Source organism: Euprymna scolopes, chromosome 28 (assembly GCF_053919585.1).
Source record: "Euprymna scolopes isolate OS-2025 chromosome 28, ASM5391958v1, whole genome shotgun sequence".
In the NCBI taxonomy this organism is placed as follows: Eukaryota; Metazoa; Mollusca; class Cephalopoda; order Sepiida; family Sepiolidae; genus Euprymna; species Euprymna scolopes.
In genome coordinates, this window is record NC_136509.1 from 54,883,638 (window position 1) to 54,955,726 (window position 72,089).

Below are 72,089 nucleotides of genomic sequence, written 5' to 3' on the forward strand. Positions count from 1 at the left end.
ACAGTTCAAGAAAAACAGGATTTGGCAGACCTGTATAAGAATACCTACCCCCTAAAAACGCATGTTTTTCACCTTTTAACTTTTTCGACGATTTTTATAGATTACAGGGGTTTGTATTACTGTACACATAGATTCGAAAAAGAAATATATAACAAATAAATGTTATCAAAGGCAAGATAAGTTACTTTTCTGCCAAACTGGATATATTTTTTGTGTTTTTATTCAATGTAACATATTTATTCAGCTCGAAAAACATACAGTGTTTACCGATGTATTCGAAAATTCAAGATTGCGTCTCACACCCTCTTTAACACCGTAAGTTTGGAAAAAGGTGTAATAAATAAAAAAAAAAACTATACAAAATACTATTAAAAACCCGCCGAATATATGTCAACCTATGTCACGGTAACATATTGAGCGAGTTTTTAACAGTATTTTATCCGGTTTTTTTATTTATAACATCTTTTCCCACACTTACCGTGTTAAAGAGAGAATCAGATGCCATCTTGAATTTTCCAATACATCGGTAAACACTGTATGGTTTTCGAGCTGAATAAACATGTTACATTGAATAAAAACACGAAAATATATCCAGTTTGGTAGAAAAGTAACTTATCTTGCCTTTGATAACATTTATTTGTTATATATTTGTTTTTTGACAACTTTTTCGAATCTATGTGTACAGTAATACAAACCCCGAATCTGAAAACCGTTTCCGTCGCAAAAAAAATATTCTTCATAAAAGTGGGTGATCACTTTTCCATCTAAATTTAACTTAAAATGAGCATCCACTTTCTGGCCACCTGAGAGAGGAAGCATTTTTTGTGTGTTTATTGGTTAAAAAGTTTTTTGATATCTTTTGCATGGTATTAATCCCTGAACTCTGGCAATATTTCTCATTTCACAGAGTATCCTTCGTTTACGCTACGCGCGAGCATAAACGAAGGCACTCGCGTACCAAACTGTCTTGTCACAGTGTAGTATTAGCGAAAAATTAAAATTAGACGAAAAACAAGTAGTTTTCCGAATATTAAACGATGTAATTCTATGTTATCACGGGTGGCCATTTTATACGCGCAAGCGTCCGCACATGGCCTACGCTCGTGCGTAAAGTTTTACCTAATAATCGTCGGAAAAAAAATTTAAAAAAAAAAAAGTGTAAAACACGCATTTTTAGGGGGTGGGCACTCTCGTACAGGTCCGCGAAATATTTCTATTGTCGAATACAATTTTAACTGATACTTATGTAGAATACGGACCGTGGCGTGCTAAAATAACGTTAATATTCATTTTTAACATGGGAATGGGTCATTTTTAACTATTCTGTACTTTCATCTAACACTATAATAAACAAAAGATACCGTAAAAATTGAACTTGAAATTTAGAAAATAGCATCGTCCATATTCTGGCCTAAGTTTAATTTTTTTATTACACTTATTTAAAAAAATAAAAATAAAATAAAAATACAGAAATATATTTGATTTATGTACTCGTCACGGAACGAAAATGTCATATTTCAAAAATTACATAAAATTGATCAAGTAGTTTATCATTTTTTTTTTTTAAACAAAGAAAATCAAAATTTATGAGTTTTAGCGATTTTACCACTAAACTAATGATGCACCTAAACTTTAAATTGATTTCTTGTAAGTTTTTAAGGGCATAAACAAACAAAAAGAGTACGAGAACATTTTAATGAAAAACGTCAACACAAGTATCCTACATAAATATAATCAAATAATAATTGAAAATATCATACCTCAAGAAGCAGAAAATTAATCTGCGTTTAAATAATTTAAAAAAAAAAAAAACAGACAGGTTATCCAATATTTGTTATGCTTTTTTTCATGCTATTTTCAAACAAACCGGGAAGCTAAAGTTCGGTGAAAGATTAACCAATGAAATGCCTTCATTTGGTACAGTGGCGCCGTCTACAATTAAAAAAAAACACTTAAAAGTGTAGATAACTCTGAAGAAAAAAAAAATGATATTTTTTCTTGTTATAAACTAGTAGGTGTACCCAGCGTTGCTCGGGGTCACATAAATTTAAATAGAAGTGAAACTATGTGTAATATCTTTATATTAAAATTTCTCTCCCCCCCCCTCTCTCTCTCTCTCTCTCTCTCTCTCTCTCTCTCTCTCTCTCTCTCTCTCTCTCTCTCTCCAGCCGTCTGTTTATGTTTCTTTCTTTTCCTCTCCTTTTTTTACTGTCTTCCTCCATAAACCTTTTAGTATCTTTCACCTAACTCATTCCTCTCTCTTGTTTTACTGTGCTGAAAATATATCATTCAGATACTGGAGCAACCTTTTTCAAATGTAATACTTCATTCTCATATTTATTGCTTCTGGGCAACTCCAAATAGAACAAAACAATGACGTTCTTCAATAAAAGTAATTCCGTTCCCTTCACTCACTTTCACGATAACATGAAGATAAATTAAAAAAAGATCTAAAAAGTATATATAAAATAAAGTAATTTTCAGATTGTAAACTGTTTCAACCACTTCCTCCTCATAAAATATATCTGAAATAAAATAATTTTCAGTCATTTCCAAGACTGACTCTGTATACCCCCCCCTCTTAAAAATATATATGAAATAAAGTAATTTTCAGTCATTACCAGGACTGACTCCATATAGCCACCGCTTCTTAAAGGTATATATGAAATTGTTATATTACAAAACTGAGCATATGGAAGTAAGAAAGGAACAAACGAAAAGGTTGAGTTTAAACCTTTTATTTAAAGATAAAATGATCATGAAACGAGCTGCTTAGCATGTCAGGATGTTCTGGTGGTGGCGGTGGGAATGCTGGTCGGATGTTAATATGACTCGGCGACGATTTGGTGTTAGGTCAGGCTAAGGTGGGGGCGACAATGTCAGGAATGTAGCTTAGTATTCTGGTTTCTGGGATATAGGTGCAGCGATGCGGCGGAGGATTGATCTGATTAGCAGGTGTCACTGTGTGTGGTGACAGTGGCTCCTGCTATTGGCGGGACAAACCTCAGTGTCTGGTGAGCTGTGGTGATCTAGTGGTGGCGGCAGAAGAGGGGTAGTCTTCAAGGCTTGCTATCACGTATCATGAGTGAGATGGTGGTGGTGCGACGGCGCAGTAATTTTAATAGCTGTTGTTGCTAGCGAGAGGTTAACGGCTGCTGGCTTGTGAGCTGTGATGATCTGGCGGCAGCGGTAGCAGCAGCAGAGGGGTAGTCTTCACTGCTTGCTGTCCAGTATCATGAGTGAGATGGTGGCGGTGCGGCAGCGGCATGGTAATTATATTAGCTGTTGTCACTGGTGAGGGATTAACAGCTGCTGGCATGTGTTATATCAATTTAACACTAAGAAAGTTGTGAATGTGTTCTAGTAGGTGTTGTACTTTGGCAGTGTTTTATGAGATAATTATTCGTGTTTATATGGTGCCAAAGTTGCGTCTGCTGTGATGTTTGTGTTTTGTATTTTGATTTTTCTTTTGATGTGTGGCTTCCTCTGGTGGTTTTCTTTGTTGAAGTGAGGTGCGAGTTATTCTGTTGATGTGTGTACATAAAAAAATGAGCTTTGATGTTGTTGTGTGTGGTTATTTACATTGTTTCGACAAACGAACTTATTATAATAAGTCCGTTTGTCTGATAATTATCAGTGTCACTGCTCCTGCTGGTTTCTGGTTTATTCATGTAAATATGGAAAGATATGCGATATAACAGAATAAAGTGAAGTTGCCCATTTTCCAATCGAATGATTGTTTTAATTGGGGATACCTTCCCCCTGCCTATGGTGTACTGGGAAGAAGCTTCACATGCGACCCCGCATTGACTTAGATCACAATGCATTGTAATCTACATTGCACTGTAATACACCTTCTGTTGATTTTATGCAAAAGTCAAGTATCATAGTTCAATTGTGCTCTAAACAGAAACATTCATTTCAAATGCGCCATTGTCTTGTTAAAGGGCCTACTGTTGATTGTATTAAATTATTTTTTAGTGATGGGACGATTCTATTATATTTCCTGATTCAATACAATTACCGATTCCGATTTCGATTCTGTATAAATCTCTGAATATTTAACTATAAAGTTGTTAATTTTTCCAATTATTATAAAAACACATGTTAAACGTAAAATACACTTGTGGGCGGATGATCTATAGATTTTAGAGTTACTGGTAGTTTAAAATCAATTAATATTTAATATTTTATCATTACTACCAGCAGTGGAAGATTTTGCTTTAACAAAATCAAATTAAATAGACAATTAAAAGAATCGTGTTTGGCATTGAACAATGGGTACAAATTTTTCTGATTGCAATACCCTAAAAAGTTCTGATTAATCGTCCCAACACTATTATTTTTACATAATTACTTGAATTAAAGTTAAACATACAAAACGTCATTGTTCAATTGTGTGCTAAAAAGAAACATTCATTTTGAACATGCCCCTTTCTTATAAAAGAATCGACAGTTGATTTTATAGGATGGGCCCTTCTGCTTGTGTGGTGATAAAACTTCTCAACTGCACTTGTGATGTTACATCTTTACATCATCAACGCTCTGATCCCCATCTGGCATCAATTGAAATGGATGGCTCTCGTCTTGGAGAGGCTCCATGTTTTGACAAGCTTCTGGGTTTGACCTTTACTCCTGATCTGAAATGGAACACGTACATCAAATCTGTTGCCAGGGATGCTGGGAAAATGGTGGGATCCTTCTATCGCTCCAGAAGATATCTCACTACTGATGCAATTCTCTATCTATATAAAAGCCAAGTACGTCCAAGGATGGAGTACTGCTGCCACATCTGGGCAGGAGCTGCTAAAAACAGCCTATCCTGCCTTGACAGAGTACAAAATAGACTTCGGGGTTTGGTGGGGGATGCCCTTTTCTCTTCCCTGCAACCTCTCTCCCACAGAAGAGACGTTGCAAGCCTGTCTTTGTTTTATCGTTATTTCCATGGCAGGTGCTCGTCTAAGCTCCAATCCCTCGTTCTCCCTCGCCAATCTTTCATGAGAAACACCCATCTGGCTGAAACTACTGTCAATAATTTTCCCCACTCTTTATTTGCCTAAATCCAAACGTAGATTCCATGAGCAAAGCTTCTTTCTTAGAACTGCACACCAGTGGAACTCTCTGCCGCTTGCCTGTTTCCCACCTGACTACAAATTGGACGTCTTCAAGTCCAACATAAACAAACTCCTGACAAACCACCCCCTTAAGTAAGACACTCTATCAAAACCCCCAATACTATCTCATTGATTACTGTACACACAATAACCCTTATCCCTGAGTGGCCTTCGAGCCTTGATAAGTGGTAACCCCCATGTAAAAAAAAAAATTTCAAAAAAATCGGCCCACTCTGATTCACTTTTTTTTATTATTTAAATACAGATTGAAATCCATAGGGAACGCACACACACACACACACACAGTTTCATTTATATAATAAATAGATAGATGGATAGATAAATACATTTGTTAAAACATTTCTGTATAACTAAAAATAAATCTCTTTACTTCTATGTTGTTGTTGTTGTTTTTTGTTATTATTATCATTACTACTACTACCACTACTACTATTAATCATACGAGTCATTTAAGAATTTTACTTTCTTAACACTTCAGCCATTAAGTAGTGAGTGGGGAGGTCGGTTTTCTTGTCCATATGGGCTCCCCTCTCCATATGACATCTGTTATCATCTTGATCACCCTCACCTATTTGGCAAGCAGTAGTAGCAGAGAGAAGGAAGAGGGAGAAGAGGAGAAGGCTGAGCACTAACTGAGTATTTCAGAATAAAACACCAATGGTCACCAAAAAAGGGTTCAATGGTAAACCATTGAATCCTTTTTTAGTGACCATTTCGAATCAGTTCCAGAATTTCCTTCCTGTTGAGAGGTTGTGTATTTTAAATTCTGTCTGTATAAAATACAGTTTCAATTGGCCAGAAGAAAGAAAACACAAGAGTCTTCTGCTCTGTCCCTGGCAGTTAAGAAGTGGAAACTTTCCCTTTAACAAAACGAATTGAAAAAGGATTGACTTGAAAAAAACTTCAACAAATTTTTATTGACAAGAAGTAAAAAATTTAATCATGAAGGGGTTTGAAAAAGAATTCCTTTATCAAGGCAAAGGGCAAGTTATAAAAAACAGTTTCTTATATCATGACCATGATACTCAGTGTGTGTGTGTTTTTTGTTCTATTTCTATTTCAACTTGCCTGTATGGGTTGATATTTGTATGTTATGTGGCTAGGTTCCTACACTCAAAAATTTTCTTCAATATTTCGGATATTTTCTTCATTACCATATGTTGCATGGTGTCAATCCTCTCTTTGATTCCAGTTCTAAAGTTAAAATCTTTGAACATTGCTAGCGGTGTTGAATGCAGCATTTGTCTCCCACAGACCACCTTGGCTCCTTGTATTTTCATGACTGTAAGTAAATTCGGCGCATTGGGGAAGTGCACTTCCTTCAACCATTTTGAATGATAGCAATTTTTTTTAAGTCATTTACTTTGTACCTTTTAGCTGAATAGACCCTGGTTTTTGCCTAGCATATCCCAATAATAACATTGAATAAGGTAGATCTCTTGAATACAGCATGCATTTACTACAAGGCACTGAAGATCCTGCCAAATTTGAAGTTTACAGAAACCCAGCCCTCATGCACCATGTATTTATACTAGCTAAGATTCAATGTAGATTCTTAATATAAGGTTTCTGAAATGCCATCCGGATCCTCATCAAAATTGTCTTTTCCTTAATTTCCATCGATTGGCTCCTATGAGGCTTTTGACTCGTCATCAGAGGAGGAGATGAAGAATGCATATCTGTTTACAGGAGAGATGTGGAGGAGTGGCTTTGGATGTAGTGTGTACTGAATCAGTGGAAAAGAGGGAGCTTCCTTTTACTTGCTAGCTGGAGGAGGGGTACTTTAGGCAGTCTTTTGAGACAATGAAAACAGTGAAGGTATTGGAGAATAAACGTTTTTCTTAATTTTGTAGGATTTAAGGGAATCAGTTTATATTTCCTTTCTATGATGGGAGCTGTGACAGGTGGAGGTTATTGTTTTGAGGGAGGACATCATTTGGTTGGTGAAGAGGTGTGTAATTTCAATGGTGCAGACTTGGGACTAAACTTGGATATGGACACCATATTAGTCAGTGTTTTGGGAAGAGAGCAGAGACTGGAAGGCTTCTGGGCTTATAATGTTGTATACAAGGAGACGATCTCGATGTACTTATCCTGCCCTAGATCTTTTTAGATCTTTTGGGGATTTTTATTTTTGATTCCTCTCCATCCAGCCTCATTTGGTTTAAGGTAAGCTTTCTAGAGATTTTCTTCCCAATAACAAGGGTTCATCTCTCCTTCTTTAGATTGCTGAGCTTTGGGAAATCTTTTGTTATTGATGTTGCTTTCTTCAGGGAGATTTTATGGGTTTCCCCACTTTGATGCTGATTAGTTCCCTGACCCTAGGTTACAGCTACCACTACTTTAGTTTTACAGTTTACAGTTGGCTCACACTTTTTTTTTGCGGACATTCAATTGTCAGGTTCCCACACCACCACACATCCAGCAAGAAGGTCTCCTTCCCACAACAACCATTGAGAGTCTAATTTCTTCTCCCACTTCTATAAAATAAGGAAAACCCATAAAAATTTTTCTATCAATAATCTAGACTCACATATACTAGTGACAGGTGATGAACATTATTTCCCTAAGAATGTGGCACCATCTATGTGGAAAGGGTCAGAGGCCCATGTTTCACTTCAAGTACTTCATTTATAAGATGTAACCTGCGTAATTATTTCCTATTTTGACAAGATAAGATATAAATAACGTATTGCATGCAGTGTTACAACAAATTTTAATAACTCATTATTCTCTATGACTCACAGCCACAAGTAATTTGGTTATCAATTCGATGGAAGCTCTTATAACTTTTTTTTAACTTCTTGTCCACTACAAACGTTAGCAGGGTCCTTTTTGTATTTCCTCCAATTTTGATAAATGATAATTTCAGTGGAATTGCTCAATGGCCAACAAGTAGAGAGACCACTAGTATCCAAGCAGCACCTTGGCAATGTGCAGACAAGAACAGCATTACAGTAGTACAAAGAGAGACCAAAGAACTGTTATGACAAGCCGCATAACAAACAATACCCACTTGTACATGCGAAGTAAAAAGTCTGTGTTCAGAATGTAGAGGTAGGTATTAAAACAGTTAATGTTTCTTTTTAAAATAAAAATTTCTTATGTTTACAAACGTTATTTATTGTTTTGGATTTGTTGTTTGAACATTTGTATTTTATTTATAATTTTGTTGTCATGTATCTTACAAGACCAGTGTCAGTTTCCTTAAATTGTATTATACGTGTTATTTTTTTTATTTTTTTTTTTTTTTTGCCTAAAAAAGAAAGAAAAGAAAGAAAAGAATTTAATGTTTTGTGGCTAGTTAGATAAAAGGTTGATTTAATGTGGAGAACCCAAATTCCCTAAAAGCTGAAAAATTAGTGTGACCCCCTTTGCTATCATTTTAAATCATTTCCAGTTATTAGTGTTAACAAAATGAAGTGTTGATTATATAACACATCAAATTAAACAATGAACACTTATTTTTGTTTTTTTTTATATAGTTTTAACTGGGTGAATATTGAAGAAAAGCGATAAGTTTATCATCTGAATAGTAACGGAAAATTAACGATTACATCACAAAATTATTAAACCCTTTTTACCTGTCGTTAAGTGGCTTAAATAGTGAAAATAAAAAGAGAAAGTTTAAATACGTGTGTTGTAAAAAAAGTTACATGAGAACAAAAATAGCAATAATAAAAACGATTTCGTTTCTGTTATGTAATGCATTCCATACTTTATATATTCCATAAATTTCGCGGGAATTAATTCGCGTGTTTTATTTGTTCCATTTGCGCTCTTGGCGTTTCACTTCTAACACCGTAAGTATTAACTCCTCACCCTTTTTTTTAACTCTTTATTTTACACGTTATTATATTTAAAAACAGATTTCTACCGAAATATTTAAACTTAACTTTTAGTTTTTAATAGAAATTTAATTTAATTAATCGCAGATTTAAAACCTTTTCAATTTAAAACCTACTTCGAAAGAGTAAAAACCTAACTGTGAACAGAAAAATCATGTTCAATGTGCTATTGTATGGACCATTTCGTTTAGTTTTTCGCCCAAATTTTGAAATAAAATTGATTGTTCGTCTTGAAATTGTGAATATTTTCCTGAAATTTAATTTTACTTTACTATTTAAAAAAATGTTGGGAGTCATTTTAATCCAATATTTAATCGCTGGGGGCCAGTTTCTTATACAATAAAAAATGTGTTTAAAATGTTTATTACACATGCACGCAAAAAACTTTGAACATGAATAAGTTTTAACGGAGATTAACGTTATATCGAAATCTAACATAAGTTTAAAAAAGTTGAATTATCGAAAAGAAAATATTGACGAAAATGATTAAAAATGAAAGGTAAAACTATACAAACACCGTGACAGCGAATTAACCCCAACCCTAACCCTAACCCTAACCCTAAACCCTAACCCTAATCCTAACCCTAACGCTGTCACGGTGTTTGTATAATAATACCAAATGAAATTATCAAGATTTTCTAGTGATTCCTTTAAATTAAACTGAAAAGCAAGCTGATAAAAGTTTCTTGTTCGTAATATGTATGGCAGTTGTTCAGAAACAAACTCTCGACCCATTCTTTAGCAAAAAAAAAAAAAAATTACTACGGAAGCAATTTAATTACATTTTAAATATCAAAACGATTTATGCAAGCAACACGAGATTCTCTTGGCTGCGAATGAATTTATCGCGTGTAATATTACGTTGGCTAAATACGCATAACGTGGTCTTATTTTGAGAATGGTACCATATTCTGAACAATTGAATTGCCGCCCGCATTTTAAAAAGTTATCAAAGTTTATTCGATAATTTAAACGTTATAAATAAACTTCGGACTTTTTTTTTTTTTTTTAAGTATACGCCTCTCGGAAAAAAAAAAGCCGATGTGGCCTCTATTCCTCTTAAATTATATTTGTCATCGATTTGCTGTTTACTTTAAGAATAATCACTCTACTAATAAATTTTTCGTCTCTATTTCTCATATGTAACTTTGATTAACATAGATTTTTTTTTTTATTATTATTTAAATCAAAACAAAACTAACTTCTCTCTTTTTTCCTTGCCAAAAAAAAAATTTTTTTTTTAGCCTGGCAATATTTATGCATTCGAATAACGCCGGAGGAAACAGCTAGTTTTTAAGCACTCGATAGTCAAATGTTCATGTGTTTTTTTTTTATTATTGATATTAAAATCGTAATAAATTCGACAGTAAGAAACAGGTGGGATTTGTTGTATAAAGTTAAAAGTGAAAACCATATAGAATACATTGGTTAATAAAGGTCTTATGTCATGAAAACTATTCGTCGACAATTTTAAATGTGATATTCGTTCAAAACGGAGCCGAATGCTTCTAAAAATCTTTTAAAAGTTTGTCTTCAGTTGGTACTCTAGCGGCGTACATTGTCCAAAGTTAAAAACAAATTAAAGTTGGACAATTTATAATGTTCCAGATTCCTTTAAAATAAAGATTAAGTAGGATTATTCGGACTACTATTTTCATCTTATTCACAAACGTTTCGGCCGATATAACTTCCGATCTGCAAATGCATCTTTTTGAACTTGCAAATCTTTATGTCGAACTCTACCGTACGGAATTTCGAATTGAACCCTCCTGTAATCCACGGGTATGTTGTTTTTGTTCCATCAGTGTGTGTGTGGGGGGGGTCAAGAATAAATTTTGGTAAATTTATACAAACACCGTGACAGCGAGCGAATTAACCCTAACCCTAAACCCTAACCCTAACGCTGTCACGGTGTTTGTATAATAATACCTAAATTTTTACCAGCTCTGTAAAATCTAGCAACAAATTACAGAGTCGAAAGACAACTATACAAAATGAAACCCGGATTCTGGACATATTAAGAACCCTGGTATTAGAAACAAAACGAGAAACTGATTTATTTACACTTTTGAAATTTTTTGAGATGAAGATTGATAATTTGGATTATTCGGATTCGACGGATTACTGTTCTCATTTATAAGTGAAATTTTCACGTCTTTCTCGATGTACACTCCAACCTTCTTCCGGTGTAGATTCTTGAGTTCGACAAGATACACTTGAAAGTCGAAGGTTACATCGGCCGAAACCGTGAGAATAGCACTCAAGATGAGAACTGTCGTCTGAATAATCCAAATAATTTATTTTACTTACAACTTGATAAAAATCATTATTATACTTAATAAAACAAAATATCGATTACAATCTTTTAGAAAAGAAAAAAGTTTATTAAAAAAGAAACAATTTTAAGTAAATTTATTCTGGATCCAATTACGTAATCTGTTTAGTTCACTTTGATAGCTTATTGTCGGTGTGAGGTAGTTTGTAATCTTTTCGAGTTTTAAAATTTAGGATCGCTTGTGGAAGAAACTTTGGTCACCAACGCTTGGGGCTTGTTTACATTTGTGATATTTTAAACCAACGCATTTCAGGTGAAAACATTATGTACTTATGTGTCATGAAAATTTATGAAAAATGATCCAATAGAAAAATAATTACAAGTATAAAAAAAAAAAAATAAATAAAATAATTGATAATTCGATAAATTCTATTTTTACTATTTTTTTTCTACTTCAAACACTGAAACTTTTCCTTTTAAATTGAAATGATAATAAAAAGTTTATATATATATATATATATATATATATATATATATATATATATATATAATCTTTTAGCAACAAAGAATTCAAATTTCAACAAATGCAAACTTAGATTTTAATTGAAACTATAATTTTTTAATTTATAATTTTATTTTGATAATTTGTCAACAAAAAAATGTCGATCAATAATATCGATGAATTAATTTTATAGACTGAATTTTAGCCTTAGAATGAACTTATTTCATTATCGAATATAAAAATCGAACTTGACTCCACGTGGACTGTTGCCCAATTTAAATCGGAAAACATTTTTTTCCTGTTTCTATTGTTTATCTCTTTTCTCACCGAGGACAAACTTAGGCACAACAACATCGGTTTCTAATGTCACGAATTCAAGATAGGGACAACAAAATTAACTGTATCAAAATATTGGACATTTTAAATACTTGTAAATTCTGTTCAAATTAATTTTTTTTTAACTATTAAAAATTAAAATTGCTGACCCATCTGGATTTCATTTTTTTAGTCTATTTTTGATTTTAATAATCAGTTAATCTATGTGTTCTATACAGCTTGTTTGGAAAATTAATGGCATAGACTACAGGTCTACATCATATTGGAGGGAGTTGGTAAATTTGTAAATAAATCACTTCACTCATCACCATCAAACAAATGTGAGATTCTATTTTTATTTATTTTTATTTTTTTTCGTTAATCGATAACGTCATTACACTTTAAAAAAAAACCGAATGGACAAGAATAACAATTGTTTAAAAGTTGAATCAGTTTCGCATATTAATTTAATGTAAAATAATCACCTATTTCTTAACCATTTTCTAACCAGATTTGGGGTGGGGGGGGCATGCTGAAAAAAGTACTAATAAAATTTACAGAAAGAAAAAAAAAAAACTTAACCCTGACTTTAAGCCAGTCAAATCTAAGTTACATTTATGAGGCAAAATTGCTTCTTAATTGTAAATTCTACAATAATTTCATCTTTTCAGTGTGTTTACATGTATCACCCCCCCACACACACACACACAAAAAAAGAGAATCTCATTTGAAGAGTTCGAGTCATTTAGATTTTTATCAATTTGTGAGATTTTCAACGATATTTGTCCCATGTCCTTTTTTTTCCTGTGCACCACCTATATCCCATATGTAAGTAATGAAAAAGTTGTCAAACATTGGTCCGGAATTACTTGATTTTAGAGTTATAAACCAATTAAATAAATACTAATAAACATTCTTACCCCCTTCCCCACAGGTTGTGTTTCTTTTTCGTCATTTATTTTAAGTTTGAATGACTGATGCAAAGTGACAGGTGGGTTGTGATGCTATAGAATTAGCTGTGTCAGGAAAAGCTTTTGGACCAAAGATGGCTTTGTAAAAAACATTCGAGACCATTCATTGCCTTTTGTGTGAATATGAAACTTTCAAACCTTGCGGCAACTAAGGATAACCTCAGAGGAAGAGATAGAGAATATTCCTCAAATCCATCCATCGTAGATAAGGCAAAGACTATTTCTCATTCAACAGTTTGGAAAGTGTTATGAGAACAATACTTGTACTTATGGGGAAGTGGTCATTAGTTTTTGGGATGTGTTCACGACAGGTTTTTGGGTTTTACTTTATGGTGATTTGTAAAGAGATATTTTGGGGATTAGCCGGATTCAGTGAAAAGGTTTTTAGAGTTTATAATCAAATATGAGGAAAACGAGAGACATTGTCATACGGTACACAAAACAAAATGAGTTAAGACATATTCACAAGAGATAATTTATATACATTTAAAATGGAAGGTTTTACAGTAAGAGAATATTCTGAATTTTTAGAGTTTATGTAAAAAGAAAGGGATTCATTATCTGAGACATTAGAGGAAGTCTGGATTGATTAAGAGCTGTGAGCTTCAGGGGTCAGGAAAATTGTAAATTAGAATCCATTGAAAGTTATTTATAAGAGTCAATGTTCATTTGGTCGTGTATAGGTAAAATATTTCAGTCAGAAGGATTAGAAATATTTCAATGGATAAGGTTTAACAGACAGACTATATAAAATCGATGAGTTGTGTGTTTCTGTGGTGGTTCATGTGAATGGAGAGAGGTGTTGCTAAGAGAAGAGCTCTACTGGTTTATTAAAGAAAAATTTGGGTAGTTCCCAAAAAGACTCATTTAAAATAAATTCAGAAAGTTTTCTGATTGGTCCAAAGTATATATATATTTTTTTATAGTACATGTGCAGACAATATGCGTATAAATGCGTTTATGCATTTTGATTTTGTACGTCGCTGTTTAAATATCAACGCTACATACTCTTATCACTTATGTGTACAGGCGTTGTTACATGCAAAAGTTAGGTTCTGAGAGTGGTTCGTTCTAAAAACCAAGCAGTGCTTTAAAAATTCCAACTTTCCTGTTTTTTAGGAATCAGTTTGCACAATATTAAATAAGCTTCCACAATCATCATGTATGCACAAATAATAATCCACATTCAGTTGTTTCATCATACATATAGCGATTCGCTCTTAACATCTGGAGAGATTTTTGGTGATATTTTAGACGGATCTCACATTATTCCAAACACATTGATGAGTGAAGCATGTTGCCTTTTGGAAACCGTAATGCTTGATGTTGTGGACGATATTTCGCTTGACATTCCTCAGCATCCGTATTCTATGCATATTGATGCTTCCCTTCCATTTTGGTCACATAGATCGCAAGTATCAACATTTCCCTGGTCAACAAAAAGGCTGGGGATGGGGTTTTCATAACTTAAACTTTTTTTTTTTCCTTTACTTAAACTGGAATAACTTTTTTTTTTATCTAACATTGTTTGCTACGGACTGAGTGGTCTGTTCTTCTGGTTCACTAAGAACAATACTGAGGAAGGTGTCTTTTCAACTTCATGTTTAATACATGTTATTCTGTATGCTTACTTAATCAAATTTATGAAAAATAGGTTTATTTTATGAAAGTTTCTTGAAAATAAAAATTTCAACCATTATGTTGTCAAGAATTTCTGGATCTCATTTGAGATCTTAAATTTTGCTTTGCCTTGTGTTGCACACATGACCGTCATGATCTTAAATATCTCTAATTGCTTCAAAATTTTTACGGAGAAAAATTTTGAAGCATAAACTTTGGGGATGCTAAACTATCTTGTGAAAAGCTGATGTTTATAATCTTGTTTTTGTCAGCTTTTTTTGGCAAAACCTGCAAATTGAGTTTGATTATTTATGGAGTTTTTAGTCATGAAGATTATTGCTGTCGTTTAGTAGTAGTACTAGTAGTAATGTTGAAGTAACAAGTGTTAAAATTATATAAAGTAGTAGTACTGATACTACTTTGTATAATTTAAAAACTTTTGTTAGTTCAGCCTTTTCTTTTTTTTTTTCTTTGTTAATGGCTGCGAATGAAGTATGTCTACTCTCCTGAGAGACGAGTAACCTTTACTGAAACAATTATCTGACAAAGTAAAATTTTCAGCTTATTCTATTGGCAAAACCATTTTTCCTGGTGGAAGGTAAATTAAAAACTTTATTTAACTTTAATACTAGTTTACTCAACCTACGCCCATTTCTTATTTATTTATGTATTTTTTTATATAGGATTTTGAAATTTTATTTCCAAAAGAATATTTCTGATTTTTTTCAAAATCAAATACTTTAATTTAATATTTGTAAAACTATTAGTACTAATTAAACTGCTTGATGTATGTTTTCAGGACCCCACATTTTTATTTCAAAAGTTCTGATTATTAGTTTAAAAATTTATACTCCAATATAAGATGTAGTTGAACATGGATCTTGACATGGATAAGATATCATTTAGTTGTACCAAGATCTATGCTAGGAATTAAATATTGAAATAAACAAAAATCTGTTATAAACAAAGAAAATAAAAAATAGGCTAAAGAACAAAACATATATACAGGGTGGAACGATAAAGTTGTCACCTAAAGAAAAAAACATTACAGCTTTATTTTAAAACTTTTATTGAAAAAAATCAATTCAGGTAACTTGATTATGTAGTAGAGCTGACATCTATTCAAAATAGTTCAGCAGGTTCAGGTTTGGGGAGAATGGGAGCCAGTGCAAGAAGGGTATAAAGTTGTAGCACTCCTTCTGAAGCTAAGCCTGGCTCTCTTAGGACTTGAGGGCCGGCGCTGAGTCCTGCTGCCACAGCCACCTGATTGCACAATAGGATCACCACATTCTTCAACACATCCAGGTACACTTTGGTGTTGACTTTCAAGCCGACTTCGAAGATGTGAGGTGGCATGATGTGACTTCACTTGAAACCATACCAAAGACCAAAATGGTGGCCGGAAACTTGGTTTTCATCACTCTGGACACATCCCTGTTGTTCGTGGCAATCCAGTGAGGCATTTTGAGAGTGCTGGCAATGGTCCTATTTTCATAACTTGGATCGATAGAGAGCATGAGTTGTATAGCGGCACATCTCCGATCTCACTCGTTGAACATTGTCATTTTCAGGCTCTCATTGCTCTTGGGATTTGTATACAACTGGCCAACTAGTAGAGTAGATAGTTTGCAATAAAAAAAAAGAAAACCGGTTTTCATCAAAGGGAAATGGAATCATGTCGTCTTTTCTAAGGCAATAATTTTATCGTTCCACCCTGTATTTACAAGTTGACAATAGTTTTAAAGATGTTTTGTGTGAGAATTGTTTGTACCTGTTTAAAAGTGAACAAAGCATTTTATATATAAAAAAAAAATTTCTACAACATTCTGAAATAAGTTCAAGTTGATCAGCTTTGTTGGTATATATCTATTCTGTGTGAATAAATCATGTCAAGTGCTTGCTACTTCCTTATGGCAACAATATGAGAAAAACCTTTCATTAAAAAGGAGAAACAAGAATATATAAACTGTTGAAAGTCCAAAAACTCATCTTATGATTATCTCCCTTTGATTGTAAAAATCCCACAATCTCCTTTTCTTTGTGCCTCAATAAAAATTCGCTCTGTCCACACGTGTTATTTCTTCCTTTGAATTTCAGTTTGTTTATCTTTATTCCACCAAAAATGTACCACTCAACAGGTTATGGGTTCAGAAGAGATAATGGAACTCATGGAGCAGGTTATTATTCGATGGAGACAAAACCAAATAGGAAATTTGAGAAATTTAATTTTTAGGCTATCTACGCACACTTGGTCTAAAAGACACTATTTTAGGTGAAAACCCTGTTAGAGACGGACATGATAATGAGAGAAATGAAGAAGCCTATGCAGAGCTTGTACAATTCCTAGATGATAAAATCCTATCTCTGATAATGAGTGAAGCTGCTGATAATGGAAGAAAGCCCTCAGAAATGTTGGACAGTGAATGATGCCTTAATCATCACGGTGATGTTAAAAGGATTACCCAGCCAGTTCGACCCTTTTTCTATTTATGTAACCCACAGCAACAAAGAACTAATGTTCTCGGAATTTAAAACCAAGCTTCACAGCTTTGAAGAAACACTAAGGCACAGACCAGTCTAACAGTTACGACGTCATGAAATTGACTTTTTCGAGAACTACTATAAGAAACAACAGCCATGACGAGCGAGACACCTCGTGTTTCACATGAGGTGGGAAGGGACATATATCCAAAGACTGTCCAGACGACAAACGTGGTATAACTACCATAAAAGCACTACTCACTTGCCGCTATAAACGTTGGGATACTACGAAAAAGGTAGTGGATATTGAAAAAAAAATAGACTCGCATTCAAAATAAAGGTCTACTACATATGAAAAGCGATATCACCCATGGGCAGTCGATGCAGGGACTACTTCCCACATCATTAGAGACAGAGAAATTTTAACATGTCGACTCCACATTCCAGTTAGAAAGCCACTATATGGAGTTAGTGGACAGAACGAAAACTAGCGTTAAAGAGGAGACACCAAAATACGCCTACTAGACCAAAATGGAGAATGTCACAGTTAGTCTAAAAATGGTGTTACTGATACTCTCCTATTCATAGGACATATTTTCCGTTAAAAACGGTAACCAAAAACAGCAATGATTGTTTTTAAACAAAGTAAAAATGTACTCAAACGTACGAAATTTAATATGTATGTACACAAAAAACTATGCTACTTAATGACTACGAAAGATGAAATTACTGAAGACAATTGCCATCAATGCTACGATGTCCACACGTGGCATAAAATACTCAGTCATTGTAACTATGACGACGTAGCAAAACTGCCCACTGTAGTTCATGGGACAAAAAATAAAAAATGGACATCAGCAACAGAAACTGTGATATCTGCCTTCAAGGAAAATTCCCCCAAAGTAGAAATAAACACTCCAACGAACGGGCAACTAGTATATTACATTTAGTGCACTCGGACTTAGCTGGTCCCATAAGACCCAACAGGTTTAAACAAAACATCACCAGAAAGTCCAAAAAGTTCACCAAAAGTACCAGCCATACTTTTAGATTCAAACAAGGCTGCAATTGAGTCGGCAACCCCAAAAAGTAAAAGTTGTTTGCCATCTCCTAAGAGTTCAACAACTTCTAAATCTCTAACACAACCTAAGTCCACATCAATCATGATAAATGGCAATGAGGCTTCAAAAGATTTGAATTCTCTTAATTCCAAAAATTCTGATCCCGTGAAGGTCCCACCAACTTTACAACTTAGATTGTTGTCACCAAGTGCCTCACTGCAAAAATCTTAGATTCGCCGAAGATCAATTTCAAAACTTTGACTCCGATTGTATCAAAGAAGAAAAGAATGTCTCCATAAAACTGATGAAAATGTACTAAAAGAAAATCTACAGGAAAATCAAATAAAACTCCAAATTCTGTCCGTGACTTGTCTGTTAAAGAGTCCGCAATCTGAAAGCCTAAAAAGTGCTGAACTCATTGGCAAAGCCTTGGTGTTTATGCTTAATGCTAAGTTTTACAGTCTAGCAATTTAATGGAGAAACTGAAGACGTTGATGAGACCTGTTACAAACAACTCGTCTCCATGGCGGAGAAGTTTACCCAGTGGATGCACACTTTTAAGTGAATTGAGTACATTGGATAGTAGGAAGAAAATAGTCTCCAGTCAAAACTTCACAAAAGAAGGCCAGAGTGGATCAACTACTCCCAGTTCAGCAAAGTTAAATCGAAATCAGCTCATTGAAAATAACTGCACCCTTTCAAATCGAAAAGACGACCCACAGTAGCGTTATTCACATGTGAAGCTGAATATTTGGCATTAGCAAAGACTACTCAAGAAGGTATGTACCTCACACAACTACCCATATCCCCCCCCCCTTTAAGATATTTGAGGGCAATCAAAGTTCCATTGCACTTTCCAGGAATCCTGTGCACTGACAAAAATGCAAACACATAGATATAAAATATCATTTTATCAAGGACACCCTAAACAATGATAACATGGAAATCATCTTATTGCCCTACAAGACCTGCTTGCAGACATTATGACCAAACCCCCAACTCGAGCAAAACTAGAAAAATTCAAAGGACTTTTATTCAGACTTTAGATCCATGAACAAACGATGCTCTTACACATATTTTATGTATATATATAAATATACGCAATAACATTCTAAGATACAAGTCGGGGTGTTGAAAGTTCAATAACTCATGATTCTCCCTTTAATTAAAAAATCCCACAATCCCCTTTTCTTTGTGCTTGAATAAAAAAATTCTGCTCCCTATCCGTTCACACGTGTTTGTACTTCCTCCTTTGAATTTCAGCTCATTTCTTATCTTTATTCCACCAAAAATGCACTACTCAACATAAACAAAAAAAGAACAAAAGTTACTTGCATCAAATTCATTAGTATAGCTAGCAGGTTTCGACTTATGTTTTTGAAGCTGGCATCAGCTAAAGATGTCCCTAGCTTCTAATCCCACAAAGAACTCGGCAGCTTGTGGTATTATAAACAACCTCACTTCTTTAAACAAAACCATCATATGAAAGTGAGTAGAAAATTGGTTGATAAAACGTTCTTAATGGCACATGTAGCAGTGTACATATCTACTTATGAAGGTAAAGCTTGGCACAAAGCCAGCTTTCTATGTTGTGAAAATTGAGTATAAGCAATTTGCTTTCCCTTGATTGTGATTTGTGCCTACTTTCTATCCTATCTCTTTCTCTCTCTTGGTTCATGTGTTGTTGTTGTTTATATATATCCTACAGAACAACTAAAAAAAACAAATTAACCATATTATAACAGCAAACAACGCCAAAATCGGAACAATAAAAATTGATAAAATAATAGGAGACTATAAAACCGGCCACATACGGAAAAATCAAATCTCACAAAACAGGATACCCTCTAAGACCCATAATCTCTCAAATCCCCACCCCAGTATATAATATCACTAAAACAATCAATAACATTATCCAACCTTACATACCTAGTAAATACTGGATAAAATCTACCACCGTCTTCATCGACCTTTTAAAATTACCCAATCCCCTCCCCCCTCCCCATAAATGCATAACCGCATCCCTGGACGCCGAAAATCTCTTTACTAATGTCCCTATAAATGACACAATTAAAATAATCATTAATCAAGTATACAACTGCAATACATTACCCCCCCCTCCAGCTATTAAGCCCCAAACTCTTGAAAAGTTACTATTAAAATGCACCACACAAGTTCCCTTCACAGACCCTAATGGGAAAATATACATTCAAATAGATGGTGTCTCAATGGGATTACCTCTAGGCCCAACATTCGCAAAATACTATATGACTCACCTCGAAAATAAAATCTTCTCTGATCCAAAAAATAAACAGACTATCTATGCTCGATATGTCTACGACATATTAATTGCAGCCGAATCAGTACAAGATATTAAACTCAAACTAAACTTAAACATACTCTGTCCTGAAATTCACCCATGAGCAAACAAATAACAAAATACCATTTCTCGATGTATTAGTAGATTCAAGCAACTCTATTAAATACACAACTTCAACATACAAAAAACCTACCAACAATAATGCAATACTCTTGAATTACCGTAGTGAATGCCCAGAAAAATATAAAACTGCCTTATAAAAAATTTGATTCACCACTCATACAATATAGTATAAACCTGACAAATATTTTACAAAGAACTAACAAACATAAAACAAACCCTAATAAACAATTTTCCCAGTAAAAGCGTTGATAAGCACATAAAACTCTATTTAAATTCACTCCGCAATAAAAACATAAACCCCAACCCTAACAAAAACAACACGCTCAAAGTATGATATAAAAACCTAACTACAAAACAAATGATAAAAATAACAAACCTAATTAAAATATACACCAGACCCACCGACCAAAACAAAAAGATCAAACTAATAATATATTATGCTCAATTTAAAATGTCCAGTTTAATAATTAAAAACAATAACAATACTAACACCGCACTAAACCAAACTAATGTAGTGTATGAATTTATTTGTCCCCGAACCCACTCTAAAATTTTGGATCAAGTAAAGATTAGATACCCCATAGCAAAAGACAAATACTGGCGAACATTTCAAGTGACCCCGGTTATTCGACCTTGACATTGCTGTTGGTTGTTTGTAAACATGTCAAATAGCAGACATGGTCGAATGTTTGTGAGCAAGATTTTTTAAAAATATATTTACAAAACTTAAGATTTAAAAGAAAAAATACATATTTACAAAACGTTTTCTTTAATATTACAAAACTTTTAAGGATTAAAAAGACTTTTTTCTATTTACACAAACCTTTTTAATGTAAGTAATAAAATAAACGTATTTAAACAAAATACATTTAAATAAATGGGTGTCTTTCTGAGTGCGTTTTATTACTTACATTAAAAAGTTTTGTTTTTTTTAATCCTTAAAAGTTTTGTGAATATTTAATATTAAAAAAAGTTTTGTAAATATGTTTTTTCTTTTCAATCTTAAAAAGTTTTGTAAATATATTTTTTTTTAAATCTTGCTCGCGAACATTCGACCATGTCTGCTATTTAACGTGTTTACAAACACCAACAGCAATGTCAAAGTCGAACAACTGGTGTCACTTGAAATGTTCGCCAGTATTCGTCTTCTGCTACAGGGTATCTAATCTTGACTTGATCCAAAAATTCATACAACACATATATAGGCCACACAACAACACTCTCCCGATGACTAACCTATCATTTAGGTGACAATAGTGCCATAAAACAACACCTAACATCGCATGATAAAAATCTACACTTGTCTGACATTAGAAATACCTTAACTAACAATACTAAAATTTAATACCATAACTGCACACAATGACTAAAATGAAAATAAGCCGTAAAAAAACTACAGCCTCTTTTTTCCAGATCTCGTTTAACACTGGGACAAATATATTAACAATATTTAATAGCTAAAAAGAAACTAAATAAATAAAATATAAAATAAGAAACTGAAAAGTAAAAAAATAATTCCCCCCCCCTTCCCAACCCTCCTGCACCCACTTTCATAACCAATTAAAAAAAAAAAAAAAAAAAAAAAAAAAATTATAAATACACCAAGCCTCAAAGAAAACGATAACAACAACAATCACTCCTGATGATAATTGGATGCACCGATAGAAAGCGCTTGAAAAGAATATGGCCGAACAAAAACTTTTGGGTGCCATTTTATATAACATGCCAGCTGAAATTAAAAAGACTGCTTGGCAAATGGAAAAGATATCCAGAAAGCTTGGAAAAAAGAATAACTTGGTCATGTTCAATCAGATGTGCTTAACTTTCTGCCAAAATATACAAATATATATATATATATATATATATATATATACACACACACAGCGATCGGATCAAGAAGTAAATTCTGATTTCAAGCAGGAACAATGATTTTGGCATGTTGACATAGTAACAAGCAATATGCAACTTCTAGTCGAGAGAAAAATCCTGAATAAGCTCCCAATTTATGTTACAGATCTATGTAGGAAAAAAACTTTCACTCTATATATATGTATATGTTTATAACTTATGGAAGCATGACGCAGTGACAAAAAGAATGATTTCTTGGTCTAATTTTCTGAAAGTAGTTTGGCATATAAACACATGCATGCTCACATATTAGAAGATTGAAATAGCCTTGAATTAAATCAATGGTAACCTTGTTAATTATTTTAGTATGAGTGATAAGTGTGATTACCTGACATAAAGTCAGTAAACAATTTACATGTTGAGATATCAAGTGTCTCCTCGTCAGATAAAGGTCAACAACATATTCAGAAGTCGTGTTAGTTTAATAGTCTGACAAACAGCAAACAGGTAAGATTCTTTACTCTTTCGCTTTTTAGGAAATAGCATTACAGTCAATCTATTGCACTTGAGTTTGAAATAACATTTTGGTCAGTTTTTATTTATTTTTTTTTCCTTTTCAAAAACAAACTTGCAAGATTTTAAGCCCTTTATAATGAGTTTAACTTTATGTCTACCAGTGCTGCTGATTATGTATTCAGTCAATCTAGACCCGTCAGTTCAATCAACTTCTAATTCCTCTTGGTAGTAAGGCAAACTGGGTTCATCAATCCAAAGTATCTAAAATATTTCTTTCGGAGTGCAGTCTTGAAATAAAACTGATTTAGTCACAATGAAATTTGAATATGGATGTGAAAATGTTTGGCATAGTAAACTTTCTAATATTCTCCCTAGTAAAAAAAAAAAAATTGTTTTGGTCTTCTAAAGATGTTCAAATTAAATCTATATATTTATAAAAGTGAAATTGTGTCTGTGTGTACCAAACTACTTTGTTAATTTTTGGTCTACAGACTCAAGATTTCACATGAGATTTGCGTATAAATGTTCAGGCTAGCTTCTGCTGTTAGAAAAAGCGTAATTCATACAAGTCGTCTCGACAACCTCCATTACCAACTACTGTTGTTAGCTAATGACACAAGCTGTTATGTATTACGCATGCAGTACATAAAAGACCGACAGTTTGTGGTGCGATCAGAGGAAACATTTTGCTGTCAGTGTGTTGCAATGTCACGATTAGCCTTGTGAGGGGAATGTTGGTTTTCTAGAGTCTGCATTTGTTTGTTTCCATTGAAACTTGGTGTGTCTGTGAATGACTTTAAACTGAATTTGTCACTTTTGATGTTTTTAGAATTATTCTTTTATCATATAGACTTGTATCTTTGATGAAATTGAGGTACCTTCCTCTTCTTAGCATAGCTATTTCCTTGGGCAATGTGTTATGCAAGATTATTCTTTGCTTGAATGAACTATGTATCGTAATGGAAGGATGGACACAAGAAGCATGGTTTCCGATACCTTAGCGTGTCGTTAACAATCAATCGAATAGTGTAGGGTAAACAGTGGCGCCATAGTTGTTTATATATTGACATTATCCTGTTAGTGGCTGCTCCTGCTAAGAAAAGCTATGTCTGCCTGTCTCTGCTGTTACAACTTTCAACATGGTGTTGTTTACATGTAATTACAGGCTTGATGAATATCTTATATTTTGCAATATAACAATACTAATATATTTGTTGTGCAAAAAATATTTTTGGTTGCGATGTAATTACGTGTGTTCCTATTTACTTGCCTCTCTATAAGGGCAAAGTTAGAGCTGGTTTTTAATATGGGGAAAATCCAGCTTCCGTAAAAGAAACACTCTGGATTTAAAGAAAAATAAAAACAAAAAGGTTAGCAATATTGTAGTATCAGAACTTTGAATTATTTATTTGCAAAAAAATACAATTTAAATTTTAAACATTCGGCACAAGGCCATGAAAAGTACGGGGAGTGGGGAAGTTGTTGGTCGTTAAGATTTGGTTGAAACATCTTTATAAAAAGTAAACAAGCATTCCCCCCCCCCCAATTGGATTAAAGTAATATATATAAAAAAAAAAAAATTTTGGCAAATATCTTTTTAGGTCTATATACTTTTTATAATTGAAAGTTATAACTAAATCGGATTTATTTTGTGGATCTATATTAAAAAAACCTTGTTAAACTTTGTGACACATTTCCATTCTATGGAGGTCAGGTGCGAACGAACATCCCATAATTTTATTATACCATATTTTTTCAAACGGAAACATAATTATCAAAGTATACTTACGCAAATAGATATGAAAAGTCTTTATTAAAGTTTGTGCCTATTTCCATTCTATGGAGGCCAGGTGCGAACGCAGACCTCACAATTTTATTATACCATCCCTATTTAAGTTAAAACATACTTATCAAAGTATTCTTATGTACATCTATATCAAAAATACTTCTAAACGTTTTTAATTTTTTATTTCCATACTTTGTGGACCAGGTGCATACGCAGACCCCACAATTTTAATGAATCATCATTATGCCAGATCAAACATACCCATTCCTGTGTCTCGATACATCTATCATTATATGTAATCAGTTTTCTATAACAGTCAACCAACACTGACGTTCAGCTTTATTTATTTATATATATATATATATATATATAAGGTTTATCTTCAGATTCCATAATCTTTACGACTGAACTTTTTAACTAAATCCTGTTTATTTTTTATTTCAAATAATATTACAAAAAAATATATCAGATACTATGGCTGACGAGTCCAGATTACCTGAATGATGATAGAAATCAGGTTGCTCAAATAACTGGGCAAGATTGCCTGAATACAGAATCAGCAGCAGCAGTTCTTGTGTGTTTATGCTGGCACTTTGTAAACGTTTTTATTGAATAATTAAACCTTGTTTTTAATCCCCTTCTAACTTCTAGATCAACCTTTTAATATATACTATGTCCACTTTAGCAATTGTCTCCAGGCCCCAGCACATTTGGTTTGCTATGCTTTCTTAGAAAAGCAAAAGGTTTTATCTAAAAAAAAATTAAATATTAATTTAAAATAAAATTATTTTGAGGAAGTTGGAAGAGTTGTTAGGTTATTATTTTCTTAATACCTATTCTGCTGAAATGTGCAATTGTTCACATAAATTTATGACCAGTTACACATAAAGTTACACAAAATCTTTCCTGAAATTGGTACACATTATCATTTTATCTCCTGTTGTTGACAGTCAAGGGATGGGAGGTGTGTATGTGATAAGTCAGCACTTGGAGAAATCTTGATATTGATAAAATTATGAGAAAAATTTTTTTTACATTTGATTATCATGCACAGTGTTTTTATTTAAAAAAATATAGCATAGTTGTACAATAAAATTCCAAACAAATTATGAAATTAACTCTACAATTCATTTAAGTTTATATGTAATGCAAAAAAAAAAAAATGTCAGTACCCCTTCTCACCAATGCCACAACATACCTATTCCTCTCAGCTTAAACCATAGTTCACAACACTACGTTTTTATGTTTATATCCTGCCAGCTATTAAAAACTCAACTCTCAAATTGTATAAAATTTACTTTCTCGGTAGTTTGTAATCTAAATTGGCAGTCCTCCTTTTAACTAACAGTAATTCATATCAACTCTTAACTTCAACGTGCTCTCTTTGTTGCCAAATATTCGACTTCTGCTTCTTAACACAGCCATGCCTCTTATATTCAAATATATGCTTTTATATTGAAAACGATTGATATGCAAAATAAGAAAACAATTTAAGAATAGAATAGTCAACACCAGTTCCATGTCAAGAATAAGCATCGGCATAAAAGTTACTGTTTAGAAAACCATTCTAAAGATTATGATGGGTATTTGTTAACTATTCTTTACCTTCCTTCTATGAAGAAATGTTAATGATTTTTCCTGCAGTTATAAAGATTTGGTCAGTTAGATTGATTTGCATTAGTGTAAAAAAAATAAATAAATGATGATGATAGTAAAAAATAATAGTAGTAATAATAATAAATTAACACGTAGGAAAACAGTTTTTACATAAATTTAACGTAAAATTATTGTTTCTGGCCCATTCTAAACTTTTCATCTTGTCTAATCACTCGAAAATAAAAAAAACAAAACTTTATCTTGTCAAAAATCAAAACAAAATGGTTGAACATACCATTTTCGCTGGATTGTTAACATTTATTTGATATGTTTCTACCAGCATTTGTTTAATTTACTGATTTCAAGCAGTTTTCAAGTCTCCTTATGAAAATTTTTTGGACAGCCATTTATTTTTATTCTAACTCGACAGAGTGAACACAAAGTTTTTGAACTAAAACATGCTTTAAAATAAGTTTGAACACAAATAAACTTATCCAGGTAGGTAGAAGTGTCTTGCCTTTGGTAACATTTATTTGCTGCATATGTTTTTCATCTCCTTTTTGTTCTGTTATTTACTGTAATAAATACCCAAATCTCACTCTTTGGGAGAAAGGGGGCTAAGTTTAAAGGTAAATATAATTTCCTTTTTAATTGGAAAACTTCTAGAGATTTTTATCTATTTTTCACTTGTGTCCAAAGCCAAGAAGTACCATTCTTTTGAAATTTAAATGTGAATCTTGGTTCTAGGAAAGTTGACACAAACGGTTTTATCGTTTAGATAGGATGAAAATGGCACCCAAATTTTTTTTGATTTTATTTTATTTTATTTTTTTTAACTTTTGAAATCATGAATCTGTAATAATAAATATGAAATCTAGACAAATTAAAATATATTTAAGCATATTTCCGGCCTCCTCCCTCCCATCACCACCACTGCCTAGAATTATATAAATTTCAATAAATGTCATTGTATATAAAACACTTTCAATCAAGATTTAGTGATAACCAATTTCATTTTTGGAACAGATAAATTGAAGCCATTATTGGTCACTGACATCCAGTGGATTCTACTTGCTACCACTGCTAAGTAATGCACGACAGTGGGAGCCATTTTGACCACTGTTGCCATTTTCCTGACCCGACAGTGGTTACTACTAGCAACGGTCACTGTCTTTAATATTTTTTCTGTTGATTAACCATAGTCAGTACTTTACATGATTAGCATATGATAATGTACTAGATAATCATAGGTTGATGATCTCTTCTGGTATTGGGTCATATTTCCACTGGGAAATGCCAGTACACAGGTCCTGCTACTATATGTATACTAGCAGGGCTAACCGGTGTTGCTCGGTGCCGTAAAAAATAAGTTAGTGTGTGTCATCTTTAGTTTAAAATATCTATCTGTATCCATTTCTTTATTTTTCTGTATTTTTCTGTCCTTCTCTACTCTCTCTCTCTTTCACCTCCAATCTATTTTTCTCTCTTTTAATGTGTTGAAATAATAATGTAATTCATTTTTAGCCTTTTTAAATGTAAATATTTTTTCTAAATTTTAAATATTATGCATCTGGGGAAATGCTAATCAAGAAAATATAAACTTTGTGAGTATTTGCTTAGAAGCTTTTTTACTTTTAGCTTGATTTACACAGACAACTACCTTTTATTGATAAACTTCTAAAAAATTTATTTTTATTTCCCTATTTCAATAAATATTTGATTAGTATAAAAAAAATTACAGAAACGTAATTTCTTTATGAAAATTAGGTATTTGCAAGAAAAAAAAAACAATATTTTGTTTCAGTATTTTATAAATACAGAAGTTTATTGCATTTGATTCTACGATCATTTGTTATTTTTTAATTTCTAAAATAAAATTGCCTAACTTTTTTATATTTACAGATTTATAGCTCAATGGTATTGTAAAAACTGTAATTAAAAAAATTAATAGCACTCTTGAATTCCTTGTGACATTTTAATGGAGAAAAGTTGTTTGACCTTGTTATATAAATCTATTGCTAATTATATTCACAAGCACAATTCACAAAAACTAATTATGAAAAATACTACATTTTTCAAACAAATAAATTAAGCATGGCAATACTTATACCAGGCTTGGCAAGCATTAAGGATAGTCTTTAGCATTAAATGAGTAGTTAAACTTACCATATAAAATAATACAAAAATGGTGTTAAAAAAATCCCTCCAAAAATGTTTTTCCTTTTAAAGAATTTACTATTTACACACCAAAATTAACAAAAATGGCTGTTGATTGATAGCAATTTATGTATTAAATTTTGTTTGAAAAACTTGAAAATCTTTATGAATCCTGTGATTGCTACTTTATACTAAGCAATGTCACCGATGTGATGACCATGAAGCAACGGAAGTTGCCCAATTTGTCTTATCCCTGTCATAAAAGGGTCCATCATTTCCTAGCATATGATAATGTACTAGATAAATTAAGCAAATGTTGAAATCATAGTGAAAATTAAACTCTGAGAAATGGAACAATTATTTATTACCCCCAAAGAAATTTGTGTGTATAGATGCTGTTGGTGTCATTAGTGATAAAGTGGAGAAAGGATTAGCAACCATTGTAATGCTTAAAAATATCCGTTATAAAATTAGTTTATTGTGCAAAGATGGCTTTCAGAGACAAAATCGTCACAAAGTTAAAATGCTAAAAACCAAACCAATACTTGCTCTCATGTTACAAACGGCAACCACATCTATTTCCTATTTACTTGCCTTTCCGCAAGGGCATAGTTCAGCACAAGATCAGTTTTGATATGGGACAATCCAGCTCCCCAAAGAAGGGCACTCTGGATGTAAACAAAAGTGAAGCTTGTCTGTCATGAAGGATTTCTCTTCCACTGACTGAGGACAGAAAAAATGAAGTGTAGCAGCAGAACAGATGCTACACTGTGATCCGGTTTCGAAAGCCAAAAAGTTAACTAGCAAGTATTTCATCAGCCATGGAAAGGGGGGGGGATTTCATCAAATCTATTTTTAGATTGAAACTCAAGGTAAAAAACCCTTCCTTTCCCCCTTTCTTTTGGATTTGGATTCAGTCTCATTTTCTCTTTGACCCGTAAGCAGGTATGATGCATCTCCAAGCCTGGGAGCACAGAAAGAAGAAATGCTTTCTACATGCATCTGTAATTCCTTTTAAAATAGTGTTTGTCAAAAATGTTTTGTCATTGAAAAAAAAAAAAAATAACTTCCTCAGTAATAATATTGTCATCTGAATGTTCTTTTAATAAATAAAACAAATGTTTCTTATAGCAATTTAAAAACCATATTCTCCCTCTTTTTACTATAAAAAAAATTGTCAGCTAAATATTCAAATCAATAAAACAAATGTCATTATTTTGAAATGTATTTAGAATGAGTGTTTTTTATGCCAAACTGCTTTGGTTGACGGTATAAGAGCTAATCTTAGTGTGAAGCAAAGATGACAATCTTTCTTCACTAATGCCAGGTGACGCTGTTCTGTTTGTGATGGACAGATCTAAGTTTTGACCAAAAAAAATGCAAACATTAATACTTTAAATAATTTAAAACTGCATAGAAATTTTCATTATTAAAGAACTTGACTGATACTGAACTCTTTATTTCATGTTTTTATCTTTTACTTTTTTGTTTTCAGGAAGTTTATTTTCTTTTTACAAGATGAACGGCAGCAACGATTGGTGCATGCAGGACGATGTCAGTGTAAACGATCCTGAAATCCACCATTTAATGAAGGAAGAAAAGTTGAGGCAAAAACATGGATTGGAATTAATTGCTTCAGAGAACTTTACAAGCAAAGCCGTTTTGCAGGTTCTTGGATCCTGTTTAACGAATAAATATTCAGAAGGTTATCCAGGAGTAAGGTTAGTTACAAAGGACAGATGATTGTTTTTCTCCCCCTCCCACCCACCTAGTTTTTGATTAAAAACCAAGTAATAAAATATTTTGTAATTTGAAAATGTGACCCATAATTATTGTTGTATAAACTATCTGGATTGCATTAAAACAATTTGAATATAAAACAACTTTGAGAAGATCAGAATAATAGACAGATAGTTAAAAAAAAAAAAAAAAAAAATTCTTTTGATTATCATTGTGGGGAAGAAAAAAAGAACATAAGTCATACTTCCGCCTGATAACAATAGGCAAAAATTTTATCTGAGCTTTACTTTTCCAATGTATTTTCAAAGTTATGGAGACATTGATAACTCAAACTATTTAGCTGATCAGGCTGTAATTTTACATTTTGGCTGCTATTATTAACCCTTTATAACCTGGTTGAGCTAATTCGTTCAGTCATAAATAAATGAATATAATGGCATAAATAAAGTCGGAATTGATTCAGACACGCCTTGTATGTTCAGTATCTGGGTAGATGACAGATACCTCCAGATTGCAACTGTCCATTGCTTATATTCAGTATACCACCATCTAAAATTAAAAATAAATATTTTTTTAATCATCTACATCATAATTCAGATCATAAAGGGTTAAGGATTAACTTTAAAAAATAAATTGTAAAATTGGTAATGGTATAGCCTTTAAACCAGCTAAATTGACTCTTGCTGATGTATGAAACCTCTTTCTCATTGAGGATGGGCCTGCTGGAGAGCCCTACCCAGACAAAACATTAGGCCATTGACTGATATGTCTCAGTGGCAACAAATAGCATGTTGTTTGGATGCCAATATTAGCAAAAAAAAAAAAACAGACCTATTGGTGCTGGTACAGTTTTCTGAATTGTTGAGTATCAAAAATGGCTTATCGAAAACTGAAACAACCACACACATCCACTGCGATAATTAAATTATCTTGATCCTTCTTATGGTCGGAATTGATGACAACAAAGAAGAGTTGTGTTAATGCAAATTAAAGAATTACATTTGTGGTTTCGGGGACCACCCCAAAGGAAAAGGAGAAATCATCCATTCATGGTAGCAGGGAGAGATAAAAAAAATAGAAGAAGAAAGAGGTAAACTTAGACTTGTTGGCTACTCATGGTCTTGCAGAATCGAGGTTTGTACAGGTAATTTGAAACGATGGTGTTAAGAATTATGAGTTAAATGCCAACTGGAGAGTTATGGCTCTCTGGTTATTGATATAAGTTGGTGCATTGGGAACCTTTACTTTGCTCCCCACCAACTTCACACTTTTTTCAACAAATAATTATTACTTTATCCAAAAAGACCAGTTGGCAAAGTGTTATTCTTTTAAATGACTTTTGCTGCTCAGTGATACAGACTTTGGCAATTAGTGCTGAATAATTTGTCCTTTCGCTCTTTGCACGACATGAGGGAAGTCGTTATTTGCCACCCAGGGCCTTTGCTAGAGTGACAGTCAAGCACTAAGAGACCAATCAGGACCCATAACGTCATTCACTGGACATCATTGGAGAAGAATGGGGGGTGGGTGTATATATATGAGAAAGAGAATTTACTTTGTAAGTTGAATTCATTTGTTTAACAGTATTGTAACAATTTGCTGAAATTATAAACTAATTCTCTTAACTTTCAGGTATTATGGTGGAAACGAATTCATTGATCAGATTGAATCCCTGTGCCAAAAACGTGCTCTGGAAACATTTCGATTGAATCCAGAAGAGTGGGGTGTTAATGTCCAACCCTTATCTGGCTGTCCTGCAAACTTTGCTGTCTACACTGGTGTTGTCGGCCCTCATGGTCGCATAATGGGGCTTCATCTACCAGATGGGGGTCATCTTAGTCATGGATTTATGACTAACAAGAGAAAAGTCTCAGCAACATCTGTTTTCTTTGAATCCTTTCCATACAAAGTGGACAGCAAATCTGGTCTCATCGACTACGACATTTTGGAAGAAAATGCCAAATTGTTTAATCCAGCACTCATCGTCGCAGGTTTGTAGTTTTTAATTTTTCTTAAAACAACGCTCACGTTATAAAAATGTTATATATATTGTGGCATTTATGAGTAAGACCTAGTTTATTTTGTATTAATATTTAATTACTTGTGGTTAGTTGGCTAAAATGGGCGTGTCTAAACATGCATAGTAATACAGATGATTAGAACCTCATTGTGCATGCATGCCTTTCAGCTATATCCACTCCAACCGTTTCACACCACATGTGAACAATTATAACAGAGATGCAATTTTGTTAGAAGTTAATGTCCCCGCAATGATGCTTCGTTAAACACAGTTGAGGGAAAAGATAACAAAATACCAATGTCTTATGTACGACATGAAAAGAAACTGCAATCTTACGGAGATCTCCATTAATTTAAAAAACTACCTCACAAATATACCTGGTTAACCAAGTGCAAGAGAGATGCTAACAATTGCTCTTAAAGGGACAGTTAGAATTTTAAAATGATCTCTTGGTTGGAATATCTGGATAAATGTCTGGCATCTTGTAGTATGTTCTATAGCTAGAACAATAAGAAAATTAAAAAAAAATCTCAACATGTTGCCTCTCGCTGGGATTTGGTGAAATCAAGACCTTGTAATAATACGTGCCAGCTGGATCAACTTGTCTTTTAAATAAATTCATTCACTGGAAATTTAGTGACATCTTCAGCAATGTCAGTCAGATGAATACAAATATAGCAACAGTATTACAAAATAGCATTCCATCATATCAACCTCTACAATATAATCACTTGGATTGTTCAAGGGAGGTCACTTCTGTTACTTATTTTATTATTACAGTATTTTAGTTCTAACAAATGATTCTGACAAATATCTTCTTTTTTTTTATTTTGTATCAATTTGTGAAAACTGCACTCTTGAATCTGACTGCTCATTTAATACCAATGTTCCCTTTTCTTAATCCACAAAGATTTTTTTAAATCTAGTTAAAATAACATTTAATCGTGCTTAAAATACAACTTGAAGAAAGTTACTTATTTCATCTCTCTTGAATATTGGCCCAGTTCAAAAATACTAAACCATCAGTGACAAGTGCATATAGATATATGACAAGTGCTATAGATATATTGACCTAGATCTCAAAAAAATCACCAGGTTGTTGGTGAACTGAAGATTTAATGTCTCAACAAGTAAAACCTTTTTGGCATTGAAAGTTTGTTGCATAACAATAGTTTTTTTCTAATGTAACTTTATGATCTTTGTAGATTTTCTCATTAGCTGTCTGTGTTGATTCTGCCTCTGCAACTTTTCATATAGAATGTGCTTGGTTTCTAGTAGCTTATGATGTAACCGTCTTGAGGAGCAATACTACTCCCCATTGGGGAGGTTTAAATCCTCTAAAACTCTGAATAAGACTGGGTAAATATGCTGAGATTGTCAGCTAAACGTTAATTAAATCCCGGACAGCGACAGGTGACCTATAAAAAGGGACGAGTTTATTGTTTGATAAAAACCAGACATATTTTTTATTGTTTGGGACAATGACAGCAACAGATATTTTTTTATTGTTTAAAACAATGACAGGAAATGTCAGAATAAGGAACGATGACATTGTCTGGCCTGAAGAACCCTGGCTCAGATGTTATGGGTTTCTGAGTAGAGAAAATTGACAGAATTTGATCGCTTGGGGTCATGTGAAAGGATTTCATTTTTGGTTCCAGATTTACGAAACTGCGGACGGATTGCTGAAATGCACACACGCAAAATGTATCTGGGGATTTCCCAGAGACGTGGCTGGCCTTGATTGGTTTAGCGAATCGTTAGACCCACCCCGTGACCTTAGTATAAGAGCGCATACTCTGGTCAAAAGAGACAGATTGAAGCCAAATCTCGAGAAACACATGCTCCCGGAGGACACCATCAAGAGAATGAAGAATAAGACTTTGGGAAAATCTTGATATTTTCTGGTGTAATCGAACTGAACGTTGTATATATGTAAAACTTGAACTTTCATGAAATTAACTTTTTTCGTAGTTAGAAAACTTGAGTCTGTCTTTCTTTTCTGATGTGCGTGTGAAGCTTTTTGCTTTTCAGCAGAAATCAACACAAAGCTGAGATGCTAAGAATCTATGTGAAGGTCTCCCGGTAGACTAGACGCTTGCGACCAAAGCCAGAGGTCAGTTGCTGACCTGAGCGGGGGATCCTGTCACAAGCTGACTATTGAGTAAAACTTGATCCTTAAAGTTCTAAGTGTTGTTGAAATTGACACTTTCAATTTGGATACACGAATATTTAATATCAATTTGATTTGGTATTTTTACAAATCTTCACATATGATTTTCACCTGCGCTCTTTTCTGGTTAGGGCCACATTCTGCATTTGGCAACATGTACACTCTGTCTGCACACCTCTACAAACACATCACAATTATGTACCCAGTAATAGCATTATCTTATATCATTCATCACGACCATTGTACTCAATGATTTAAATATTTTATTTCTTCAGGTGTCAGCTGTTATTCCCGTCACTTGGATTATGCTCGTTTCCGTAAAATCGCCAACGAAGTTGATTGTCTCCTGATGGCAGATATGGCCCATATCAGTGGCCTTGTGGCTGCTGGTGTTGTTCCAAGCCCCTTTGATGACTGTGATATTGTTACGACCACCACTCACAAATCCCTGAGAGGACCTAGGTCTGGAATGATCTTTTTTAGAAAAGGTAAGAATCTTTGTTGAAAGAAATGGATAAATTTTAATAGTTACTTTTTTTATAGTCAAATACAAACAACAAAAATTTATTACAGGGATGTTATTACTCACTTTATACCAGAATTCTTTTTTAATACAGAAAATGCAAATTATGTGGTATAGAAATCTCTCAAGCAAATTTATTCAAATTTTGAAAAACGACAGCAAATCAGGAGGAAATCAGTTGATCTTGTCCTTATTTGCTGATATATTTCAAAGATAAATTTTTATTGAAATACCAAGTTTTATCTATATGAATAAATGCAAATGATTTTGTGCTGGCAACAAAGTTATGAATGAAATATTTATTAAAACTTTATTTCCCGTATCCAACTATAAGCTATAGTGAGCAGGTGAAGTTAGCTTGTGTGTGTATATAATAGTGTTAAGTTGGCTTGTGTGTGTATATAATAGTGTTAAGTTGGCTTGTGTGTGTGTGTATAATAGTGTTAAGTTGGCTTGTGTGTGTGTGTATAATAGTGTTAAGTTGGCTTGTGTGTGTGTGTATAATAGTGTTAAGTTGGCTTGTGTGTGTGTGTATAATAGTGTTAAGTTGGCTTGTGTGTGTATAATAGTGTTCCGGGTAGTAGTCCTCCTCACGGTCCTGTATGCATGAGAGTGAGACGTGAACACTATAGAAGTGATGTGAAAAATGGGGTACGCTCCAAGCAAACTAAATCGAGGTAGATTTTGAAAATCCCCTAGGAGAGCCACACCACCAATATTGAAGTTCTGGAACAAGTCTTACTGACTAGTATTGAAACCACCATCATTCGCCTCTGCTGGGTAGGACATGTCCACAGGATGGATAATTCCAGGATCCCCAAGAAAATGCTATGTAAAGAACTGGATCAGGGTACAAGACCATGAGGAGCTCCCAAAAATGCACTACAAAGGCCAACTCAAGCGTACTCTGGCTCTAACAAACATTGTCCGATCCTCGTGGGAGGAAAAAAAAGTTGTCCTGTTATTTGTTAGGATTTACCTAACAGCCATATCGTTTCCAACACTATTAGTTCTTGGACTACAATGGCAGAGCAGATTGCCACATTATGATTTCAATTGTACAGATCTATAAACATTTTGAACAACTGCTGAGATGGTGTTGTAAAATATTTTTATTTTATTACTAGCAAATAATTACAAAATCTTATTACCTCAACATATCAGGAAAGTGAAAGAAAACTTTAAATATAAAATTTCAGACTATAAATGTTCAGCTTTTATTATTTGCTCTCTTGTAAATAAAAAAAAAAAGCAAACATACTTTGACAATTGCTCTGTCCAATCATGTTCTTGTTCGCCTCATAATATGCGTTTATGGTGAACGAATATAAACTACACTGAAACTCCGACTGAAAAGATATGTGGGAGGGAGGGAGGGGGGGTAATTATGACAACGGAACCGATACTACACTATCCATCCACAATAAAAGATAAAAGAGGAAGATATAATACCTGGGTGGTTAACAACCCCCCTCTCCCTCCCTAAAATAGACCCTTAAAAACAGGAAGCTAATTCTTCTGACAACAGAATTGATACATTAAAAGATATTCTGATTAAATCAAGTTTTTTTTTTTTTTTTTCTTTAAATGTCACAAAAACATTTTTAAATGTCACCTTTACCTTTGATGCATTATTAATGCTTAGTTTCCATGTAAATTATCTTGAAAATGAAATTCTAAAGTTTTTCAAACTTTTTTTATCATACGAGCTGGCTGCTCGGTCATAAAATATGCATAAATATTATATTCGAATTCATACAGAAATTGAGACATGCATGCAAAGATTGTTTTTCTAAATAGTTAACTTGTAAGTAAAAAAAAAAAAACTAAGTCTCTGACTGATTTTGACCTCTTAGCAACCCACTTTTTCCAGATGAAAACCAATTAGTTTTCCACATCTGAATATCTTGTATATCAAATCTGTAGATCAAAAATCCATTGAACATATATTGAGAAGTGTCTTCACACACATTCTCACTTTTCTAGATAGACATACATACAGATCATAGGTTGAATTAATTTCATTAATAATAGTAATAGTACTATTATCGATAAAACAATTGCGTATATAGAAAACATGCAAATATCGAGATTTGTTTGAGGAAGTTTAGAGTTTTTTTATATGTGTGTGTGTGTGTGTGTGTGTGTGTGTGTGTGTGTGTGTGTGTGTGTGTAATTTCAAAATATTCTATTATAAATAAATTGGGAGAAAATCATTAACATTTATTCATAGCTTAGTACTGGTATAAGCTTTTTTAAACAATCAAATTTATGCTGAGTATGTGTGTGTGTGTGTGTGTGTGTGTGTGTGTGTGTGTGTGTGTGTGTGTGTATCTGTGAAAGTGTCTGTCTATGTACATTTCCCTACACAATAACTCTGTCAATTTTCATTCAGTCTACAGACTCGAAATTTGATATACAGGATATTGAGATTTGGGAAAATCTTTGTAATCCATTTTCGACCAGAAATTTGACTGTTAAAGGGTCAAATTTCAACGATTTGACCTTTGAGAACTCTACCAAATTTCTCCGCCTATTTCGGGTATAAATAATTGACATTTTAGATGTAGGTTCCTTGGACATGGATCTAACTTGATTTGAGCCCAAAACAAATGTTAAAGGGTCATAATAAGGTTCAAAGTTAAAATAAATTTGACCTCTGTGGTCTCTACCAAATTATTCAGACAATTTCTGGTCTAAACATTTGAAATTTTACATAAAGGGTATGCAGAGATAAGGGCAAGCTTTTTCATCGTTTTGGATTGAAAATTTGAGCTACCAATATATAAATGTATGCATGTTTGCATGTCTGCCTAAAACTTTTGACAGAGGCAACGGATTTTTACACGATCAGTATTGTTTTGAAGCTCGACCCTTCGGACGACAAATACCGAAAAATTGGCTAAAAACATTAATTTCTTCACCCTCAACTGGGCCCTTTTCTACAGAGAGGGGTTGCTTTTTCACCAATATTTTCGATAGTCATCTCCTTTTTGATTGTCTAGCCTTAATTTAAACCTACGTCACTTCCTGTTTGACAGTGGTCGTAACAGCAAAGACATCACGTTTTTTTTTTCCCATTCTTTTCGTCCTTCATGGTATGTGTTCGAGCCTGCCTTCATACTACCACTTTTTTTTTTTTTCTCGACACACACCTCCAAACACCAACGGCAATGCCGGGCACACATGCTAGTATATATATAAAGGTTGGTGCAAAAATAGTCTTTATATACATAGTAGAACGTCAAAAAAAAAAACCATTTTTGCACCAACCTTATATATATATATGTATGTGTATAGTTGGCAAAACTTATAATTCTTCTTATGCTAATACAGCTTTCTTTATATGCAAAAAAGCAGCTGATAAATGTTTTCCAACTTTATTTCATTACAAAACTAAGTTATTTAAGAATATTTGTAGAATGACAATGTATAAAAACAATACAACAGCTTCACAAATTCTACAAATTTTGTTGGTATAAAAAATATTTTATTGAAAAAATATTTAAATGACTTCATTTGAAAGCTAAATATGAATATTTTTGTTGTACTTAACTATAAAATGAAAATTCTTTTTTCTTTTTTTTTTTTTTTCTTTTTTTTTCGCATTTAGATCTGTAAAAAAATATAGTTTTAAGAAAAGTCTGTTCATTTTTTGGAAAATAAATTTGGAATTATTAGCTGATTTTTATCTTTGTGTTTGATTGCAGTATAATTCATTTATTGTTTACTTTTTTTCATTGCAGGTGTAAGGAAAGTGTTAAAAAATGGAAACAAAGTGATGTATGATTTGGAAAAGAAAATCAACGAAGCAATTTTCCCTGGTCTTCAAGGTGGACCACACAACCATCAAATTGGCGGTATGCTAATATATATAATTACACATACACTCACAACAAACTTATAAAGTTCACTTTGATTTTCAATCTGACATTGATACTTGATTCAGACTAGCCTATTTTTTTCCTGCTGTTATTCATATGAAAACTTATATTGGAGATATTTTCCCTTAGTCACTGGAATAGATTAAAAGAAAGTTATTTTAAATTATACTAAGTTCTCTTCCTTGAGTTTATATATGTCACAGATTAGAGATCAAGTGAATTATCCTGTCAGATATTACATTGAGGTGATACTTTCAGGATGATCCTAGCCAAAAAGGTAAAGCTCAATATTTAAAAAATAGAGCAATATATAATTTTAATGATTAAAGTTAAATTCTGTAAATCAAAATATATACGCATATATTTAAGTTAAGAATTTATTGTTTGAAACAAGGAATATATAAAGAAAAATTATGTTTGTTTCCTTAATCCATGGATTTTCCAACTACCATGTTCAACATTGTACAAGGTCCTCCACAAGAACGTACGGTTGCACACTTAAAAAGTGTAATTATTACAGGCTCTCTAGCTAATTATGTCATCAGAGGAAATGAAATACAATTAGCAAAATGTTCAGCTATGAAAAGTATTTTGCTTTTCAGCACATATATTGAAAATGTTATTCTTGGATTTCTGGTTACGTGAGACCCTTCGAAAGAAGGGAAATAATAATATTTGGAAAATCAATTTTGAGCATGGCATTCGACTTCCAGTGGTGAAAAGTATATATTGGTAAATGCTTTATTTCACTCGTTATTTTTTATTTTCTAATTTCTGTTTCTCATTCCCTTTTCACGTCACCAAATCTAAATCTTTATTTTCAAAAAACTGTTGCATTCCATGCATTTCACAAATTAGTGCTTATTTATTTCACATTTTCATTATTTATTCCTCACAATTAAGGAATTATGACTGTTCTGAATTTCACTTTCTTAAAACTTCAAAAGCTCAAATCCACCATTAATAATAACGCTTTTTATTTTCAATTCACAATTCGCATTTATCCTGTTAAATATTTTAGATTTCTTAGATGAAATGAATTAGGATTAATTTTTTTTACTCGCTAGATTTTTAACTTAAAATTTTTATAGTCTTCAATTCCTTGTTTCTGTATTGTTCCATAGTATAAGTTTCCGCTGTCATTGAGGTCTTAACATGCTGCATTCAATTAAGCCTTTGACTTCATGAATGTTTAAATTTACTTGATCAAAATGTATCCCTTTTATTTTTATCATTTCATTATTTAATAAAAATTAATTTTTAATTGCAAAAACAATTATTTAAATTTTTTACTGTTTATATTCATAATTTTTAAACAAAGAAATGCTGAACGAGATGCTTAGAGAGAGAAGGGCAGCTTCCAGTTAGCCGGGATGGGGGACTTGAGATTGCGACGTCAACTAGTCAGTTGATAGGGGGCAGCGAATGATGACGCATGGACAGCTCTAGAGCTGACAGGGAGACAGATCGAGATGACTGATAGGCGCGCCTAGCCTTGACAGAATGCGGGGGTGAGCCTATGGACACACACATGCTCGCAAGTCCAACTGTCAGATATGTGAAACCTTGGCATTGTTTTTCCTTTTTTCGTTCCACAACTTATTTTGTGGCCCGCGTGCGTTCTGTTGGCAGCCACCGGTATGAGAAACTGATGACATAGCAAACGAAAATAATAAAGAAATGGGGTAAAACCACGACACGCAACTTTGGGGTTGGCGGCTTGTTAATGTGTTGGCACATTATTTTGATAAGTATTTATTAAAGTTTTTTCATTTCTAATATATTGAAACATAATAGGATGTTCAGATTAAACAAAACTAGGCATGGAAAAGATCTACCAGTCTGTCCTTCCATTTGTGCATGGCACAAGAAATTTATAGAGACATGGGCAGTATTTGATAAAGTGAGAAATGAGCAACGAAGAACATCTGAGGAAAACATCAGTTGTGTTTCACAAGCTTTTACTCATCCTCTTATGAGGTTCATCCGCACTGCTGCTAGACTGTTCCAACTACCATGTTCAACATCGTACAAGGTCCTCTGCAAGAACATCTGGTTACACACTTAAAAAGTGTAATTATTACAGGCTCTCTAGCTAAATGGCAAGCCAAAACAAAATTTGAAGACATGCTGAGATGCATTTCTGAGGATGGAGCATTATTTAAGCGAGTCTGTTTTAGTGATGAGCCATCTTTTTATGTTTCAGGGATATTAAACGGACATAATATAAGAATCTGAAGATAAGAACACTTTGAGACTAGGGAACTTCACCTGGATAACCAAAAATGGAATATTTGGTATGGAATTGTGTTTGATCAAATAATTGGTCCATTTTTCTTCGAGGCAACAATTACTGCAGATGTTTATCTTGACTTTTTGACCAAATATCTGGCACAACAACTGATGGACTTAAAACTAAGCAAGATGGTGCATCACCACATTGGGGACGGCATGTTCGTCAGTTCCTTAATCAAACATTTCTAGATCGATGGATTGGAAGGGATGGACCAATTTAATGACTATCGCGTTTGCCATACATCTCTCCATTTAACTTCTTTTTATGGGGTTATGCAGAGGATTTTGTGTATCAAATGAAGATATGGGATATTGCTGACTTGAATCAAAGGATTTGTAAACCTCCATTGATGGACCTATGCTACAGCAGACATGTCAAGAAATCTATTGCTGTTTTGATGTCCGGGTAATTAATGGTGCCCGTATAGAGGTCTATTAAATTGAGTTAAAAACTTTAATAAACAAATCTAATTAAGATATCTCATAACTGCTTTTGAAATAATTTTTTAATTTGTAAAGAGACTCTGTGGACACTCTGTATGCATGTATTTCGATCCTGGCTTGAGTTCGTTGCCTGTCTAGCTCCACTGATGAGCTGTGATACAGCGAAACAGTACTGTATGTCGATGACTATAATGCTCCCTGTCTTGGATTGAGCATATTGGGAAGTGATATATAAACTGCCATTAGCATATTAAGTGATGCTCTTTGTGTAAACAAATCGAGCTTAGGTATTTGTCGAATGTCAAAACATTGTTAATTCACTACCTGCACAGCAGCAACTGAATAGGGTAATGGTAAGGAGTTTTGACTGTCGTTTGGGCGGTCAGGTTTCGATCCTGACTTGAGGTAGTTACCTGTCTAGCCGAATTGATGAGCTGTGATACAGCAAAAGTTCTGTATGTGGATGACATATATATATATATATATATATATATATATATATATATATATATATATATTCCTATTCATAAAATGTGTGTGTGTGTGTGTATATATATATATATATATATTTATATATATATTTATATATACACACACACACACATTTTATGAATAGGAAAATTACAGTCAAGATTTATTTTTAAAAAAAATTTTTAACCAATGATTTCTTATTAAAAAAAAAAATTGTCAACTTTTATAAATTAATATGGTATCAATTGTGTCAGTATTTTCGAACATATGACTAAAATTTTGGATGTATTGCTTAAACAGAAACTTTAAAAAATTTAAATTTTGAAAATTTGTATGACTGAACCAAAAAAAAAATGTAATTATTTTTCTTCCAATTTAAATTATTTAGCTCTGGCAGTTGCACTCAAACAAGCACAGACAAAAGAGTTCAAGGATTACCAATTGCAGGTTTTGGCGAATGCTAAAGTGATGGCTAATGAGCTGATGGCCCTTGGATACACCTTAGCAACAGGTAAGAGTTTTGTTCTATCTTATTATTGTATCTTATCCAAACCCTTTGCTATTTAGGGAGTTTCATTGAGGTTTCATGCCTTTCTCTACAGTATTTTAAACGTGATATAATTTGAATTCCAAAATCGGCGAGGTATGCCATATTTTGTTTCAAATTTATATTTCTGTGATCAGAGAAAATTGATTTTTTTTTTTTTACATAGGCGTCATCACTTATCAAGGCCGATAGGCCATTCAAGGATAAGGGTTAAAGAGTGTAGAGTAGTCAAAAGGACAATATAGTAATCGATAGTAATGGAAGTTCGGTAAATTTGTTAACTTAAGTGGAACGGCTCATCAGAAACTTGTTCACGTTGGACTTGAAGACAACCATATTATAGAAAGCTGGAAAGCAGAAAAACGGAAGACAATTCCACAGGCGTAAAGAGTGGGAAAAATTATTGATAATGTTTTCAGCTAGTCTAGTGTTTCTTGTGAAAGTTTGGCGAGGGGGGGGGGGCATAGATTGAAGCTCAGTCGAACACTTTCCATGAAAATAACGATAAAGCAGAGACAAACTCGCAACATCTCTTCTGTGAGATAGAGGTTGCAGCGAAGAGAAAAGGACATCTCCCACCAGGCCACGAAGTCTATTTTGAACCCTATCAAGGCAGGACAAGTCTTTTCTAGCAGCTCCTGCCCATATGTGGCAACAGTATTCCATCCTTGGACGTATCTGGCTCTTATATAGATAGAGAATTGCATCGATAGAAGGATCCGACCATTTTTCCAGCGGCCTTGACAACAGATTTGATGTACGTATTCCATTTAAGATCAGGAGTAAAGGTCAAGCCCAAAAGCCTGTCAAAACTTGAGGCCTCCCCAAGACGAGAGCCATTCATTTTAATTGATGCCAGATGGGGATCAGAACGTTGATGATGTAAAGATAGAAGCTTGGTTTTAGATGCATTAAAAGTAACCAGCCACTCCTTTACCCATTGTACAACGTGATCAAGATTAGAGGAGAGAGAATCGGAGAGAACTTAGTCGTTTACTGTCTTAAATGTGCTACCATAAATGGTAGTGTCGTCAGCAAAAATGTCTACGAATAATGTAAGGATGTGATTTGGAAGATCATTAATGTAGATCAGGAAAAGAGTTGGGCCCAGGATGGACCCCTGAGGGACTCCAGCATTTATACTGTGAGCTTCTGATTTTTGCCCATCAACTTCTACTCTTATGAACCTATCAGAGAGAAATGATTTAATAATTGAGAAGACATTTCCAGCTATACCATAGCTGGAGATCTTGTTAAGTAAACCTTTATGCCATACCCTATCAAAGGCCTTTGATATGTCAAGAGCAATTGTCCTAGAAAGGTTGAGAGATTCGCTAATCCTATGAGATATAACTGTAAGCACATCTGCTGTAGATCTAGCAGAACGGAAACCATATTGTGTGCCACTAAGAAGGTTATTTTTGCTGAGATGGTTGATTACTTCTCTATTTAACACAGATTCCAGCAACTTACTCATGACACACAGGAGATTTATTGGCCTGTACTGAGAGGGGGATGAACGATCACCTGAATTCTTAAATACAGGGCATACTGATGAGATTTTCCAGGGTGATGGGAAGCAATTTTCCTTAAGACAGTGTTTAAAGTTTTGTAAGTATGGGTGATGCTTAGGATATAATTTATTTATGGTTTTGTGATCCTGGAAAATTGATATTTTCTAAATTTTATTTATTTATTTTTTTTTTTCTCAGATGGAACCGATAACCACTTGGTCTTGTTGGATGTGCGTCCTCTACAATTGGATGGGGCTCGTTGTGAGAGAGTGCTAGAACTTATGCACATTGCTGTGAACAAAAACACTTGCCCAGGGGATAAAAGTGCATTGAAACCTGGTGGTCTGCGCTTGGGAACACCGGCTTTAACGTCTCGTCAATTTATGGAAGATGATTTCAAGAAAGTTGTCCACTTTATACATTTAGGTTAGTTAACATTCTTTCCTCTCTTTCCCTTTCTCCTCAGTTATTTTCCTTGATTCTTAAGATAATATAATTTTTTTTTTCCTGCATAAGTCATCGTTTGCCTTCTCCACAAAGGTAGAAATGAACACAATGAGAAAATTAACAAAAACAAAAAAAATCAGGGGCACTCTGATTTGAGACAAAATTTCAGTCTAGAAGGATTTCTGTTTCACTAAATGAGGACAGAAAAAATGAAAATCCTTCACTTTAATCTTAGTCAAAGGGAAATCATCACCGAAATGTACATGCTATCTTATTGCAAATGAGTTCTCAATCAGAAAAATGTATGCCACACAAGGATGACAAGTTTAAAAAAATAACCATAAACTAGTAATTTACAAAGAAGAAGAAGAAGAAAAAAAAGATCCCCTCCTCCTTTTTTTTAATAAAGGGAGCAAATGTTGAGAATTAAATACAAGGGGTGTTTCAAAAGTAATGCTTTCTATCTTATTCCGTCCAAATGGATCAGAGGGGATTGCAGATATTGATAGTGTGAAACTAAGAAAGCAGCTGCTGTCATGAACGTACGTCAGAAGCAGAGATACGTCATTGAATTCCTGGCATTGAGAAGGATGGTGACTATGTAGGAAAATACTGGAGCACAAAAGTTTTTCGTTTTAATTATGCCACTCCAGTTTTTGTAGCTTTTCAACTTTTGAGTTAAAAAAAAAAATATGAGGCTTTACTTTTGGAATGACCCTCAGGTGTGTGAATGAGGATTAAATATAATGAAATGCCATGGAGACAGTCTATGAAAAAGATAAAAGCAAAACAAATTAAACACTGGAATAAATCATCATAAATGACAAATTTACCAATCTTCCTTGATCCAAACTAATTGGTAAATCTGATAATTTCTTTGTGTGTTTAATTTGTTTTCCTTTCTTTCATGCATAATGATTGAACAGATAAAGTGAAGTTATATATTAGTCTGTAACACAAAAATTGCGAATCATCGTGAATCAAATTTTAGAAGTTCAAATATATTTAAAGCCATCTACATAACAACCAAAAAATTTGTTGCCTTTCGACAAGTCTAAAATTCTAAATTCTAAAATGTGTTTTTCTTCAATTCTTTCAGGTATTGAATTAGCTAAGGAAGTGAATTCTAAGTGTGGTCCAATGTTGGCAGATTTCAAGAAGATGCTTGAAGAAGATCCAGAAACACAAGAAAAGTTGGCGCAACTACGAGAGGAAGTCAAAATATTTGCAGAGAAATTCCCAATGCCAGGCTTCGATGAGATGTGAACAATTTCGAATGGACAATTGCGGATCATTTTTAATTTGAATAAATTACTTTGCTCTAAAAATGATTATATTCGGAATTATTTAAAATTGGAGAAATCTGGCATATTTGTTGCAAATGTCAAGCAACATTTATTTTTCTAATACTCAAACATTTTAACCGTTTTCTGATTGACCTTTATTTTCTCCTGATTTGATTAAATTTACCTATGAGAATTCATTGATTTGAAGATGTTAATTTTTGTTTCATTGATTAAAATTTAAACAAAACTTTTCTACATGGATGGATATCCATTTCAAGATTTTGATTGCCACTACGCCTTTCACCAATAATTTTTTAATCATTCGTAAAACCCTTTTTTTGTATGCTCTCTTGATATTAGCAGTCATTTGGGAAACAGTATGATCTAATTTGAATTTATGCAAGAAACTTGTATACTTTTTTTTTTTTTTTTTCTCCATCATCGCTATTAAAGACTTGTTTCAAAATTATATTCCAAAAAGATTATTGGAAAGTATCACTACATTAATAAAATAATTTTACAATTCCTGCGTCTGTTTCTTGCCTCTTTTCGGATTTTTTTTTTTTTTATGCTTTTATTTAATGCAAAAATCTAATGTATTAAAACTTGATTCACTTTTTTAAAGAAAATTTTGAGTACAAAATAAAATCTGTCATCATGAATTTCCTTTATATTGTAATTAATGAATTAAATGAATTGCATTTCCGGACGAATCATCCCAGAAATTTTAATGGAGCTTATCCTGTGATACATTTGACTATGAAAAAAATAAAATAAGAGCAGAGGCAGTCTGGTCAGACTGAGAAATATGGATATCCAGTGCATCAAGACACTAAATCAACAAATAACTTGCCAAATAGTTTGTCATCTGAGGGCAGGCAACAATTTTCTATCACAAAACAAATAACCAAAGAGCGTCATCACTGTGCCACAACAGATGACTATTTCTACTGCTATCACAAAAAGTGGCAATGACAAAAAAGTAAATATTAAAATATTTTGTGACCCGAACAAACAAAATAATCATGTCACTAGATCAATCGGCGGCTTAACTTTTCTTATTGGACTCCGATTATGCATAACCCTTCATCACAAGCTGGTATACATAATCCCACCATTTATATTTTCTTCCTGACTATTGGCCCTGTCGGTGGGCCATTAGAATACGCCGAATGCCCCCCCTGCAGAGGGTAAAAGTCCCTCAATGGGGGTCCTGGATATGACCTTAAACTATATCCAGTGATGAGACCCTAGCTTGTGGGTTTGAGGAGTGTGGAGCCACCCTTTAATTACCATTGCTCCCAGGTCCACTCTGACCCGGAATGGTAGTACCTGTTAGGGTCCCAACTATGGGTTAAATAGAAATCGACGTGAAAACAACAAATACATTCTATTAAAAAAATTTTTTTGTTCAAAATCTTTTGATTCGACATTAAATAACCCGAAAAGGGTTGATATGCCGTAAAACAAAAACAACCAACCAATCCTGACTATTAACACTGAGCGATGATTCCAACAAGGTAACTGGTCTTGACAGCATTCCAATCACTGTGCTAAAAAGTTGCAATCAGAACTAGCTTATTCTTACACATGTTCCATTGTTTCGCATCACCATTGAAAGCTTTGAGCCTGCCCAATATTTAAAACTACTAAGAATCGACCAATCTCATCATAATTGTCTGAATGTGATAAATCAAGCTGTCCATCAACTCGGCAAAAACAATCTACTCGGTGAAAAGCAATATGGATTTTATCCCGCATGATCAACAGTGCTCTAACTATATCACACAGACCTGAGTCTATTAATGGGGTTTCATTTCTAGAGCAACAGCTTTTGACATAACTAAGGATTTTGATAATCTGTGATAATGGTTTCCATAATAAACTAAGAATATCTGAAAATGTCTTTATAAAAGTATTCATTGATGGGTAGAAGTCTGAACTATATAATATTAATGCTGGCATATCCCAAGCATCCAATCTGGGCCCGACTCTGTGCCTGATTTTCATCATTGATCTACATCATATTTCAAACATTTTCTGGCCTAAAATGCATCAAACATTGTTATTTTTGTTTTGTTTTTCTTTCCCTTTGCAAAACGCAATCATGTTCTGCAAAGTCAAAAACAATTTCCTTTACAAATCAAACCAAACACCATGAATAAATATTTATAGATAAAAAGAACTTGAAATGAAACCTTTATTCCAAAATTACTGGATTCAATATTAAATAACTAAAAAAAGGTTGATATTCTGTAAAACAAAACAATCAAACCAAATATTTTAAATTATTTGTTTACAAATGTCAGAAATGGGATTTTATTGCCAAGACATGATGGCTTGCCACCACCCTCACCAATTTCCAACAGCAATCTGTACAGTAGTTAATGAAATGGACCACATTTTCTAGACATAGCAATGTTAACCTCTAGCATAATGAAAGTGGAGCAACCAATCTCTCAATTATTTGGAGAGGTCAGGAATTACATTACGATCTTAAATATACATGTAAATGGCAGTGTGGCACAAGGGAGAGCGCTCTTTTTGGGGGAGCTGGAGACTTCTACGTTAATGAACCTTGTGCCTAACTTATCTGTACTTTTGAGGTGCAGATGTGTTAAGCAGGTGCTTTGTGGGTTTGGGAAGGTTAGAACATGTGGGTTTGAATGACAGTCATTTATTAATATTCAACGGTCAAAACGATTTGAGATCCTGGTTCAAACTCGAAAGGTCAAACCCGAAAAAAAACTCATGATGGGAAACGAAAACAAAACAATGTTTAAACGTTATGTGTGTGTGTGTGTGTGTGTGTGTGTGTCTCTCTCTCTCTCTTTCACTCTCTTTTTCTCTCTTTCAACGAAGAAAGACAGAATGAAATATAATTCTATTGTTTTAAAGCAGTTGAAGCTTGCACCCCATACACGCGGGATATAGTAGTTTGGTGTGCACGCAATGGGTCGACTGAATCTGCTTCTTGTTAAATGTAAAATAAATTATATATTTTTTATAAAAATGCATTTGTTCGCTGTTTCTATACAAGCATTAAATTTCAGTATGCAGTCCCGCTGACGATGGAAATGCTGCCTGTGATGACGCAATGAAAACACAAGACGCGATCCATGCCAACCAGTTATAGCCGACGACATATCGATCCGTTGCATTGATGTTTCCATATGCCTCCAGGGAGCTGGTTGTGTTCCCAGGACGTTCCTCAATCAAGTAACTCTTCCCGGGAAACGATAGTGTCATACTGCAGCAACCATGTTTTGGCTGAACTCAACTGCAACATCACCATTGGCAACCATAATTCGCTCGTCTTCAGTGAGAACGAAGTATAGTTGTGTAGTTATTTCTTTTCAATAAAATTCTTTTGAATAATATGAGAAATTATCCCTGGAATAAATGTGGTATTATGGTGATTGACGATTCTAGCTAAGAGTAGAATAGACATTTTTAGTTATGATAACAAAGGATGACCAATAGCACTCACTTTTTAATGGCCTTATGCCTAATTTGTTTAAAATGTAAGATTTTTATATTTTTTTGCAAATAGATAATTACTGCTCCAATCCTAATCAGCTATGTCACCCTTGGTCACAGTACACTTGACTCATACATAATTACAACCAAACCACAGTTGAATTCAGGCGCACACTCACAGGTGTTGGGGTGCATTTCTGGAACAATCGCAAGATGATCATCCCAGAAATAGAAAAAGATGATTTAGAGTTCAACCATAAATGACAAGACAGGTCAGATTGAGACACACATTAATAAACCTTTCATCACAACAGATGACAATTTTCTATTATTATTAATTAAAACAAATGACTGAAAAGTGTCAAATTGATACAAGACAACTATTGATATTGCCATCACTGAAAACTATCAAAATATGTTACTTCAACAGATCGGGCTGTTATATCAGTCGACAGCTTAACTTTTATTATCAGACTCAAAAGCATCACAATTCTCTTGTTCTAAATCAACAAATGACATCTAAGGGATTCAAGCAGTGTGTTTGCATGTGTGTATGTGTTGCATTTTCTAAGTGTGGGTATGTATACGATTGATTGAGTTGAAAATTGTTCCATTTAATACGTGAAATAATCATGTTAGCATTGTCTGATTTTTTTGTTTCAACTATTTCTTAAAGGAAAAATCTGGTCTTAAATCTGGTCAAGGTGGCTTCAAAAGGGCCATTTCAAATAAATTTAGAAAATTCTCTGATTTGTCCAAAATATAATTCCAGTAGAACCCAGGATACAGTGGCCCTGGGATACATTTTTTTGGGTTATGATGTGGACTACAATGTTTTCCCGCCCCTGATTACATTATTTGCCCCGCCTTACAGTGTTATTTATAATATTATTTGATTATATACATGTGTATTATATGCTGTACTGTATTTTGTTACTAATTTTTAATGCCGTATCCAGAGGTTCTACTGTATTTGTTTTTATTAATTCAGATGCATATGCAAATTTGTTGCATAGAAACGAGTTTAAACATTTTCATTTTGGACACTGAAGAATAAACTTCACCGCTACAACCCTTGTAAAATTGAAAAGAGCATTTAGACTGTTTACCGATTAAAATTTACTTTTTTCTATTCTTTCATTGCTTAATACATCACGCTTTCATATGTCTTTGATAACTTTTCATTTGTCTCCAACACATTTGCTGCATTAAAAGCTAGACTTCAGAGTATCAATTTTGCTTCTACAAGTTACCAATTTGACGTAATCTGCAAATAGGAGCATGTTTCCACCAATCACTTCCAACATGTCATTGACATGAAATAAAAAGAAAATAGGACTGAGCAGATCCTTGAGGAACAAAACTGCAAACAATTCAGATAACAAAACCTTGTATGTAAAATCATTAAGAAATGATCTTATCCACTTTAAACCTATTCATAAAGACCATAAGTGTTGAGTTTATATAAAAGTAAGCTGTAATTGACAGAGTCAAATGCCTTGGCAAAGTTCAAAAGATGATGTCAGCAATATTTCCATCATTCACTGTACTTGTATTCTTCCATCACATGATAGATATTATAGCTGACTACTTCAGGTAATTTTTTTTTTTGTGTGTCAAAAACAACAAAACTATATAAAAAATATTACTGTTCTCTGATATATATATATATATATATAGAAAAGGGCTAGAGATGTGGGTAATGCAAACGAGAAGCTTACCATAGGAAACAAAAAAAAAATATTCAATTTTGTTCAATTATCAGGAGCAGCTAGGGATTTGATTTTGTCAATCTCTGGTCATTTATTAAAATAAGCAAAGCTTGACTGATGCGAATACAGACAGGTTTTCTTTAATATCTATTTTGCATGATTTGTCAGTCAATATTACAATATCATTTTTCAGTTTTATGTTCATGTTTTTGATGTGGCTGTGTAAATTACACTTTAGGTATGTAACTGTTACACACCAATAACTTTTTTTGTAACTGAAGTCACTTGCTGTAAAACTCAACTACTCCTTAGTCGTTGATAAAAACCATATAGACAATTGTAGTTTGATCATAAAAGTTTAACATATAATAGAAAACTTTGCATGCATGAGATAAATGTAATGAGAATAAATATCTTGCTGCAATATGCCTATGCCTTGTTTGGTTGAATAAAAAAACATTTCTATGATTCAGGCATTAAAGAACACTTGCACCAAGAAGAGAATCTCTGTTGGAAAGGCTCGATATTTTTCTTACAATTCTCAAACAAAATGGCTAAAATTCAAAAGATGGACATTGTCTCCAAGAAAAGGGATTGTAAAAATTGACAAGCCATGGTCCCCTTTTTGTCTTTGTAAATAATTAGGACTAGTCTGGGTGCCCGTCGTTGCCCTGCTGCTTGGTGTGTGTTGAGCAAAAAAAAGTGGTAGTAGGCAGGTAGGCTCGAACCCGTAAGGAGGAAAAGAATGTGAAAAAAAATGTGACGTCTTTGCTGTTGCGACCATCGCCAAACCGGATGTGACAAATGTTTAAATTAAGGCTTAGACAATCGAAAAGAGGGGATGACTTTCGAAAATATCATCGAAAAAAACCGACTCCTCCATGTAGAAAAGTGCCCAGTAGAGGGTGAAGGAATTAATGTTTTTGGCCAATTTTTCGGTATTTGTCGTCCGAAGGGTCGAGCTTCAAAACAATACTGATCTCGTGAAAATCCGTCGACTCTGTCGAAAGTTTTAGGCAGACATACATACATACATTTAAACAGACAGGTGAGAGTTATATTATAGACTAGCCTGGGTACCCAGCGTTGCCCGGGTGTTAAGCAAAAAAAATTTTTTTTTTAAAGTGGTAGTAGGCAGGCAAGGCTCAAAGCCGTGACGCAAAGGCGGAAAAGAAAGTGAAAGAAAATCTGACGTCTTACTCCATGATGCAACCGGAAGTTCAGAACATTAAAATTAGGCAAAGTCAATCCAACCAATACGATGACTTGCAAAAAATTGATTTGTCTTTGTAGAAAACTGCCCAGTTGAGGGTGAAAGAATTAATACTTTTGGCCAATTTTTCGATATTTTTCGTCCGAGACATCGAGCTTCAAAATAATCTCATGAAAATTCGTCGGCTCTGTCAAAAGTGTTGGACAGACAAACATACATAGATACATAATACATACATACATACATTTAAACAGACAGGTGAGATTTTATGGATTCAAAGTAAAAACTGATTCTTCATTAACTTCATTCACACATTATGTACAACAACTTCAAATCTCTATCCACTTCATCAATTATTCTTCTATAAAACTTTTCAAGTTGACAACACAACTATATCTTATCAATTTGATTTTTCTTTTCAAATCTTATTTCTCCTCCTTTTGCCTTATCGTCATCATTGTCATTCTTTCCCTTTTTGCAACCTGATGTGATTGTATCAGTAATTGATCTTCTGCGATATGGGATAAGTATTGAATGAAAACTCTTCCTTATAATAATATTGAGTTTACATTTACAATTGAACAATTTATTTTTATAATTAGGACATTATAATTAATTTAAGTCGCTATGCGATATGTGCTCATAAAATATCTGCTTTATGAATAATGCAAGGGGCATAACTCTTCTTCAAATCTGAGACAAAGCAAAAACTTTTGGGGAAAGAGTTACTTCCCCTTTAAACGCAATATGTTCTCCATATTCATTCTCTAGATGAAATCCGTTTCATGTAACACAATCAAAAACAGTTGATAACATCATTGCCAGCAATATAAAATCTTACGGCAAGTTTAAAAGCATCACGTTTCAATTAGTGCATCATTCATCAAGTTATTGTTACCAGGTCAACAAGCTTGTTGATAATCCCTTGTCACCAGTTATTGGTGACTTGCCAAAAAAAAAAAAAAAATTTGATAAAGCAATACTTCTTTATCAACACTAACTCACTCGCGTGCAGCACACTAGACATCAACAGATGCAGCTTTTCTTACTGATATTTGGTTCATGGCAAATATTGGTTTTGCAAAACTGAAAAGCTTGACACTTGAAAGAGTATGGGACCGGATAATATTCCAAATATTCTGTTCAGTCGGTGTGCTCGCTGATTATCTTTTTAACCCGTCGTTTGCATCTGATCGTTTGCATCTGATCGTTTGCATCTGGTCGTTTGCATCTGATCGTTTGCATCTGGTCGTTTGCATCATCTGTGGAAGATCTCCACCATGATTCAGTTTACAAGCACGAAAGCGAAAGGTGACAGATCAAAGTTTTCTAGCTATCATCCAATACTTCTAACCTCTTGTCTTGGAAAAGTCATGGAGCACATTGTGAACAACTGCCTTGTTTCACATCTCATAGAAAACGAGCTCATCTATCGGTCTCAATTCGTTTTTCTAAAATCGCACTCTACTACGGAACAAGCTGTCTTTATCAAACACTTGGCCTCAGAATGTGAGACTAAGGAAGTGCAAAATTTTGGCATCTTTGGAACTTACCAACGCATCGTTTCTCACTTGGCTCCAAAGCAGAAAATACCCTGTTGGCGTCTGAGGCAGGCTCTTTTCTTGGATCCGTAACTATCTGTCTGATCTTTAGGGAACTTTGATTATCACTGGTTGTTTATTAAATGAGCTTCCTGTCTTCGCTGGGATTAGTGTTATTGTTATTATTATTATTATCATTATTATTATTATCATTATCATTATTATCACCATCATTATTATTATCATCATCATTATCAATGTTATTATTATTATCATTATCATTATTATCATTATTATCATCATCATTATTATTATCATTATCATCATTATTATCATTATAATTATTATCATTATTATTATTATCATTTATCTGAAATTAGAGGTTTATTTATGTCATTATTATTATTATTATTATCATTATTATTATTATTCCTGTCATTACTATCGAGTATAACATCTCATTTTAACTGCGATGACTTGTGATGACTTGACTGTGTTTCCAAGCTGATGACACACAAATTACATAGCGTCGATATACTTGCAGTCACTGCTTGCTTATGCATCCGAGTGGGCAAGGAACTGTTCAACCCAGCAAATACAGTTGCCCTCTTGGACTTTAGATATATCTCTCCTGTCTCTATCCGTGGGATCTGGTTTCTAGACACATGTGTGCCATTCTTGAAATGTCATAAATATTTGGGAGTAATATTTAGCAATCTCAAGTTCAACGACCACTAATCTCATGTATCCAACAGAGTTAATAGGGAGCTTTATGTGGTGCATATCCTAAATTATACAAAATTTGCTGTAAAAGTGTGTAGGTAATGATTTGTCCCTCCTTGGAATACAGGTCTCTAGTGTTCATTGAAAATGGTAAGGTGTTTTCTGATTCCCTTGACCATCTACAATGTCATACCATCATATATATATATATATATATATATATATATATATATATATATATATACTACATATTCCCTGCCACGACCGTGTCCTCTCTGGAGTATATGATCTGCTTGGATTAGATCTGCTGTCTACTCACTAGAATATGACAGTTGTATAGATTATTTCATGGTTCAATAAACTGTTTAAATATCGTCCTGTGCTGCAGCTGAATAGACCAAACCTAGGATGATATATATTCACGTTAGACCTACTGCATAATGATACCCGTATTTGCTCTGAAGTATATCAGCAATCTCCTTTTGTACCGTGTTCTGCAGTCCTAAATGTGCTGCCTCATAATTGTGTGAATGAACATGTATCAATGTCACATTTTCAGAGTTCTGTATTGTCTTTCGTGATGTTTTTAAGTTTGATGCATTCATTAATTAGTTAGGTAGCCTCTATCCATCGCTAATGGCTTAATAAAGGAAAAAAATTGGTTCTGATGACGACTGAAATCTCATTGGAATATTTTTGTATTTCATATTTTATTTTGATACTGCACTGATTTCTATTCGCCTCATCTTAACTATTCTTCATATTAATGACATGGAAGTTAAGATGAGGCGAATAGAAGTTGGTTCTAATATTTTGTTTTCTCAAAATCTCACAAACTTCTAAATTTATTTATTTTATAATCCACTCAAAGACTTTTTTTTGTTCGTTTTGTTTTAACAATTCTTTAGTTCAACTTTTTGGAATGGCATCTTGCATTTTGCCAGGAAGAATTGTGTATCAGCTAATTACAAAAGTGTTTTTTTCTCTATTTCATACGTAATATTAAATTTATTTAATATCAATACGTTCAGCATGTCATAATCTTTAAAGAAAATACTTCATAACGCCTATCCAATTAGTAATAGTTTTATTAACAATTTAATGACTGAGCAATACAGTGATAATTTGATTTTTTAAACCCTCTTTGAAATGAAAATAATTTAATAGAAAAATGGTTTAGTTAAATAAAAGTGAAATGAAAATAAAAGTAAAAAGACTCCTAGAGTATGCTGGATAGTTTTAAGATATCGGCCATATAAAAACAAATATAAAGGACAGTTCTTCTTATAATCTCAAGTGATTTCAATTGATATTGTTGAAGCCTGCTTAAAATGCAGGGGAGGTAACTGCAGTCTATAATTTTGACAAAATAATTGTCTTCTTTGTTATAATAATGAAATTCGAAAATTAAAAAACTGAATTTCAAGTATAAGTATCTACTTAATTGTAATGTCGCAATAACAGACATTCCATAAAATGATAAGGTAGAAAATTAATTATTAATGAAAATAATTTTCAAAGACAATTAGTGAAACAATTTTGGCCAAAGATTTTTTAGTTTTCAGAAAATATTTACATATTTTTGTTATGATGGTTTCTTTGTTATTTTATATTTTTATTTTATATTTTTGTTATCTCTGGTTTCTTTTTTTGCAAAACTCAATTTTCGCTAATTGTATTCAAGAAATGTTTTCATAAATAATTAATTTTCTACCTCGTTGTTTTTCGTAATTTTTGGATATGTTCATTACTGTGACATGACAAGTAGATATCATTGGTTTTACTTGAAATTACATATTTCGATTTTAATGAAAAAGAACCATAATTGTAATCCATTTCAAAATAGAAAATGGCAGACTGCTAATATCTACATTTTTTTTGTTGCAAAAAATGATCTAGCAGATCTTCTACTGGATCATTTTTTTGTAATTTTTATGAATAAGTGTGTTTGTTATTTTTTAATCTAAAATGCAATCATTTGAAATCCATTATACTGCACAAGCTTCGATTATACTAATACAATCTATATGTTAAGGCATTTGATGTTTGTATATATATATTATCATCTTTTATATACATAAAATATGAGATCATCTAATGAGTAAGGTGGTTACTGATTAATCTGCTAAAGTAAAAAAATTCAAATTTTATAACAAATTGTTCTAAAATCTAATTATTTTTTCCCCTGTCAACTAAAGCAGTATAATTTTTAATAAATACATTTCAAAAGTTACATTCGTTTGATTCGAAGAATATTTAACTGATAATACAATTTGTACTTACTATACTTCTCAACGTAAATAACTCCAATGTGATTAGAAGTAAAATCTCACCTCTCCATTATAATGATGTGATTAGAAGTAAAATCTCACCTCTTCATTATAATAATGTGATTAGAAGTAAAATCTCACCTCTTCATTATAATAATGTGATTAGAAGTAAAATCTCACCTCTTCATTATAATGATGTGATTAGAAGTAAAATCTCACCTCTTCATTATAATGATGTGATTAGAAGTAAAATCTCACCTCTTCATTATAATAATGTGATTAGAAGTAAAATATCACCTCTTCATTATAATGATGTGATTAGAAGTAAAATCTCACCTCTTCATTATAATAATGTGATTAGAAGTAAAATCTCACCTCTTCATTATAATGATGTGATTAGAAGTAAAATCTCACCTCTTCATTATAATAATGTGATTAGAAGTAAAATCTCACCTCTTCATTATAATGATGTGATTAGAAGTAAAATCTCACCTCTTCATTATAATAATGTGATTAGAAGTAAAATCTCACCTCTTCATTATAATAATGTGATTAGAAGTAAAATCTCACCTCTTCATTATAATAATGTGATTAGAAGTAAAATCTCACCTCTTCATTATAATAATGTGATTAGAAGTAAAATCTCACCTCTTCATTATAATGATGTGATTAGAAGTAAAATCTCACCTCTTCTTATAATGATGTGATTAGAAGTAAAATCTCACCTCTTCATTATAATAATGTGATTAGAAGTAAAATCTCACCTCTTCATTATAATGATGTGATTAGAAGTAAAATCTCACCTCTTCATTATAATAATGTGATTAGAAGTAAAATCTCACCTCTTCATTATAATAATGTGATTAGAAGTAAAATCTCACCTCTTCATTATAATAATGTGATTAGAAGTAAAATCTCACCTCTTCATTATAATAATGTGATTAGAAGTAAAATCTCACCTCTTCATTATAATAATGTGATTAGAAGTAAAATCTCACCTCTTCATTATAATAATGTGATTAGAAGTAAAATCTCACCTCTTCATTATAATAATGTGATTAGAAGTAAAATCTCACCTCTTCATTATAATAATGTGATTAGAAGTAAAATCTCACCTCTTCATTATAATGATGTGATTAGAAGTAAAATCTCACCTCTTCATTATAATGATGTGATTAGAAGTAAAATCTCACCTCTTCATTATAATGATGTGATTAGAAGTAAAATCTCACCTCTTCATTATAATGATGTGATTAGAAGTAAAATCTCACCTCTTCATTATAATAATGTGATTAGAAGTAAAATCTCACCTCTTCATTATAATAATGTGATTAGAAGTAAAATCTCACCTCTTCATTATAATAATGTGATTAGAAGTAAAATCTCACCTCTTCATTATAATAATGTGATTAGAAGTAAAATCTCACCTCTTCATTATAATAATGTGATAAGAAGTAAAATCTCACCTCTTCATTATAATAATGTGATTAGAAGTAAAATCTCACCTCTTCATTATAATAATGTGATTAGAAGTAAAATCTCACCTCTTCATTATAATAATGTGATTAGAAGTAAAATCTCACCTCTTCATTATAATGATGTGATTAGAAGTAAAATCTCACCTCTTCATTATAATGATGTGATTAGAAGTAATACCTAATAATTATAATGATGTGATTAGAAGTAAAATCTCACCTCTTCATTATAATGATGTGATTAGAAGTAATACCTAATAATTATAATAATGTGATTAGAAGTAAAATCTCACCTCTTCATTATAATAATGTGATTAGAAGTAAAATCTCACCTCTTCATTATAATAATGTGATTAGAAGTAAAATCTCACCTCTTCATTATAATAATGTGATTAGAAGTAAAATCTCACCTCTTCATTATAATAATGTGATTAGAAGTAAAATCTCACCTCTTCATTATAATGATGTGATTAGAAGTAAAATCTCACCTCTTCATTATAATGATGTGATTAGAAGTAAAATCTCACCTCTTCATTATAATAATGTGATTAGAAGTAAAATCTCACCTCTTCATTATAATAATGTGATTAGAAGTAAAATCTCACCTCTTCATTATAATAATGTGATTAGAAGTAAAATCTCACCTCTTCATTATAATAATGTGATTAGAAGTAAAATCTCACCTCTTCATTATAATAATGTGATTAGAAGTAAAATCTCACCTCTTCATTATAATAATGTGATTAGAAGTAAAATCTCACCTCTTCATTATAATGATGTGATTAGAAGTAAAATCTCACCTCTTCATTATAATGATGTGATTAGAAGTAAAACCTCACCTCTTCATTATAATGATGTGATTAGAAGTAAAATCTCACCTCTTCATTATAATAATGTGATTAGAAGTAAAATCTCACCTCTTCATTATAATAATGTGATTAGAAGTAAAATCTCACCTCTTCATTATAATAATGTGATTAGAAGTAAAATCTCACCTCTTCATTATAATAATGTGATTAGAAGTAAAATCTCACCTCTTCATTATAATAATGTGATTAGAAGTAAAATCTCACCTCTTCATTATAATAATGTGATTAGAAGTAAAATCTCACCTCTTCATTATAATAATGTGATTAGAAGTAAAATCTCACCTCTTCATTATAATAATGTGATTAGAAGTAAAATCTCACCTCTTCATTATAATAATGTGATTAGAAGTAAAATCTCACCTCTTCATTATAATGATGTGATTAGAAGTAAAATCTCACCTCTTCATTATAATGATGTGATTAGAAGTAATACCTAATAATTATAATGATGTGATTAGAAGTAAAATCTCACCTCTTCATTATAATGATGTGATTAGAAGTAATACCTAATAATTATAATAATGTGATTAGAAGTAAAATCTCACCTCTTCATTATAATAATGTGATTAGAAGTAAAATCTCACCTCTTCATTATAATAATGTGATTAGAAGTAAAATCTCACCTCTTCATTATAATAATGTGATTAGAAGTAAAATCTCACCTCTTCATTATAATAATGTGATTAGAAGTAAAATCTCACCTCTTCATTATAATGATGTGATTAGAAGTAAAATCTCACCTCTTCATTATAATGATGTGATTAGAAGTAAAATCTCACCTCTTCATTATAATGATGTGATTAGAAGTAAAATCTCACCTCTTCATTATAATGATGTGATTAGAAGTAAAATCTCACCTCTTCATTATAATAATGTGATTAGAAGTAAAATCTCACCTCTTCATTATAATAATGTGATTAGAAGTAAAATCTCACCTCTTCATTATAATAATGTGATTAGAAGTAAAATCTCACCTCTTCATTATAATAATGTGATTAGAAGTAAAATCTCACCTCTTCATTATAATAATGTGATTAGAAGTAAAATCTCACCTCTTCATTATAATAATGTGATTAGAAGTAAAATCTCACCACTTCATTATAATAATGTGATTAGAAGTAAAATCTCACCTCTTCATTATAATAATGTGATTAGAAGTAAAATCTCACCTCTTCATTATAATGATGTGATTAGAAGTAAAATCTCACCTCTTCATTATAATGATGTGATTAGAAGTAATACCTAATAATTATAATGATGTGATTAGAAGTAAAATCTCACCTCTTCATTATAATGATGTGATTAGAAGTAATACCTAATAATTATAATAATGTGATTAGAAGTAAAATCTCACCTCTTCATTATAATAATGTGATTAGAAGTAAAATCTCACCTCTTCATTATAATAATGTGATTAGAAGTAAAATCTCACCTCTTCATTATAATAATGTGATTAGAAGTAAAATCTCACCTCTTCATTATAATAATGTGATTAGAAGTAAAATCTCACCTCTTCATTATAATAATGTGATTAGAAGTAAAATCTCACCTCTTCATTATAATGATGTGATTAGAAGTAAAATCTCACCTCTTCATTATAATGATGTGATTAGAAGTAATACCTAATAATTATAATGATGTGATTAGAAGTAAAATCTCACCTCTTCATTATAATGATGTGATTAGAAGTAATACCTAATAATTATAATGATGTAATTAGAAGTAAAAGCTCACCTCTTCATTATAATGATGTGATTAGAAGTAATACCTAATAATTATAATGATGTGATTAGAAGTAAAATCTCACCTCTTCATTATAATAATGTGATTAGAAGTAAAATCTCACCTCTTCATTATAATAATGTGATTAGAAGTAAAATCTCACCTCTTCATTATAATAATGTGATTAGAAGTAAAATCTCACCTCTTCATTATAATAATGTGATTAGAAGTAAAATCTCACCTCTTCATTATAATAATGTGATTAGAAGTAAAATCTCACCTCTTCATTATAATAATGTGATTAGAAGTAAAATCTCACCTCTTCATTATAATAATGTGATTAGAAGTAAAATCTCACCTCTTCATTATAATGATGTGATTAGAAGTAAAATCTCACCTCTCCATTATAATGATGTGATTAGAAGTAAAATCTCACCTCTTCATTATAATAATGTGATTAGAAGTAAAATCTCACCTCTTCATTATAATGATGTGATTAGAAGTAAAATCTCACCTCTTCATTATAATGATGTGATTAGAAGTAAAATCTCACCTCTTCATTATAATAATGTGATTAGAAGTAAAATCTCACCTCTTCATTATAATAATGTGATTAGAAGTAAAATCTCACCTCTTCATTATAATAATGTGATTAGAAGTAAAATCTCACCTCTTCATTATAATAATGTGATTAGAAGTAAAATCTCACCTCTTCATTATAATGATGTGATTAGAAGTAAAATCTCACCTCTCCATTATAATGATGTGATTAGAAGTAAAATCTCACCTCTTCATTATAATAATGTGATTAGAAGTAAAATCTCACCTCTTCATTATAATGATGTGATTAGAAGTAAAATCTCACCTCTTCATTATAATAATGTGATTAGAAGTAAAATCTCACCTCTTCATTATAATAATGTGATTAGAAGTAAAATCTCACCTCTTCATTATAATGATGTGATTAGAAGTAAAATCTCACCTAATAATTATAATGATGTGATTAGAAGTAAAATCTCACCTAATAATTATAATAATGTGATTAGAAGTAAAATCTCACCTCTTCATTATAATGATGTGATTAGAAGTAAAATCTCACCTCTTCATTATAATGATGTGATTAGAAGTAATACCTAATAATTATAATGATGTGATTAGAAGTAAAATCTCACCTCTTCATTATAATGATGTGATTAGAAGTAATACCTAATAATTATAATAATGTGATTAGAAGTAAAATCTCACCTCTTCATTATAATAATGTGATTAGAAGTAAAATCTCACCTCTTCATTATAATAATGTGATTAGAAGTAAAATCTCACCTCTTCATTATAATAATGTGATTAGAAGTAAAATCTCACCTCTTCATTATAATAATGTGATTAGAAGTAAAATCTCACCTCTTCATTATAATAATGTGATTAGAAGTAAAATCTCACCTCTTCATTATAATGATGTGATTAGAAGTAAAATCTCACCTCTTCATTATAATGATGTGATTAGAAGTAATACCTAATAATTATAATGATGTGATTAGAAGTAAAATCTCACCTCTTCATTATAATGATGTGATTAGAAGTAATACCTAATAATTATAATGATGTGATTAGAAGTAAAAGCTCACCTCTTCATTATAATGATGTGATTAGAAGTAATACCTAATAATTATAATGATGTGATTAGAAGTAAAATCTCACCTCTTCATTATAATAATGTGATTAGAAGTAAAATCTCACCTCTTCATTATAATAATGTGATTAGAAGTAAAATCTCACCTCTTCATTATAATAATGTGATTAGAAGTAAAATCTCACCTCTTCATTATAATAATGTGATTAGAAGTAAAATCTCACCTCTTCATTATAATAATGTGATTAGAAGTAAAATCTCACCTCTTCATTATAATAATGTGATTAGAAGTAAAATCTCACCTCTTCATTATAATAATGTGATTAGAAGTAAAATCTCACCTCTTCATTATAATGATGTGATTAGAAGTAAAATCTCACCTCTCCATTATAATGATGTGATTAGAAGTAAAATCTCACCTCTTCATTATAATAATGTGATTAGAAGTAAAATCTCACCTCTTCATTATAATGATGTGATTAGAAGTAAAATCTCACCTCTTCATTATAATGATGTGATTAGAAGTAAAATCTCACCTCTTCATTATAATAATGTGATTAGAAGTAAAATCTCACCTCTTCATTATAATAATGTGATTAGAAGTAAAATCTCACCTCTTCATTATAATAATGTGATTAGAAGTAAAATCTCACCTCTTCATTATAATAATGTGATTAGAAGTAAAATCTCACCTCTTCATTATAATGATGTGATTAGAAGTAAAATCTCACCTCTCCATTATAATGATGTGATTAGAAGTAAAATCTCACCTCTTCATTATAATAATGTGATTAGAAGTAAAATCTCACCTCTTCATTATAATGATGTGATTAGAAGTAAAATCTCACCTCTTCATTATAATGATGTGATTAGAAGTAAAATCTCACCTCTTCATTATAATAATGTGATTAGAAGTAAAATCTCACCTCTTCATTATAATGATGTGATTAGAAGTAAAATCTCACCTAATAATTATAATGATGTGATTAGAAGTAAAATCTCACCTAATAATTATAATAATGTGATTAGAAGTAAAATCTCACCTAATAATTATAATAATGTGATTAGAAGTAAAATCTCACCTAATAATTATAATGATGTCCCTAAACACTCGAAGATTTTCTACTCTAATAGCTTCTTTCCTTGGACAACTTGCTTTTGGAATTTGAGCCCTGTGTCTCAGCGATACAAATATGCAGACATTAAATGTAATGTGAAAAAAACATTGTACTATCCAACTCTCCACTTAGGATACCTCTATAAATCTGGTTTATATCACAGTAGCCCATTACGCTCCAGTAGCAATAAGTCTTGTCTAGAGTGAATTAAAAAAAATAGATTTATAATAATTGTTTTCATTAGATTAAATAAAAAAATAAAAAGATCTTGTTTTCAATTTTATGCTTAGCAAAATGTTCACCGGATATATGTGTTATATGTCTTTTTAGGTCACTGGTTATAAGGAAATTTCTTAATGGTGGGTGATCGATAGTCTATCATCTAGTGTACGCGGACCCACTAAGTGTATATTGTATCATAAACAGAAGTCATTCCCAATCGTACAAAATATGATTCTCTTATTATTTTTGACTGTAGTATTCTCAAAAGTTTCTATAAAATGGGTTGATACATCATTCTTCTCGTATTAGACAAGAAAGACATAAGCGTGTTACAATAAAGCAAAAATGAACAAACATGCAAGTTTTTGGTTAACAGAGATTATATTGAAAAATTATATTGAAAAATTATATTGAAAAATATGTCAGTAGTGCAACGCCTTTATCTAAACAATGTTAAAAAAACGAAAGGGGAAAAAATATTAAAAGGATAGCAATGATTCTGAAATTGTCACCAGTTGGATTTCAAACAGAGATCAACAGGAGTTTGTTTTTAATTATTTTTTTCTGTTTGATAGTCAGGATTATCTTTTTATCATTTGAAGCTGTTCTGAACGATTTTCATCAGAGGAGTTTTGAATTTGTTTTTTTCTTCAGACGAGCTGTTCTTTTAGACAGATTTTTGATACGACATTGAGCAAGTCATCTGAGTTCAACTGGACTCAACTTTATTGACTCTGCATTATCAGCATCTGCATGCTCTTGTAGTTTCTGTATCTCTCTCTCTTGCAGTTTCTCTACTTCCCCTGCCTCTGTGCATCTGCTTCTTTACCTCAACTCTGCTTGTTATTTGTCTAATTCTGCATGTGCAGAGTAGAAATGGGGTCGTCTCCTGATTGATCAACCAATTTTCGCCATGAATTAACAAACACTTTTTGACTTAAAAGATAAAACGCTTTTCTTTTGTCAGCAAAACACAATTTTATAGCACTCTTTCCCTGCTTGAATGGTCCGGTTCTTTTGAATTGACTTTTCCTTTGATCCTCAAGGCAAACATCTCTTATGTCATAAAAACTCAAAACTTCACTGAATAATTGATTGCCAAACAATTACTCATTTGGTTAACAATTTGGTTAGCAATTAAAAACAATCACTCAATTGGTTATCGCATTATTGCTAACACACATACATACTGACCTTGATATGCACTAGCACATCTGTTTGTCAGTGCAATTATGGTCCTGTTATTTTATAGCAAATATCTTGGCTTTGGAGCTGAATCTTTTGGTACCAGTTACACCAATGAAATACCGAGGTTCCACTCAAGCAAACGCATCATATATGTAATCTCCCTCCTCCCACAAAATGCTGTTACACTCCTTAGCAACTGTGTACAGCTGTATAGCTATATATATATATATATATATATATATATATATATATATATTATTATTATTAAAAAATATATACTTTTAATATATATTTCAATAAAATTTAAAAATAAATTACCACAATTAATTAAGCTCAATAAAAACGAACCTACACTTTCAGAGCATCGGAAATAAATATACCAAACCAAATATGCATTTAAACCACACTCATTTTATTAGGAATATAATGTTTCGTTGAATGGTGAAAATTCACAAAACAACTCAGAGACAGATTTATGTTCCTTTGAAAAAAGACACAGTTGGAGATTTTTTTTTCTTCTTTGTTTTCCTTGGTTTAAAAAGGATAAAAACTGGTGGAAAAAAATAGAAATCCTTAAAAGTCAAAAGATCTTACTTCCACTGCACCGTTAATTTTTATTCCTATCCATTTTTAAACTAATAATACTTAATAATGAGAACTAAAATATTCATACAATATCTATTGTTTGTTTTGTGTGTGTGGTTCCAAAAAAGCTACATTAAATGGGAACTCTGGGTTTAAACATAGTTTCATATTCATATATATAAATGTATATTAGCCTCATAAGTTCTTATGAGGAATGAAATATGGAAAATTATGTGTAGCTTAATTGCCATATATATATATATATATATATATATATATATATATATATATATTCATAATTCACTAATATATATATATATATATAAATAAATTCGTTAGATTATATCTGACATAATTAAAATTTTAAATATTATTAAGTTCTGAAAATCAGCATCTACCTATATTTGCTCATATGTACGTGCATTACAAAAATCATTTTCTTTAAAATTTATGACATAATTAAAATTTTAAATATTATAATGCTGATGAAGAAAAATATAAAAGTTTGGTAAGCTTAATGTAATATACATTAAAGTAAAGTTGTTAAACTTTTATAATTTTCTTCATCAGCATTATAATATTTAAAATTTTAATTATGTCATAAATTTTATAATCTACTGAATCAAAATATAAAAGCTCTCTTTAACATAACCTATTAAGTATTGAGTTTAATTTTATCTGCAGTATTTAAATAAATCCTAAGAGATTCATAAGATCTAATTTGTTTAAAAATAAATTTTGTATTATTTAACCTCCTGAATTGCTTTGATTCTTTAAGTTTATATATTTGTTTAAATGCTAACGTATGGGTGTTTTTGCTTTGGATGTGTTGTCATGTGTGGAATACATAATGCATTTGACATATTTTGTGTCTTATAGAATTGGACTTTATTACCATGATAAAATATTAATCACATCCAAACGAAACATGGCAGAGGTAAATTAATTAAAATATAGTAGAGATTAATTAATGCTAAGAGGTTTGGAAAGATGAGTGGATATATAGAACTATTCACAAAAAAAAAAAAACATCAAGTCAATTGCCTGAATCAATTTGTAATAGAAACAAAATCGCAATTTTATTTAATTGTATTTGTTAAATAATAACTTGAAAAATATGCCCATATGCTGTTTATATTACATTGAAATATGTATGTATTTTTGATGGTTTAAATTATTTTCGAACCATATTTCAAATCTTCCCAAAGGGAGTGCAACCTTGAAGTTGGTTGCAAAGCTTGCATGCCTTAATGACCCCAAGAGCTAAGAGATTCATCATCTGGCAGGGCCACCTATGCCGGACCGGTTGACGGGTAGAGGCCAGACTAAGAGAACTCCATCTACCTTCTGGGGAAGGTTGAGCGTGGGGCCAGCACCCTCACCATGAGAAAAAAAAAAAACTTGCTACAAAAGCATCCACAACAAAAACCCAAGAAACTTTGGTTCTGGGAGAGGAAGGTTCTGCATCTGCAGAAAGAATGACGTGCTGTGGTCAAAGCTGAAAGGACGCTTCAGTGCTGAAAACCCTTTTATCGACCAGGACAACCACCACCTTTGCTACATGAAACGTCAAAACCATGTATGAAGCAGAGAAGGCAGCACAAGTGTCAGCAGAGATGCGCCGATACAACATTGCCCTGCTAGGATTGAGTGAGATGAAGTGGCTGCAAGCTGGACAAACAAGGCTGGCTACCGGTGAATTCTTGCTGTACTCAGGACATGAAGAAAACGCAGCACACACGGAAGGCATAGCAATCATGCTTTCAAGAACAGCACAGAAAGCTTTGACAGGGTGGGAAGCATACGGATCAAGGATAATAACAGCATCCTTCATGACTGTGAAGAAGTACATCAAGATGAATGTGATTCAATGCTACGCACCCACCAATGATCATGCCGACGAAGACAAAGACTATTTCTACAACAGACGACAGACAGTCTTAGACAAGTTTAAAGACAAAGACGTCAACATCCTGATGGGGGATTTCAATGCAAAGGTGGGATCAGACAATAGAGGCTCCGAAGAAGTGATGGGACAACATGCTCTCGGAAAATGAACGAAAATGGAGAGAAATTTGCTGACCTCTGTGGACTGAATGACATGTCATCGGAGGCAGCATCTTTGCCCACAAGATGATACACAAGGCCACCTGGGTATCGCCTGACCATGTAACAGAACCAGATAGACCACCTCTGTATCAGCAAGAAGTTTAGGCAGTCTCTTCAAGATGTACGAGTGAGGAGGGGAGTAGACGCGGCATCAGACCACCATATTCTGAATGCAATACTCAAACTGAGACTAAGGAGAACCGTCCGGCAGGCAAAAGGTAGGATAAAGTACAACATCAACCTACTGAAAGACCAGATGACTCGGGAAGCCTTCACTGTGAGCCTGAGTAACAGATTCCAAGTACGGCAGGATCTTACCACAAAGACACTAACGCCCATGATCTTTGGAAGGGAATAAAAGACATCCTTAGGGAAACATGCCAGGAAGTGCTTGGGCCAAAGAAGAACCAACACAAAGACTGGATCTCTATGAAAACCTTACAAAAGGTTCAAACCAGAAGACTCAAGAAAAAGCAGTCAATGAGAGCTGTACAAGGGGCAGCAAAATGACAGCCCAAGCATAATATACAAAAGCCCACAAGGAAGTGAGGGAAAGCGTAAAGAAAGACAAGAGAAACTACATAGACAGCCTGGCAGGAGAAGCGGAAGAAGCAGCCTACCACTGCAACATGAAAGACCTGTACATAACTAAAAAGCTAACAGGTAAGTATAACAAACCAGAGCGACCGGTTAAAGACAAGCAAGGACAAACCATCACAAACTCTGAAAAACAACTTGAGAGATGGGTGGAACATTTCAAGGAACTTCTCAACAGACCAGCTCCCGAGAACCCTCCAGACATTACTGAAGCAGACACTGATATTGATATAGACTGTGATCCACCAACAAAAGAGATCACCCGCACCATCAAGAAGATGAAAAATGGCAAGGCAGCCGGCCCAGATGGAATTCAAGCAGAAGCCCTCAAGGCAGATGTAGAAACAACAGCTGGCATACTACTGCTGCTCTTTGAGAAGATCTGGGAACAGGAAGAGGTACCGACAGATTGGAAGGACAGACACATAAAGCTGCCCAAGAAGGGAGATCTTAGGCATCACTCTTTTGTCAGTACCAGGGAAGGTGTTCAGCCGGATTCTGTTGGAGAAGATGAAAGATGCAGTGGATGTTAGGCTCAGGGATCACCAGGTGGGCTTCAGGCAGGACAGATCCTGTACAGACCAGATCGCCATGCTATGCATCATAGTTGAACAGTCCCTGGAGTGGAATTCCTTGTTGTACATCAACTTCGTGGACTTCCTCAAGGCTTTTGACAGCATACACCGCAACACATTGTGGCAACTCCTCCGGCACTATAGAATCCCAGAAAAGCTGATGAGAATTATCAGGGAATCATACGAAGGAATGGCTTGTCAGATTGTACACAGGGGACAGTTGACACAACGTTTCAACATAAAGACTGGCATATGACAGGGATGCCTTCTATCGCCGTTCTTGTTTCTATTAGCTATTGACTGGGTGATGAGGCAGACAATGGATAGATGGAGGGATGGCATTCAGTAGACCCTCTGGGACCTTGACTTTGCTGATGATCTCGCTCTGCTCTGCCACAAGCAACAACAAATGCAGAGCAAGACCTCTAGACTGGCCATCCATGCTTCTCAAGTTGGCCTCCACATACACCCTAACAAGACCAAGATCCTGAAAATCAACACATTCAACAAAGAGGCAATGGAGTTGGGCAACAAAAACTTGGAAAAGGTTAAGACCTTCACATACCTTGGGAGTGTGATCAACCAGCAGGAGGAACAGATACAGACATTAAGACCCATATCGGAAAAGCAAGAGCATCTTTCATAGCCTTCAAGAACATCTGGTGATCCAACCTCATCACTTCTCGCACAAAAATCCGACTGTTCAATTCCAACATCAAATCAGTACTACTGTATGGAGAAGAAACGTGGAGAACAACAAAGACCACCATCGGAAGAGTGCAGGCTTTCATAAACTCGTGCCTTTGAAGAATGCTAAGGATCCACTGGCCATCAGTAATGCAGATCTCTGGGAGTGAACTAACCAAGTACCAGCAGCAGAATTAGAAGAAGGAGATGGCGATGGATCGGACACACCCTGAGGAAACAACAAACAAATATCACATCAGAGGCCTTGACCTGGAACCTTCAGGGAAAGAGAAGAGAACTGGAGGAAGACGCTAAGCTGACTGGCTACTCCTGAAGGGAGTTGGAGCAAATCACCCAGGACTGTGGACGTTAGCGGGCAGTTGTGGATGGCCTTTGCCCCACCAGGGGCTCAAGGCTTAAGTAAGTAAGTATATTTCCAATAAGGGGTATACACAAAGATATTATAGTTTTCTTTTCAGTTTTAAAGTGATGGTTACTTTTAATCATACAACACACCAGAAACAATTTTAATAACTTTGTGTATATTTTATTTGAAATATAATTTGCAAATAATCTAAATCGTTAAAAAAGAATGTGTGTGTGTATATATATATATATATATATATATATATATACACACACACACACAAATTCTTTTTTAACGATTATATATATATATATATATATATACACACACACACACACACACAGGCGGCAAAAAGAAAGTCTGCACTTGTAATTTTTTCAAAAACTGCAAATTTAAGCTAAATTTAATGTAACTGTTTAAACAAACTATACCTCATTTGATTCACCTTTTATTCTTCTATAATTTTACCTGTTTATATTTGACTTTTAATTGAAATATTCTAGTGTTCACATCAATTAAAAAAAAATAACTTCAAATTGAGGAGGCAAAAAGAAAGTCCGCACAATGGAAAATTGTTATTTAAATGTAACTTTAGGACATTAATGCAACACAAATAAAACAGGAACACATTGAACTAGTTAATATTTAGTAGCATAGCCCTTCTGCAATTTGATAGCCTGCAATCTTTTAGGAATTCTTTGAATTAGACTGCAGCAATACTCCGGGGAAAGAGCATCCCACTTTTCTTTAATTTTTGTCCAAAGTTCTTCCAAATTTGAAATTTTATCATTGCCTAGCTGTTGCTTGATGTAATGCCATACGTTTTTGATAGGATTGAGGTCTGGAGATTGTGCAGGCCAATCCAAACACGAAATATCATGCTTTTTCCAGGAACCTGAGCATTATCCTGCATGAAGATGGGATTATCATCCAAATTCCGACCAAAGTAGGGTAGAAAATGCTCAGTCAACATATTAATGTACTTGGTTGAATTAATTCAACCTTGCAAGCGAACTATAGGCCCTGAACTATTGGTACTAATAATGCCCACACCAAAACTGAACCTCCACCACCTTGCAGCGTTGAAACTGAGCACCTAGGATTAAATTCTTTCTTTCTCCAACAGACATATTGCTTACCATCACTGACTAGCCTATTGAACTTGCTTTCGTCACTAAAAAGCACTTTTGACCAATATGAAGAGTCATGATCTTCATTGCATCTGACGAAGTCCAGACGGCACGTTCTGTTCTTTACAGAAATCATTGGTTTGCATCTTGCAACATATCCTCACAAATTAAATTCCTTTAATCTGTTCTTGACAGTAGAGAGAGAGAGAGAGCACTTTTTAACAAGATTGCACTGTTGTTGGATTTGGGGAGCCGTTTCAAATCTGTTTCTTAGGCTTGATAGCATTGTCTTCCCTGTTAGAAGTAACTTTAGTACGACCAAATTTAGGGGTATTACGAACACTGCCTGTGTTTTGGTGCTTTTGCACAGTCTTTCGTACCGTTTTCTCCTCACATTTCAATCTGCCTCCGATTTCTCGACTGGATAAACCAGAAAGGTGGAGATTAATGAGCTCCTGATGATCACTAAGAGAAAGTCGTGGCATATGGACTAAATGTTACGTTGTATAACCTGGAACAACAACAATTACGATTAGAGATGCTTTGTTGCCTGTTGATGGATATTTTAAACTGATTTAGGGGTGATAATTTAAGCTGGTTTTAAGCGAATTTGTTGCTGTGGACTTTCTTTTTGCCTCCTCAATTTGAAGTTATTTTTTTAAAATGTACATGAACACTAGAATATTTCAATTAAAGAGCAAATAGTTAAAACATGTTAAAAAACACTTTGAAAAAGAATTAAAAACATATTTAATTTGAAAAGGAAACACCAAATAAGTGGATAGTCCTTATTCCAGAGTTTTGAAGAAATACTTTCCTTCTCATCAGATGGTTGGAATTGGCAAAATGCGGGATCGGATTTTGCATGCAAAAGTATTTGGTGAAACTGCAAGTAAGTCAAAGATCTTACTTGATAACAAAAAGTGAAGCAGAGGGAATAGGGTGGAGAAAAAGGTGATTTTATGTGAATGAAGATCT

The 72,089-nt window shown here is 33.0% G+C and overlaps 2 protein-coding genes across 9 annotated transcripts in view; one reads left to right on the forward strand and one right to left on the reverse strand.

Annotated features, from left to right (window-relative positions):
• LOC145249633 (citron Rho-interacting kinase-like) overlaps positions 1-1,904 on the reverse strand; it is a 384,140-nt gene extending 382,236 nt beyond the window's left edge. For all 3 annotated transcript variants that reach the window (XM_080111385.1, XM_080111382.1, XM_080111384.1), the window contains exon 1: positions 1,761-1,904. The gene's annotated coding sequence lies outside the window, so the exon portion shown is untranslated. The remainder of the gene's footprint in view (positions 1-1,760) is intronic.
• Positions 1,905-7,961: 6,057 nt separating this feature from the next.
• LOC145249636 (serine hydroxymethyltransferase-like) lies at positions 7,962-46,423 on the forward strand. 6 transcript variants are annotated; one of them, XM_080111388.1, is made up of 8 exons: positions 7,962-8,192; positions 30,050-30,275; positions 31,927-32,285; positions 34,763-34,975; positions 38,757-38,870; positions 42,493-42,615; positions 44,364-44,591; positions 45,712-46,423. In XM_080111388.1, the coding sequence occupies exons 2-8, from the start codon at positions 30,073-30,075 to the stop codon at positions 45,876-45,878; spliced, it is 1,407 nt and encodes a 468-aa protein (XP_079967514.1). In that variant the 5' UTR covers positions 7,962-8,192; positions 30,050-30,072; the 3' UTR covers positions 45,879-46,423. The 6 variants fall into 6 exon arrangements, with proteins under 6 accessions (XP_079967514.1, XP_079967513.1, XP_079967517.1 ...); XM_080111387.1 differs by lacking the exon at positions 7,962-8,192 and adding an exon at positions 8,615-8,938; XM_080111391.1 differs by lacking the exon at positions 7,962-8,192 and adding an exon at positions 10,447-10,765.
• Positions 46,424-72,089: the final 25,666 nt, after the last annotated feature.

What these genes read in the sequence shown, in the direction of transcription:
- LOC145249636 (XM_080111388.1), top strand. Translation starts at nt 30,073, where the DNA reads ATGAACGGCAGCAACGATTGGTGCATGCAGGACGATGTCAGTGTAAAC. An exon ending in ACACAACCATCAAATTGGCG is followed by an intron (nt 38,871 to 42,492) that starts GTATGCTAATAT and finishes TAAATTATTTAG; the next exon opens with CTCTGGCAGTTGCACTCAAA. An exon ending in TGGATACACCTTAGCAACAG is followed by an intron (nt 42,616 to 44,363) that starts GTAAGAGTTTTG and finishes TTTTTTTCTCAG; the next exon opens with ATGGAACCGATAACCACTTG.